Here is a 72,089-nt window from a genome sequence, read left to right as displayed (position 1 = left end):
GTAACGTTACACAAACAATTAAAAACACATACAACATGGAAAGGTAAACATTCAAAATAGGCTACATGATCGCCGAAAACAAATTTCCCTCCTTTTTTTGCATGTTCACTTTTCAGCAAGCAAGATGGCGGCGTTGCTCTTTTAATACAGACGTTACGTAACGTTACGTACGGCTGAGGACAGTGACAGTCGGTGAAAAATGCTTTTGCCGCCCATTTTTACACTTCTAAATTAAAATATAAAAAGATAATTTACCATTGGCAATGTCCGTACGTTACTAACGGTCGGTGGATTAGCTATCGTTAGTAACGTTTTATTCATAAACCTTTCCTTAAACCAAGCTAAATCAACGTTAGCTAGCTACGTTTTAGCGCGCTACGTTTTAGCGCGCTAACGTTTGTCGTAGCATTGACCTAGCTAGCTAAGCCAGCCAATGTAGCACACAATGACTGAGATATTTCTTAATAAAAAACAAAACAGATAACTTATTAGATAACGTAACATTGAATCTGCAAACAGACAGACGATAACAACGATACAGCCTTGAAATGTCTCCATTAACGACTCCTTTGAAATAACGTTAATGAAGTTAAATGTCAGTTACCCTTCATAAGCTAGCTAGCTAGCTAGCTAAGTTACGTTAGCTAATGTAGCTAACATCAGAGAGTTTATTCTAGAAGCATTGTTTAAACAAGCACATTTTCAGCAACAAACTAACAGTAAAATGAAAACGCTTACCTCGCCTCCCTGCCCCAGGAACCAAAGTGTAGTTTAGGAGAAAATTAGCCGCTGGTCCGATGCCCACTCACCGAGAGACGATGTCGGGTGACTGGGTTACGCCAGTTGAAGAGGTGCGCTCGTTTTTGCTTATGTGAAGATCCAGCGGGCGGGGTGCCAGATAGAGCGCACTCCTCAATGTGTTTCTGTCTCCGCCCGCCATAGTCCTTTGACGGTATATATTTGCAACGCATAGCGTGTTGGATTTATTTTTAACAACGTTAAAAAACGAACCTAAATCAACAGACTAGTATTATAAAATCGTTAGACTGTTTTTAAACTAAGCTAAACCTGTACACATATGACAGGCTATGATCTGATGTAATGATACGAAACAAACGTTTTTTTACTCTTCCCATACCATGTCATGACTCATGAGTGTGTGTGTGTGTGTGTGTGTGTGTGTATGCGTTCGTGCATGTCTGTGTGTGTGTGTGTGTGTATGTGTGTGTGTGTGTGTGTGTGTGTGTGTGCATGCGTTCGTGCATGCCTCTGTGTGTGTGTGTGTGCGTGTGTGTCTGTTCGTGCGTGCGTCTGTGAAGTATTGATGAGGGGAAACTAATTTGACCTAGACCTCAAAACATTTACTCAATCAAGTCGGCCTACTTCTTGTGTAATCCTTTTTTAATACTCCACTACATTTATTTGGTGTCTTTAGTTACAAGAAAATACAATTACACCCAATTTTTTCAATTGCAAAATTTAAGTGACATTTACATGAATCCATCAATAATTTTTGTACTTTTACTTAACATTTTCAATGCAGGTAATTTACCAAGTATTTCTAGTCCTGTTAGTACTTATACCACTGCAGTAAACCAACCACGCCAAATACTATTTGGGAAACTGTGCTGGGCATTTTTCACTGCTTTCTGATGTTTATATGCAAACCAAACAATCGAGAAAATCTGCAGATTAATCAATAATGAAAATAATTGTTGGTGCCCTAACTTCATTGTTTTTGGCTACCAAGAACCTTTAGTACTTGAAAGAACCATATAAAAGGCTTGAAGAACCATTCTCTAAATACAAAGGTTCTTCAATTGGTGATGACTCTTTGAAGAACCATTGAGACCTTTGAAGAACCGTTAAAGAACCATTATTTTTCTGTGTGAATGGCAACATTATGCCTCTACACATTAATAAACACACTATTCCTCTGCCCAGAAAACCTTAAGCCTTCTTACTGTGTGTTCAGTCCGTTCGTGTCTGTCCATAGCTTTCCACGCTAAAACAGAACGGGTCCGTGTCGCTCGTCAGTGGCACGGAGAAACTTGCTGGTCCCTGGGACAGCAGGGAACAAGCCAGAGTCGACTTTGAAGAAACAACGGTGTCTGTGTCCGATTTCCTTCTAGAGAACGTGTTGTTCTCTCTGCAGTGTTGAAACACAACGTGTGTTTCCAGGATCCAGTAGCATTCTTCCGAACACCGGGAAATAAATCCCCTTTGTCCAGAAGTGGAAGTAATTTTGCAGAGAGCTTGCGCGCTCCCTGCAGCAACGGGGTTGCAATGGAAGACGATGAAAAAAGGTGGGTCCGAAGGTTTTATAGGCCCCGACCGCATGCTCTGTTCAGGGGCCGTTAAGCGAATGGGGATCCAGAGATCTCTGAAAGGTGTGAACTACAACGTTGTAGTTCTTAGAGTTTTGACCACTTTGGCCACTCCTTCGTGGTCATTCAGCCATTTTGTGGCCTTCTTATCTCCTTTTCTTCATTTAGGAGTTTGGAGCAAGGGATGTGGAATTTACATGTAGGCCGAAACCCTCTGTTTGAAAGACCACATGGTCTCTGAGTCTTTTGTCTCGGAGTGCCGGTTGGCCACATGTGTTCTTTTGTACAAGATCAGTTTATGCACATTTGTTTGGATCCAACACATATGTTTCCCATTGATAAAATGAAATACCATGTTAAACATAAATATATACTGATTTGATTACACAAAGACAACGTCGGCAGTATTGACAGCAAAATAGGCTACAGTATTGACAGGTGCGACATTTGAAAATCGATAATAATTATTTTCTTTTTATTTTGCATTTATATCTGCATTTATGTCAAAATCTAGAGACTTTCAAACATCAAAATGTAATTTATTCATTTGTATTTGTGTCTAAATGACATATAAACATACTTTCCTATTCTATTTTGCCTGGAAACGCTTCGAACACGCTTGCGTGTCACATGAAAAATAGGCGCTGGTTCTATTTCTAGCAGGCACGCGTTTCTGGCGTGCGTGTCTCGCAGGCAGTTTGCAAGCTCTAACCTGTTAACCTGGGAGCCGAAATCTAAACAGACACGCCACGCAGTTGACATGCTCACGCGACGCATCTAGTCTGTGGCTGGCCTAAGCCTCAGTTCAGCTGTAAATGTACAGTGAATAGAGACTGCAACTCTGCAGCTTCTCGAGATTATACACACACGCACACGATCAGTCGAGTATAGGCCAGATTTTGACAATTCTGATTCGACTATGTAAATCTTTAGCCCTAGTAATGTCAAAATACAATTGTGCAGAAAGTTACGGTACAATAAAAAATATCAATTCATACAAACATTTACTTCACTCTCCTGGAATAAGGCAGGCCATCTGTTTACGAAATCTTCTATCAGGGGCCTCTGCTCCACAATCTCTAGTCGTCTGTGGGAGAATGTTTTTCCCATTTTTTCTTTTATCACCATATCAACTTCATTGTCACGCTTTTTCAGTTCTGACAATAAAGCAATTCTCACGTTCTCCAAGCTTTCTGTGGTCTCGCCTTTTGGGTGTGTGGTATATTGACATTCTATAACATTCTATACACTTTGACTTAAGAGTTGGTATAAGGAGGATGCATGAACTTTACTCTACATTCACTGAGAACATCTGGAAATTGTTAACATGAGCAGAGGTCCCCCCAAGACAGAAGATACCTTTTTTGGAGTTGTGCCAGATAACAGGCATTGATTGGTCAGTTATCCGTCGAATCATATACTCACACATATCACGTCCTATGTTGATACAATGCATAGGATATATACGTTGTTCACACAAAGAAAAGGCAGAACGACTTTTTGGAAGAATTTGGGTTGGTCGTTCTCCAAGCTCTCTGCAGGAGTATGTAAAATTGATGCTGAATCTTTGCTTGTAATAAACCTTTTTATAATCAAGAACAGTGTCAGCGGATTCCTCTTCATACAGCATCACAGCATTACTATTTAAGACACCACAATTTTGGCGACGAGGATGGGATCGGTTGCATCTCCCAGGTCATCGTTTCATCATGGGCATCCAGGGACTGACTCCCGCTTCATTGGTCGACTATGAGGTGAGCTTTCTCACAATTTGGGCGCTGGTCAGTTCATGTGTGGCTCTGTGTGCGCGTTGAGGGATTGGACCGTGTCAAACCTGTGTGTGTTTTGTGTAGTGTTTGCTGTGTGAGGGGGAGGTTCGTCCTAAATTTATTTGCGTTAAAATCAACGCAGACAGGGGAAGTGTGAGTTAACATATGAGAAATAAGAAGAAAACAAAGCAAATGCTTTAAGGAAGCTAGAGAAATAGAGAAAAAGAAATATGAGACAAATGAAGCAAAGGCTTAAGGAAGTTAGAGAAACAGAGGAAAAGGAAATTTAAGTGAAGAAATAGAGAAAAGGGAGAAAAAAGTAAGGGATTAAGGAATATTCACATAGACAATGTGAAAAGGCTTTAAGGAATAGGCAAATTGGATTAAAGAAAACAGTGATAACCCTGGCCAGGGCAATTTGGCTTAAACAACATAAAGAAAAAGGAAACAAGAGAAAATAAAAACAAGAAGTAATAAAGAGAAGATAAAAGGAAATAAGAGAAAATAAAAGGAATACATAAATACATAAATAACAGGAAAAATAAAGAATAAAGAGAAACTAAAAGAATAAAGGATAACGCCGTTAATCTGATAAAAAGCCCTTTGAAAAAAGGCAATCTTAGGATGGGCCGTAGTCTTGAACTTTTATTAGATGAAAAGTTTGAGCCAGTTCTGAGAACTGAGGTGTAGACTAACAGTTCAATGGTAGGTTTGCCAATCGATTCATTGTTGACGAATAATGTCCGAAGCAGACTTCCCATTGGACTTCTATATCTAGGTAGCAAAATAATAAGGAAAAAGAAACAAGAAAAAAAAAAAGAAAAGAACAATACGACTTTTTAGGAATTACATGCATGAATGATGTCGACTTTTGTGTGTATGAGAGAGAGTGTGTGTGAACAGCGGTGTGTGTGTGTGAACAGTGGTGTTTCTGCTGTGTGTGATAGGCTGTGCATGCGTCATAAGGATCCTATATTAGATAGATATATACATATATGTTTTGGTTGAGAACAGAGTTGAGTTGAGTCTTAGTTATCTGTAAGGAAAAATATTCTGTTCATTATGGCTAAAATTATGAGTCTCTTTTTGAAGAGAACGTTTTCAAGTGTTAAAATGTATGAGCCTTCTTTGGGAGGACTTTTGTTTAATAATCTTATGAGTCTTCTTCGAAGGAGAACGTTTTCAAAAACATATAAAAACTTATGAGTCCCCTTTTGGAGGATGTGAAAATAGCCTAGACGATAGTAAACTTAAGAAGGTTCAAATTAGTATTTGTGTTTTATGTTTTGTGTTGATTTGTTTTGTCCTGTGTCATTGTTGTTTTAATGTGGTCTGTTGAAGGGAAAAATGGAGAGACAATAGGTCTGTCTGTTGAGAGAATTTGTAAGAATCATTAAGTTCTCTCTGATTTCTTTGAGATCGTTTAAACTGCTTTGTGATAGCATATTGCTATTTGCATTATCTGCTGCTTTGAAACTACTAAGGTTAAGAAATTTTATGTTGAAGTAAGCTGAGTGATTCTTTAGTTATTCTTCTTGGTTGAGTGTGAGACTAGATGCTCTGGAGTTCCTCTCACTGTGAAATCACACTGCTGACTGATCTGCGCATGCCCAAGAATGCTAAGAATTCAAGTTTTCACAGAAAGTTTAGGCCACTCCTTACCTGCACTAAAGGGCAGAGACGGAGCGGCTAAAGGAGAAGGGGGGTTGAGTGCAGCCCAGTAAAACATTAAAGTGGCTGTTGCTTGACTATGAAACTATGCGATTAAGATCCATTAAATTTATAAATGAGAGCTGTGTTGACAGATAAAAAAGAGAGAAAATGTCATAAAACACCTAGAGAAATGGCATTAGAATTTGAAATGTCCTTCTAATTAGGAAGCCTTAATTATGCTTGCTTCTGAAGCATGAAAAGAAAAATTGGGAGAAAGATTTGAGGATAAAAGTAGGATAAATAAGGCTCAGGCCTGAAAGTAAAAGGAAAAAGAGAGATTAATAGCTGGCATAGGTGATTTGCTGGAACTCAAATTAGTGATTGATCACCCTGGATTAAGAAAAGTCCAGCCTCTATACCTCTATTGAAAGTAAGAGATGAGAGGACTGATTGATGGGCTTCAGGATTGTCACCGCTGCCATTTTAAGATGTTGGACCACTTGTTTTGAGTGGCGAGGCATCTAAAATGATTTTACTTTGAATAAAACAATTCAAAATTTGATAATTCTATAAGGTTTTTGACTTTGCTAAGGTTCTCCACTGTCACCTGTGGTTATGTCATTGCACCAAGGAAATGAGTGACATTTGTGAAGGTGGAAAACAGAATGAATGAATCTGATTCCTGTGAAGAAACAGCGAGTCAATTCAATCCTAATGAAACAGACAGAGTTAATTCATATACTTTGTATATTAAATAGGTAACTATTGTTACAAAAGATGGTCAGGAAAGCTGAGAGAAGAAGTGTATGCTGTAGAAAGGGAAAAGAAAGTTTTATGGGATAAGGGAAAAAAGGCATGACTTTAAGGGAAAGTTAAGGTACAATAAGGTACTAAGGTGGTTAAAGACAGAAAGAGAGTGTTGTGAAAGTGACAGAAAGACAAAGAAAGAGATAAATGTACTTTTGAATTAGGATACTGGAGTTCATACTAATATTGTTGTTACAGAGACAACTGTAGCATTGGGATTACAATCTACAGGAGCGAAGACGTTTAGATGAAAATAGTAACAAACTGCTATACCACAAGCACCAAAAACTTAGGAAAAAGAGATAAATTATGTAATTTTCAGGAATGACTAGTGGTAATTTTCAAGATTTTTGATATTTGGATATTATTGTAATCTGACATATCATAAAAAATGAATTAGGATTTGTGTAGAACAAACATATGTTTATAAAATATGATGTTTTATTGTTGTTAAACTGTCCAACAAATATATAGGCCTACAAGTCCAGTTGAAATGATTAGCTGTTTAAATGCTTAGTTAGTTGACAGGACTACTGTGATCATTTCTAGTTTCAGAAATGTGAGGATTTTTCTACATTGTTACTTTTGATACTTGAAGTACATATTTTGATACTTTTCTTACTTAGATAATTTTTGTAGCAACATTTTGAATCAATGATGTCATAGGTTAGAAGCAAGAAAACTAAAATGAGTATGATTAAAAGTATAAGTAATGCTTCTCGGAGGTGTTGTGTTTTGTGTTTATTCAGTGTGCCTCGATGGATGTCAGAGCAGACCTGTCTTACTCCTCTACAAGCTGATTCGGTAGTCAACTTTGGCCCAAGGGCAACAAAGGGGCACAAGGAAGAAGAGGCTTCCAGTGATCATTCAAGATTTGGAGTATAAGCCCTTGCAGAACACTGATATGTCAGATATTCTTGATGAATTGCCTACTCTTCAAGAGAGAGCACATCCTTGGATTGCAAAGTTGGAAGAAATGTCGACAGGAACACAGTTTGCCATAGGAGATATTAAGAGACTTTTGGCTAATCTTGTTGGGATTCCAGCTATGGGAGAAATCTTCCAGAGAGCAGGACTTAATCGTTATGTGGGGACTTCTGTATATGATCCTGAGTTGTTGGCCGCAAGTAGAAGACGTCTGTGGAGAGCGCTGAGAGATGAGTATCCAACAAATTTGAATCCAGACAACATCTTGATTGAGCCATTGGGACAAGAAGAAAATCCAAGAGCGTATGTGTCGAGAGCTTATCGAGTGTGGAGAAATATTACAGGAAATGATCCAGAGGTGAGTCAACTGGAAAAGTCAGTTTTGCGAACCAAAATACAGAAGGGATTGCCTGTTCCGGTAAGAAGCAAATTGGCGGAAGTAGTGGGACTTGGAAGTATGACAATAGGTGTTTATACAAATCAAATAGCCCATCAAGTGAAGCTATATAGAAATGAGCAGAAAGAACAGGACCGAGAAACTCTTAGAAAACTCAATCGAATGCAGCTGGTGGAGAATAAGAAGGACAAGAAGCAGGTTTTGGTTGTGCAGAATCAATGCCCACCAAATCAACAATCACCGCCACAATTCCAGTCAAGCCAGTTGCCCCAACCACCGTTCGTGGTTCCAGTTGTTTTATATCCACAGCCAGTTTTTGGACAGATACAGAACTGGAGAGGAAGAGGACGAGGAAGCTTAGGCAGAGGAAGAGGAAGAAGATTTGATTCATACTCTATGAAACAACCACAAGTGTGTTTTAATTGTGGACAGGATGGACACTTTGCCCGTGAGTGTAATAGACCAGGAAGAAACTCCAGAGGTAATTACAGAGGAGGATACAGGAGCCTGGAACCAGGATTCTAGAGATGCCCAGAAGATCTGAAAGGGGGGTGTCAGCTGGTGTCATCAGGGCCGGAAAGAGATCCAACAATTGAGGATCAGGACAGTCACGAGTTGGTACAGATCTGCACAGATGAGCGTTGACATCAGCAGACTGACCAGAGAAAGAGGGAGGAGTGAGAGAGATCGGATTTGCTCTGACGCATCGACGCATCGACGCATTGACGCACCAACACATGAAAAGGAGGTAATGCACCGACAAACACACAATTTGAAAATACACATACTCTAAAGAAGTAATTATTTCTACTTTTTAAAATAGAGTTACTCCTATGTGAACACACCTATGTGAAGGGTTGAGACAGACATCTAAATTAAGCAACTTGGTATGAAAACCTTAAATTTTGTCAGTATCGGTGAAATCTATTCTGTTAAATTTGTAATGATTTTCCTGTGACAGCTTCTAACAAGACTAGTGACAAATATGCTACTTTGGTTGCTGTGTCAGGAAATGTTAAAAGAACATTTCACTGTTTTATTTTTGTGGTCCAATGACATAGGCAACTTTTGAAGATGTTTCTATTATTTGAATGTTACCCAGATAATTTATTGGGAAGTGATCTCATGTATGAATTTGGATTGGATTGATGTAAAGTTGTTACAAACAGCAGATTGAGAGTGCTGTTCTCAGAATTTGGTTAAAAATAAGCTTAGAATAATTGTGTGATTGTAAGCTAAATAGCCTGACATCAACTCCCAATCACAGATATATTTTAGTCAAATGAAAAGTTGTTTGCATTGGTTAATTTGTTGTTTATAGTGTACCAGTCATTTGTTCATGACTTCTCTCTAAGATTTGCAAATGAAAATCAGTTATTATAGCCCAATAATGGATCAGCATCTTTTGTCATTTATATAGAGGTTTAGAAATCTGATTTGAATTTCACTAGTCTGCATAAGTTGCAGTGGTGTTAATGAAGTCTGTAGAGTTAAAAGGTAAAATAACTTACAAAGACTCCAGAGTGAAGCTGTGCAATTCATTGAATTTTGATATTGATTACGATTTTGGCTTATTAATTAATGAAACAATTTAATGGAGAGGAACGATTGTTCTGCACATTACATTAGCAGGTAGAATTGGTTTGTCTTGTGTTCAGGATGAAAATGTAAAGCTGTTAAATGTGAAGAGTTTAGGATAATTTTCATAGTTTAAGATGGCTACACTGATGTGTTGAGATGTTAGTTTAAGTATCAGTCTAAATGTCAATGAATGCTTGCTTTGGGCAATTGAGAATGCAGTATTGACTAACACATAATTTTGTAATGTGGCAAAGTGGCTGCATTGCTTTATGCTAGTATATTGCTGTGTCATGTTACTTTTCAGCCTTTGTCTAATTTAAACAGGAATGTCACATAGATGAGGTTGACAGAGTTGGACATGAGGAGATTTATTACACCCACTATCTGGTAACCAAACAGTGAAGAGAGACTTTGTAAAAAGCAAGTAATTACATGCTACAAAATGATTGGCTAAATTTTGTTTAAACTGAGGGTTTGGTTTACTGTATGCTTTTTTTCACATTTCTTTGAATATTGTAGTGATATTTAGTGTCTTCTTATTACTCGAAGGGGGGAAATGGAATGTGATTCATATTATTATATATTATTTTTGATATTAATTTTTATTCTTATTTGATGTTTTTAATTTTCATGTGTTGTTTTGCAAACGATACTGGTCAGTGTTTTCTTTTCTTCCAGAGCATATGGGGTAATGTGCAGAGGGGATACAGATACAAATACAAATATGGACAATATGAAGGAACTAGGAGACTTCTGAACCAGGACGGTGTGGATCTGTTCAGATTTCACCACACCAACACTGCATTGATATTCAACGTTGCTGAGAAGCTGCAATGTAGTGGACCACATTCCTGTGTTTGTCTGATATATACATGTTTGCATAAGTAAAATATACTTTGTATCATATTTTTGTATTAATTGCTTGAATAATGAAGTTTTTGACATGAAGTGAATATATGGAGACCTCAGATGTTTTTCTTTTTTCCTTGACGCTTAGGGAAATGGGGTCTAGGAAGTAGAAGTCCTTTTTCAGATCCGAAGGGTCGACCTGCCTGAATTTGGACATTGTTTTGATTTTATTTCATTTTCTGAGGTTTTCACATGTATTTGCTTAAATAAAGATTTATTTTCTAATTGATCTGGAGTACTAAGGTGGTCGCCTAGGGCAGAGGGACCGTGAGAGAGTTTTCCTATCTTGATTGATTGATGGTTACTTGAAAAGACAGCTGCCAGATGGGTTTTTCGCTCTCACACTCCAACGATTAAATTTTGTTACACGCTATAAATTTATTTACACTCCGAAAGTTATATTATAAGGAACATGTTATAATGAGAAATGTTATTCCTACTCTTCTTGTTTTTCGAGACTTTATTAAGTCTCGAAGGGGGGAAATGTGGTATATTGACATTCTATAACATTCTATACACTTTGACTTAAGAGTTGGTATAAGGAGGATGCATGAACTTTACTCTACATTCACTGAGAACATCTGGAAATTGTTAACATGAGCAGAGGTCCCCCCAAGACAGAAGAGACCTTTTTTGGAGTTGTGCCAGATAACAGGCATTGATTGGTCAGTTATCCGTCGAATCATATACTCACACATATCACGTCCTATGTTGATACAATGCATAGGATATATACGTTGTTCACAGAAAGAAAAGGCAGAACGACTTTTTGGAAGAATTTGGGTTGGTCGTTCTCCGAGCTCTCTGCAGGAGTTTGTAAAATTGATGCTGAATCTTTGCTTGTAATAAACCTTTTTATAATCAAGAACAGTGTCGGCGGATTCCTCTTCATACAGCATCACAGCATTACTATTTAAGACACCACAGGTGCAGAGGAATATAGTTATCTTCAGCCTTTCTATGCTTCTTGAGAGTTCACACGGATTTCAGGATGTCCAAGTCGGCCGAGTTTCGTACGATAGTTTTGCATTTTATACTTAAGCGACTGTTTCCATCCCCAAAATCCTGTCTTGGATCCCAGCTGCCCCAGACAACGATGAGCCCTTGTCAAAGCTGCTGCTACCTCTTCACACTGATAGTCTTTTGGATACTTTGTGTATTTTATCATTTCTTGCGCAAGGCCATCAAGGATGACCCCCGTCAGTTTTGGGCCAGGGTTGAAGTATGCTCTATTGGTCTCAAACTCTGTGTTTTTCTGTTGTAGTTCAAATTCGGCCTCAAAGGTGAATTTAGGGACTAAAAAAATTATTAGCCAGGAGGCCAACTGTGAGGGCTGAGTTTCTGGGGATGAATGCGATGTTGATGCGTACAGTGTATCGTCACTGCAGGATGAGGCTATTGACGAAACAGGGGTTTCAGGCCCTGAGCAAGTGGTAGCCGAGGTCTCACCAAAAGAGTCTACTGTGTACAAAGTGATGCAGGGATCCACAGGTGACAAGATAGGATTACAGATTATTTTCAGTGTGCTTTTGTTTTGAATGTCAAACACTGAAGTTAGGTTCATGAACTCATTAAAATCCGAATCCATGTATTGCATCCAGAAGTCCTCTTTCAATTGAAAGAATGTCTTTGTTAGCACATGTAGTTCTTCCACTGATGCCGGAATTCCAGAAGGAAGGTGCAGTTTTCTAGAGTCAGACGCGTCACCAAAAATGATCCGCAGGACAGTCGGACTTGCCATTTTGCAACACCTTTAATATAGAGCAGGAAAAAGGGAGGAGGACAAGAAACAATAAATTAGTTATATTTGTGATAAAAAAAAAAAAAAAAAAACAGTTTGAGATTATGTAAGTCTGGCATCAAGAGCTCATACTATTTGGATTTAACAATGACACTAACCTTTAACGATGTTGAATCTTTTCAACATTACCATACGCAAACCCCGAACCATGTATTCCACAAGGGGATAAGGGTCCACCAAGTCCTCAAGTTCAATTAGGGCAACCTCTCTAGTGGGTGAGGCAAACAGCTCAAAACCCCCATAATGCTCCCTATACCAAGTACATACATATTTCACTAGAAAACACAACTTGTCCTTCAGAACGCACAATTGAATGATCTTATTAAATTTAGGCAGTCCATCTACAGATCTGTGTACAATAAGCATCCCCTCACTGTAATGTAAACCACTGCAAGACACATTTGTTGCTATATGAACTTCAGTCACATCTGGGTATCTCTGGTTCAGAGCAGACACTACTCCTTCACTAAGGACATCAACAGGCATGATTGAGACATCTGTGACCTCTAAGAGTGACTTCTTGAGATTGGAGGAATGTGTGTGGTAAGCAAGCATGAACTGGTGTTTAATAGCTAGTGAACCAGTTATATTCTTAAAGCAATTCGTATGATGTGTGACCTGCTTGAAGAAGCTATGTTTAGCCTCAAATCTCATAGTCCACAGAGCAATTAGAGGTCCAAAGCAACGAATCATTTGTGGATAGTGCTCCAAATAGTGATGTTTCATTTTCCAACACGGCATCATGACTTTGCGTAAACATAAACGCCACTTTCCTAAAGTGTTATCTGTACGCATTTTGAGCTATCCACGTGTATGTCTACGCTGTATACAGCGGATGTAAACATACACACCACATGGCGTTGCGTGCTATCGCGAGAACGTCACACGCGTGCAAAAAAAAAAAAGGTTGGGTTTAGGAAAAGAACATGGGAAAGGCTTTAGTAACACAAAAAAAACGACGGTGACCAACGTCACATGCTTAGGAAAACAATAAACGGTTGAGTTTAGGAAAAGAACATTGGGGAAGGCTTAAAAAAAAAAAAAAAAGACTAATAAACACCACACGCAGGACGCGATCCCTGCTCTCCTGGGTGAAAGTCCGGAGCAATTATGCGTCTTGATAACACGCAAAAATGGCATACGGATTGGCGTGTCATACATACGCCACATAATGAGATCAATCTGCATTTTCATTATCTGCATCCACAGACTCTGTAGGCCCATCTGCACAATTGATTGACTGACGCAACTGACTTGTATTGATGACATTGGCTTTAAAATCTTTCAATGAATGTTGGTTATGTTTCCTGTTTTTGTGTGTGTTGAATGTACTATAAACATTAGTTTTAAATGTGCATCCTACAAACATACAAGGAACAGTTTAATCATGCCTGAGATGTCCATTTATATGTTGGAAAAAAGCTCTTTCAGTTGCTAGTTCTCTGCATGAGCACACATGACACTGGAATGTAGACCCTTCTACTGGGTTTGGAACTTGATGTTTTCCATGACTTTTGTATGTGTGACTTAATAACTTACTCCATGTATTAAAGGTACAGGGTCAATCTGTGTATGGACATGGATAGCGATAACTGCCCCTAAAGTGCCCATGAGCCTGCCTAAAATGTTGCAACAACAAATACCTGCTAGCTAATTCCAAACTACATTCTTTGCACTGCCATTATCATAAAAAGGAGAATAAAGAGAATTAGCACATATCACATTGAAAAAATTACAATGATGCAAATCAGCTTGTGCTAGCATTGAGCAAGTAGTCTTTTACTTACCATCCCTAGGAGGTTGCCACAAGCTGCTTTACAACTTAAACTGCAAAAGATGAGATACATGATATATTAGAGGTGTGAGCAATGGAGAAAATACTCAGGCGATGTATCCAAATAAAAGTAATTATTAATTATAGTCAAACACATTAGTGCATGGGTGCTCTACTTCAACCTACAATATGGCCCTATGATTTCTGTAATCCAGAAAACTCAGATGGAATCGGGGAATTTGATAATAAAAATAGAATCCACTGTTAACACTAAATATTGTGGAATATGCCAAAATGTAGCAGAGATTGTTAAATTAATACAATAATTTTAAATGTAAACCTACTGACAGACTAACAATTTCACAGCTAAACTTTGCTTCTGCTCCAACCGGCTGAAAAGTCCATTTCTCCCCTCCCCCTTTGTGTGGTATTGAAGAGCTGGATGGCCCTGGGGACAAAGGACCTCCTCAACCTGTCTGTTTAAAGAACGTGCTGTGTAGTGGGTGGCCGTCATTGTCCGAAACGAAAACAGAAACGAAAGCCCGCTCCATTTTTCCTTTTCAGTTTTCGTGGGTGCTTCTGCTTCTTCTTCTCCTCCGGGAAAACATGACCGCGATGCATTGTGATATACGGGAGTAAAATGTAGGGTACATCATATGTACACTCAAATTAGCTGTGCATTGTGTGTATTTTATAGTGGACTAATAGTGAATAAAATTAACCACTGAGAATTCGATCACCACTACAAAATGGCGAACACACTATATAGTGCACTATTTCCATGATAGGGAACGGTTTCGAACACAGCTCATGATGCCATATGATGTTACCAAGACTGAGCATGCAGACGATGAACAGGAGAGGACCAAGCAACCAACCCTGAGGGATACGTGTGTACACGGGAGAAAATATTGGAGGCACGTTCGTGAGTCTGCCCTCTAATTGGCTACTGCTCTCCAACTGACTTGACTCCAAGTCAAGTCAGTTGGAGTGCGGTGAACATCCGGGCACTTTCGCCGCAGTCAGCAGATTTCACTTTACCGCTGTTCTCATTGGGAATGAATTGAATCGCTCAGCTCTGCTGTTACTTCAGCTGCCTGTGGAAACACAGCGTTAGACTGTTTTTTGCCACAATATCTATTTGCATAGAAAGGGGACAATTTTGTACCACGTTTCTGCATAATATATGATTCAAGTATGTGCAAATAGCACAGGAGCACTGAGATGCTATTTGCTTGCAGGGGTGCATTTCAGCCTTTGCAGGTGCTTTGAGAATTATACATTTCTTTTGTCTTATTTGTGCAGGTTTTAGTGGTCTCAAGAGCCGCACAATCCTTTTGTGAATTTGCCCCTCAGTAAACACAAACATAAAAAATTATTAAAAAATGTTTTGCTCCTTCACAAAGGACAGGGTTAAGAAAAGTTAAAATGTGTCTTATGTGACTCATATGTTGACATCCTTAAAGGGTTTTTATATGCATCTTTAACCCGTTATGACTTGGATCTGTCTTAGTGACTTGTTTGTATGATTTCTTGGACGTTGATGAAGATTTGGTGCATCAAGCACAAGTCAAAGTTGTGGCCTGGTGCAAGGACATTTGTATAATTTGTTTTTATTCAGAGCTAATGACATCAAGTCAAGATGTCTGAGGGTAACAGCTTGATTCTTTGTCTGTACCTAATGAGCTGTCCATTGTCCCCATTTGTTCTCATCTAAAGAAAACTGTAAACTCTCTAGTGCATTTGAATTTAAGTGCAACAGTATACATCTGTGGTTTGCCTCTCAATTGGTCAGCATATGGCTGGCTTGACAGCATCGTGCATCATTTGAAAGAAGGAGGAGGCTCGGCAGTAGCATCTCCCATTGGGAAAAAGCATGAAGGCACAGACAAGTGTTTAACATGCCCGGGCAGTAACACAAGCATCTGAAAAGCAATTGATTAGGCCACCACTGCTGTCTGAATCGCAATTCCATCTATTTACCTCTATTTCAGCCCGTGGCAGTGGTGAGATCCCAAACACATTTCCCTGCCTCACCTCTCTCATAAACACTTCCATGTACAGTTCCCTTCCTAACTCAACTTAGTTTATAGTTTTCATTTTTTTTTCTCCTAAAATTTGCTTAATTAAACATCATATTTAATGAAATTTATGGACATTGTTAAATTCAAAACTGCACAATTTATGTTTAAAGTTAAAGAAAATAATTTAAACTTGTAACATACACGCAATGTTTAATGAAAGAGACGGAGGATATCATCTAAGAGCTCATTGTATGTTCAGTTCAGTTCAGTTCAGTTCAATTTTATTTATATAGCACGTTTAAAAACAACCATAGTTGACCAAAGTGCTTAACAAAGTTCAAAATCAATGAGATAATATACACAAACAATACACAGTATACAATACAAAATAACCAACTGCACAACAACAAGGTCAAGATATCAAAGCTCAACTTGATTTGAAAGCCAAAGCATAGTAATGGGTCTTAAGCAAGGACTTGAATGTTTCAATGGTCTGAGCTGTTCTTACATTAATAGGTAGACCATTCCAGAGGTTTGGAGCAGCCACTGCAAAGGCTCGGTCACCTTTGTTTTTTAACCTGGATCTGGGCACATCGAGGAGCATCTGATTGGAAGACCTCAGTGCTCTGACAGGTGTGTGGACATGTAAAAGCTCTGATAAATAAGAAGGGGACAACCCATTTAAGATCTTGAAAACAATTAATACAATTTTAAATTTGATCCTGAAACAAACAGGAAGCCAGTGGAGCGTGGCCAAAACCGGTGTGATGTGGTCGCACTTTTTTTTCCCAGTTAAAAGTCGAGCTGCTGCGTTCTGGACTAACTGTAACCGACGAAGGGATGACTGATCCAACATACAAAGAGTTACAGTAATCTAAACGGGACGTAATAAATGCATGTATGACTCTTTCAAAGTCTTTGCGTAGCAGGTAAGGCTTAACCTTAGCCAAAAGTCTCAGCTGAAAGAAACTGGTTTTAACAACAGAGCTTATCTGTTTATCAAATTTGAAAGCACTGTCAAAAATCACACCCAGATTCTTGGTAAAAGGTCGAATATGGGAACCTAAAGTACCAAGAGCATCAACACAGGCACTAAAATGTACAGCGCGACCAAACACAACAATTTCAGTCTTATTATCATTGAGACAGAGAAAATTCTGACCCAACCAAATTTTGATATCACTCAAGCAGTTCAACAAAGGCTGGACAGTGTCCTTGTCATTGTTTTTTACAGGCAAATAGATTTCTACATCGTCTGCAAAACAGTGGAAAGAAATGTTATGTTTTTTTAAAGTGGACCCCACGTCCGAGAGAACGTGTAATGTAACTGGCTCAAACTGCTGGAAGACAGCTGGGCATAAAGAAGGAACAGAGGGGTCACTGGTAAAAGCAGGGGATAAAAAGCTCAGGCTAACAATTTTATCTATGAAGCGTTTCAGGAAGTTTTCACACAACAATATGGATGGCACAGCACGGTCAGTTTCACAAGGGTTAACAAGAGAGTTGAACACTTTAAAGAGAACCTGAGGCCTCTGGGTGTTACTAGCAACCAGGTGAGATAAAAAATGAGTTTTAGCAGATTTTACTGCTCCCTGGTATTTATGTAAGGTGTCCTTTAAAATGTGAAACGACACTTGAAGTTTGTCCTTCTTCCACTTTCTCTCAGCAGTTCTGCAGGTACGTCTGAGAGAGCGGGTATAGTCATTTAGCCAAGGTTCTGTAAGCGCTTTAGTGCGTTTCTCCCTCCGTGGAGCAATAGAGTCGAGTATCTTAGTACAAGTAGAGTCAAAAAGGTTGGTGAGTTCCTCCACATTAAGATTACAATCTTCAATACTGTACAGCACTGAGTCTTTAAAGGCAGCAGAAAACTGTGAGGCAGTTAGATCTTTCCAACAACCTCTTGGGCGAACTACTGTTAAAAGTATGTGTGTTTCAGTTTGTGGGGTGACCTTATGGAATGGACTGAACAATGACATCAAACAGAGCCATAATATCATTCAGTTCAAAAATAGATTAAAGACATCATTACTTGACCAATACAGAAAAGAATAGACCGAAATACAGGAACGGAATTGTAATATGAAGGTATTGTTGTAAGTTATTGTAAGACCTGAAAGATTGTATGCTGTATTTGCATATCTATTTGTTTTGTAATACTATGATATTGTGAAGTAGGGGCAGGACCTAATAAGCTGTATGCTTCCGCCTGCTCCTTCTGAAACTTATCCTTTTTCATTCATTTTTTTGGTCTTTGGTAAATTCTGCGCCGGCTCTGTGCAGTGTCAAACGTACGTAGACGCAACCTGAAGCTTGAGGTGAGGGTGTCCAATTAAACACTTTATAACATAACTACAATTGACTACATACTTTAGGGTTTATCATTTTTATTAAATAAAAAAAAAATTATGAAATCATTTAATTCAACTTTTATTATAATTTTTCCTTATCTGACCTTGTTCTTTGATTACATTTTTTCCGATGGCAAGTTTTCTCCTTTATTGCTTTTTATTTATAGCCAGTTCGATATTCAGTAGCTTCAGTGACATTGCATGAGCGCACCCCCTAATTATTAAGTAATTATTGAGTATACCGTACCGTTATTATATTATTTTTTTCTGTTGCACTTTTTACAGATTTATATTATTTAATAACACAAAAAGAAAGAAAAAAAGAAATAAAAAAAAACATACACTGACAACATACCGAATACCAAATACTTGTTCTATTGTGTTGTACCATAGATGTAATTCTGTTGCTTTCGGTTGTTTCCATGTCCTTGTCAGTTGCTTCAGTGCGGTAAGACGTAACATATTAAAAATATTTTGCTCCTTCGCTTTTATCTTGAATTGTGTGTTAATACCCAAATAATTTTCTAATGTCAGGGATTCTTTAATATCAATAATTTCTTTATGGCCTTCTCCACCTCCTCCCAAAAGTACTTTATTACTGGACATGTTAAGAATATATCCGTATGATTTGCTTTACTTTCCTCCAGCAAACAACTCCTGCTACCAGAGAAATTCTTCCAAAAATATGAGGTGTCATGAAAAATCTCTGACTTATTTTCCAAGCAAATTCTCTCCAATGTTTTGACTGTGTGTTAAGGTTTTGTCTTGGCCCAGAACGCAGAGATATCACACAGACACAGTAATAGTCTTAAAAGGTTTATTTGAGCAACAGGTACTCAAGGAGACAGACAATGGTTCCTAAACCGGGAAGCTCCAGACTGGTCTGGGCAGTTTCGGAGCACAAGAGGAGACCGGCTGAGGCGAGATCACTGGTGGGTTCCTGAAGTGAAGACGGAGGCTGGCAGGTGAGACTGGAGCATGCAGACGCCGTGGAGATTGCAGCAGGACTGAGCGGAAACTAGAGTGAGAACACAGGACAAGGTATCAGCAAGGAATCACAGGAACAACTAGAATACGTCAGGGTTAGAGCCAAGTTACCACATGGGTTGAGGTTAACGAACTGGCGCCGACAGGAAGATCAGCCCGGGTTAAATATTGCAGGTGATGAGGAATGAATGAGCTGCAGCTGCGGAGATCGGCTGAGCAGAGTTGATGCGGCCACGCCCCTTGACTCAGATCACGGACCACGCCTCCAGTACTCCACACAGAAACAAACACAGACAAGACACAACACAGACAGACACACAGGAAAAGACATCCAGGCAGGACAGGGGACGGCTGCCCATAACACTGTGTTGTTTCAAAATTATCTTTTAAGGAGTCTTTCCAGGCCTCGCCTGAGATATTTATGGATAACTCTTTTTCCCATTTTTCTTTTGATTTACTCCACAATTGTTAATTTTTGCAGTATTTTATAAACATCTGAAAGTTTTCCTGTGCCTGTATTTCTGTTTTCTGCAAGATATTGTAGTAATTCATTTCCCATTTTCTCTTCTGAATTTTGTTTGCAAAAACACTTCTTCAAATATCTAGAGGTAAAGATCATTAGAAGTCTAAGCTGCACAGTGATGCTATTAAAAGATCTCTGCTCGAAAGAAACACCCCAATCAATGCCCTTTTATCTAATGCTGCCTGCCAAGCTCAGATGTTCTGGAACTCAAGTTCAGGTCAGTGCTATTCCTTGGAAAGAATAGGGTGGCTTTTCAGGCTGACAGCAGCCGTGTGGACATTTTGTATGAACTTATGCTAGAACGTACCAAGCGGCAACTTCCAGGCCCGAAAAGTGAAGCCAATGATGAAGTGCCTTTAACCTGCATTCTATCTCATTTCCAGCAGGGGGCGACTCCACTGGTTGCTAAAAGAAGTCTGATACTATAGAACTCTATGGGGAAATTAACCTACTTCTCATTTGATTTTTTTACTTCAGTAAATATTTTCTTAACATGTTTATGGTCTCAATTGCTAGTTTCAAGTCTTCTTCAATACTGCATGATGTTTACTTTCTAAATTATGGTTCCATTTATTTTAAAATAGACGATAAAGCAGGGGATGCTTTAGGGCTTAAGGACAATTTACAATGTCCAGGTGTGTTAGTGGGGGTTGTGCATTGTCGGTGTATAATTCAGTCTTAGGCTGCCAAGTCATATGTATATATGTTGTTTATTGTTATTAGTTTGTAGAAATACTGTTGGCCCCTTTTCTTTATCTTTTCCCTTCTCCATCAGATTCAACCGATTAAAACAACTGACGAAATTGCTGACGAAGGACGTGACAATTTGCTGTTGCAAATTATTAGTATATATAAGTAATTTCTCGGATACAGGGTTGGATAACCAGATGAATGTAACTCCAAAATGTAATCTCTTTCCAAGTCTTTTTCAGTCTTCAACAACTGAGTCTTTAGCTGCCAGCTAATTACAGTAGCTAGTCTCGAAAGTCATCCTTTGTCACTGGGTAGGTAGTGTACAGTGGGTTTATCCTAGTTTTTCTTGCTGAAAGCAGCTGCCTGCTGTGGCTGGAAACAGGGTTGAGAGAGGTGAGACTGACCCAAGCAGTGAAGTTGGAGGTTGTAAAACCTAAACAATGAGATGAGAGAAGCTATTCGGTTATACAAGGTTTATACAAGTGACACTTTTACATTACACATACTAATTTGATCCATTGTTAATGTAAAATATTAATTAGTGCAGCTTCAACGTTAGAGATCTTTAAAGTATAATATGTAGTAAGTATTGCTTACTGTTTGTAAATGCAGCATTCAAAGTTGGCCCCTCCTGGACTCAAGAGCCAAAAGAGAGAGAAAGAGAGAGAGAGCAGCCACGGTCAAGTGAGCTAGAGAGTGAATGAAGAGAGGGAGCGCCAAACAAAGCAGTAAATCTGAGGAGTAAAACGTCATTTTCTGATTGGTTCACGGCAGTTACATTCTAAAGCACAACTAAAAACCACACCTCCATGTGATTCGCATTGACGGCTTTTGTGTGAATGCAGAGCTTCATCCTGTCTGTGTGTGTGTGTGTGTGTGTGTGTGTGTGTGTGTGTGTGTGTGTGCGTGTGTGTCAGAGATGTTCACAAGTCATTTTTTGGAAGTCCAAGTCCAGTCTCAAGTCTTTGAGCTCCTGTCCAAGTCAAGTCTCAAGTCTTTGAGGGGCAAGTTCATGTCAAGTCTCAAGTCTTTTGCCACGAGTCCAAGTCAAGTCTCAAGTCTCTGTCCATCTGATCTGTCCCTAACACTGTATTGTTAAATCTTATGAATTCAAAGCATGTCCTGTAGCTACCATCCATACGTACAGTATCATAGCATGTCCTGTAGCTACCATCCATACAGTCCAGTATCATAGCATGTCCTGTAGCTACCATCCATACGTACAGTATCATAGCATGTCCTGTAGCTACCATCCAGACAGTACAGTATCATAGCATGTCCTGTAGCTACCATCCATACAGTCCAGTATCATAGCATGTCCTGTAGCTACCATCCATACAGTCCAGTATCATAGCATGTCCTGTAGCTACCATCCAGACAGTACAGTATCATAGCATGTCCTGTAGCTACCATCCAGACAGTACAGTATCATAGCATGTCCTGTAGCTACCATCCATACAGTCCAGTATCATAGCATGTCCTGTAGCTACCATCCATACAGTCCAGTATCATAGCATGTCCTGTAGCTAACATCCATACAGTAGGGTATCATAGCATGTCCTGTAGCTACCATCCAGACAGTACAGTATCATAGCATGTCCTGTAGCTACCATCCATACAGTCCAGTATCATAGCATGTCCTGTAGCTACCATCCAGACAGTACAGTATCATAGCATGTCCTGTAGCTACCATCCATACAGTCCAGTATCATAGCATGTCCTGTAGCTACCATCCATACAGTCCAGTATCATAGCATGTCCTGTAGCTAACATCCATACAGTACAGTATCATAGCATGTCCTGTAGCTACCATCCAGACAGTCCAGTATCATAGCATGTCCTGTAGCTACCATCCATAAAGTCCAGTATCATAGCATGTCCTGTAGCTACCATCCAGACAGTACAGTATCATAGCATGTCCTGTAGCTACCATCCATACAGTACAGTATCATAGCATGTCCTGTAGCTACCATCCATACAGTCCAGTATCATAGCATGTCCTGTAGCTACCATCCATACAGTCCAGTATCATAGCATGTCCTGTAGCTACCATCCAGACAGTACAGTATCATAGCATGTCCTGTAGCTACCATCCATACAGTACAGTATCATAGCATGTCCTGTAGCTAACATCCATACAGTACAGTATCATAGCATGTCCTGTAGCTACCATCCATACAGTACAGTATCATAGCATGTCCTGTAGCTACCATCCATACAGTCCAGTATCATAGCATGTCCTGTAGCTACCATCCAGACAGTACAGTATCAAAGCATGTCCTGTAGCTACCATCCATACAGTACAGTATCATAGCATGTCCTGTAGCTACCATCCAGACAGTCCAGTATCATAGCATGTCCTGTAGCTACCATCCAGACAGTACAGTATCATAGCATGTCCTGTAGCTACCATCCATACAGTCCAGTATCATAGCATGTCCTGTAGCTACCATCCAGACAGTACAGTATCATAGCATGTCCTGTAGCTACCATCCATACAGTCCAGTATCATAGCATGTCCTGTAGCTACCATCCATACAGTCCAGTATCATAGCATGTCCTGTAGCTACCATCCAGACAGTACAGTATCATAGCATGTCCTGTAGCTACCATCCATACAGTACAGTATCAAAATCAGTTGTGGGATAACTTTATGGGGTCTACTTAACACATCCCTCTAGCCCTCAGACCTGGTGAAATATTAACCTAAGTCTGTCACATTATATGGATACAACTATAAAGATACAATGTGCCTGTTCCCAGCATTAGCACAACACTTAGCGATGGTTAGCTTGTTACCTGTCGTGATATATGCTAAATGTAATGTCTCTTTCACTCAAAAACAAATGTCTAATGTCGGAGTGGAAATCAAGAGAATAGTGGCAGCGCCACACCAGTTACAGAACAACATGCATCTCAGTGTCAGTCCAAATTACGCACAATAAGCAGTTTGAACTCACTGATGTAATGACATTTATTTTCTAAGTGTTAGTACGCTCAGTGAAACTGAGTCCAGCGTGAGGGAGATCTGACTCAGAGGAGGAGAGGTTAGTGAGGCCAGCGTCTCCACGGCAGGTGACAGTGTGCACGGATCTGCTGCGCCACGCATGGATGAAATAATGAAATAGTAAGTAGGACTACAGTAACAGAAATATGTGCAGAATTAAGACAGTCAAGATGGCCCAGTGTTTGGTGGACCGGGTACACCTTGTTCACTTAATAGCCTACAAATCATCCACGGGATCAATTACGCATCACATGAGTTTACCCCCCCTGACCCAGCGTTTGTTCCTGGGGAGATAGATCCGTGCGTCCTGTCTCCTGTGCACCATGGATGTCTGAGCCTCCGCAACCACTAACTATAAAGATACAATCTGCCTGTTCCCAGCATTAGCACAACACTTTGCGATGGTTAGCTTGTTACCTGTGATGATATAGGCTAAATGCAACGTCTCTTTTACATTATCAAGTGACTGACCTATCTGGGTGCGTTTTGAGATGCCTGATGAAGTTCCACGTTGTTGATCCAGCATCATTTATCTTGGTGCCACACACCTTGCATGTAGCTGTTGGTAACTTGGTGTCGCCATAGCAATATATATATTTTTTTTTATGCGAGTGCGAGCACATAAGGCATAACGCATGCGTTACGTTGCACATTATGGCAAAGGGCAGGGGACATGCAGCTGATCATACATTTCCCCAACGTATATGCGCCAATAAAAGAAAATAGAAATACATGAATGAATTTAGATTTAAAAAGCAATAATTGCATGAAAACAGGTTGTTGACGAGTCTCGAAGCTCGAGTCTGATGTCTTTTGGGTCGAGTCGCAAGTCAAGTCTGAAGTCTTTTGGGTCGAGTCTGAGTCAAGTCTGAAGTCAGCTGTTTGTGCGACTTAAGTGTGACTCGAGTCTGAGTCTCAGACTCGAGTCCCCATCTCTGGTGTGTGTGTGTGTGTGTGTGTGTGTGTGTGTGTGTGTGTGTGTGTGTGTCAGTTAAATTTGTGCATCAATATGAGATGCTGAGGGGCAAAGCGGCGGTTGGGAACGAGAACGGGCTGCACAATTTGCACACTGTTATTGGCTGGGGGTTACACACCCACGAGGGGCCCAAAGGCTCTTTGCTGATGCCCATAAATGTCCAACACACAACAAAATGAGAAGAAAAGAGAACCTGGGCAGAGGGCAGGGTCTCTGCTAATAAAGACACCACAATACACTTCTAGTGGGTCATAAGAGATGATTGAGAGGGATTATTTTGTATTCTATAATCTATAGTCTATACATTGTTTTTTAGGATAATACTGCATATTATACATTTAATTAATAATAAAATCTAATCTGAAAAATAATATCTGTTGTATCAGGTGAAGACTATTAGAAATACTTCTGTCAGTGAAGTTCCTCACTGGGATCAAGTATAACTTAACTTTTTGCTTTACTTTGCAAAGATGCCGGAGTAGTCGGTTTTAAAGCTGAAACTGCAGTTATGTTCATTAACAAGACGTTGTGTCTGCTCTTTGTTCTGTTTGTGCTTTGCAACATAAAAGGAAAGTGTCATACAAGAATAGTTCTTCATCTAACAAAGTAAGTTCATCCCCATAATGTCATGTTTGAGGTCGCTGCAGATCATAGCTCCTCTCCACTATCATTTCACATACACAGCTTGAAGTAGCTCATGCAGCTTTGCTCATGGCTTTTGCTCGCCCTGTTGCCAGAATTGCAGCAGATTGCATCAATGCCACCACATTCACTTCTGCCAAAATCATTGTTCTGTTTGTAACTTGTTATTTTGCTCTTTCTACCGTCAAAACACATTGATCTTGACCAATTTTGTCTGGTAATGCTGTTCTGCAGAGTTAGGTGGACTTTCACATCTCTACATATAGGCCCACCTAACTACAAGGAAGTTGAAATGAGAATTGTGCCCATATCCGATTTCCTCAGTAATTGAATCATGTGAATGTTCAGTGCTGAGGTTGGACAACACAAGGAGCAACATCCCTGACAAACCCAGGTGAGATAAGACCTTGAGCTTTGTTACCACAATACCTTTGGCTACATAGAGAGAAATGCTGAGACGATACAGTCTATAAGGATCACCGGCAGACACCGGCAGACAACCACCCACCAAGAGCCTGGGTCTGTCCGAGGTTTCTCCCTAAAAGGAAGTTTTACTCACCACTCGAGGTTTCTTCCTAAAAGGAGTTTTTCCTCACCACTTTCACACTAAATGCTTGCTCTTGGGGGAATGACTGGAATTGTTGGGTCTTTGTAAATTACAGAGTGTGGTCTAGACCTACTCTCTGTAAAGTGTCTCGAGATAACTCTTGTTATGATTTGATACTATAAATAAAATTGAATAGAAAACAGAGGGGCGACAGAGCATGTATTGAGAAAGGCAGAGATACTTAATTTGTGTGTGTGTGTGTGTGTGTGTGTCTGTGTTTCGGAAGGGTCAGGGGAAAGTCCTGTATGAGATCTTTCATGAACCCATTGACCGGTTGGCGTGTACTGTAAGAATTCTAGAGTCTTATTTTGACTCTAGAGAAATAATGAGAAGGGAAAGATAGCAGAAATGGAGCATGATGCCCTATCATCCTCCTCTTCTACCATATGTAAGCATGTACACGTACCAGTGCTGCACTTCAGCATTGTGTGCTGTTATTGAGACCGTATCACAGAAAGAATGCAAAGGACACAAAGTCAATTTCACTTCATCCTCTTTTTGCTCAGTGTATTATACTCGGTAAGAATGAGTAGAAAGAGATGCAAGAGTTCCTTTCACTGTATGAAAAGTGGGATTTTCATCAGTAAGTGGCACTGTAGATTGTCGTGGAAGTTCAGGTTTACGACTGTACATGACAATTTACAGGCAACACTGAAAACTGCCGTGAATTGTCGGAAATTGACGTGGGCCTGGCTTGGCAGTTGTCCCCCCATGACCCCCCCCTCCCTCCTTTATTCTAGGGGAGGCTTTAACATGTAAATGAAAATGCTGTGAGCTATACAAATGCAAATCAGGGTAGCAGCAGGGGGAGTTTTACCCCAGGTGACATTTTTCTAAAAGGTATTAACTTCATTTTAAGAAAATCTCTGGTATAAATAGATCAGGCTCAGTATAGCCTAATTATAGACTCTTACATTTTAACTTGAATTGATTTATTTAATGAAAGTATGCTAGATTAATTACTGTGAATGTCATTAGCAATGGCTAATGTTATATAAAAAGATACACAAAACAATTGATTTCAACAGTTAGTTTTAATCAGGCTTTGCCACAAAGGTAAAATGTGCATTCCATGATTCATTCACAGTCTCCTCAACTCAGCTCAACCACTGTGCATAGTGGCATGACTGCAGTGACCTTTTCTTTGGTCTTGCTTAAATGCACAGTGGATGTGTTAACCACACATCTCCCAGTAATGCACTCAACAGGCAGAAATGATGTTGGGTATGACGTGTCTGTTCCCTGCAAGCTCCAAACTTGAAGCTTTGGCTTTCCATAAAAAATGTCTGTCCAGATGGGGATGAAGCCAGGAAACTTGTGCAATAACATGTTTGAAAGCAGTACCTTTTGACACAACATTAACAACTATAAACTGCTTTTTAATGGCTGGTTGTAGCACTTTTTTAATTCAAATTTCCAATTTATATTTAATTTAATTTTAATCATCATTTAATGATTTGTTGGGTATTTGTGAATTGTATCTTATTGAGTTTAATTTATTTATCATATTGCTTTCCGTCTCCTCCTTACAACACCGTCTTGTATTGCTAAGGTAGGTTACGTGTAAAATGCTGCTGCACTATTTTATTGTTTTCTTAGAAAATTGTGTTGTGGCCCTTCAATATTTATTGTCTCAAAGTTAATACGATATTAACTAGCTGTTTTGTGCCGTTTTTATGGTTAAATATAAGTTTTAACAGTGCTTTGTTTAACTCTTTTTCTTTTTGTGCTGTTTCTGTGTAATGTAAATAACGGAGGTTCTGCAGTCCATTTTGATATTGTCTTCTGCAGAGCAAATAAATTCTGGAAAACCGTCAGCTGAAGTCCAGATTTAGGCTACATGATGCTGATAATGACGCCACTGTGTGTAAGTAACTTTTACTGTTTTCTCCTTCTTGTTTAATTTTACTGTGAGTTAAGTTTTTTTATTCATACCACTCTCATTTAATTGTTTTCCAGCTGCCTTTAAGACATTACGAGACAGTACGCAGTCAATCGAGAAGAAAGAGGGTAAGATTTATTAGATTAGATCCGTCTTTGGTCAATGGGACTATTTTTCAGGTGCATTAATAGATGTGTTGTGTCCATACGCAGTGAGGAAGACGGCATCGTTGGTGGGGTGCATGGATGGATTGTGCAGCCAGGAGCTCACAAGCTCTGTCCCACGCTGTAGTCGAGATTAGAGTCGATTCCAAAGTACAGGACAACGCACCACAGACGTCTGCAAAATGGACCGAATTCAGACAGAATGCCGCCAGTTACCTACAGCTCCGAGGCGGCCGCGGGGCTTCTCGTGAGCTTGGCCATTTGTTGTGTGGGCAGATCTCCTACGCTTTATTGTACATAGTTGTGTGTTTGTGTTTGTGCTAATAAAGCTCTTTCTTTGAATAAACTGCACGGTCCTGGCAAATAATTTTTTGGGATAATAATGACATGAATATACATATACATCTGCACAACATAGCATATATATATATATATATATATATATACTTACTCACCTAAAGGATTATTAGGAACACCATATTAATACTGTGTTTGACCCTATCCTATCAATATGGGCCAACATTTCTAAAGAATGCTTCCAGCACCTTGTTGAATCAATGACACAAAGAATTAAGGCAGTTCTGAAGGTGAAAGGGGTCCCCCACACCATTACAAAACCACCACCACCAGCCTGCCCAGTGGTAACAAGGCATGATGGATCCATGTTCTCATTCTGTTTACGCCAGATTTTGACTCTACCATCTGAATGTCTCAACAGAAATTGAGACTCATCAGACCAGGCAACATTTTTCCAGTCTTCAACTGTCCAATTTTGGTACACTCGTGCAAATTGTAGCCTCATTTTCCTATTTTTAGTGGAGATGAGTGGTACCCGGTGGGGTCTTCTGCTGGTGTAGCCCATCCGCCTCAAGGTTGTGTGTGTTGTGGCTTCACAAATGCTTTGCTGCATACCTCGGTTGTAACGAGTGGTTATTGGAGTCAAAGTTGATCTTCTATCAGCTTGAATCAGTCGGCCCATTCTCCTCTGACCTCTGGCATCAACAAGGCATTTTCTCCCCCCAGGACTGCAGCATACGGGATGTTTTTCCTTTTTCAGACCATTCTTTGTAAACCCTAGAAATGGTTGTGCGTGAAGACCCCAGTAACTGAGCAGATTGTGAAATACTCAGACCAGCCCGTCTGGCACCAACAACCATGCCACGCTCAAAGTTGCTGAGATCACCTTTCTTTCCCATTCTGACATTCAGTTTGGAGTTCAGGAGATTGTCTAGACCTGGACCACACCCCTAAATGCATTGAAGCAGCTGCCATGTGATTGGTTGATTAGATAATTTCATTAACATGAAATTTAACAGGTGTTCCTCATAATCATTTAGGTGTGTGTATATATATACAGTATATATTATAATGACCCAGGGTGAGCAATAGTGACAGACCTACCAACCAATCACGAGTGATTTTTCTTGTTTAAAAGTAGCAGTTGCATCCAATACTGACTGGGGAAATTCAAGCCAGGGCAGACAGGCGCGGTGTTGCTGCTATTCATATGCTAATTAGAGTCAGAAGCACCTCCGCGGGAGCTCTCCACATACGTCATGGTTCGTTTCCGTCAATATGTGGCACAGACAAACGCGACGTTCACAGCCTGTAAATTGTTGTTAACTTGCCGAAAATTAGGGAGATTTCCGGGCGTTTACGGGGACGAAAATCCCACTTTTCATGCAGTGTTTGTGCATTTACAATGCCCAAAGTAGGAAGGCAACACAATAAACTGTAGTTGGGTTATCTAAGTGATTCACTATTGCACATGTTGTTTGTTTTTTGTGATCAACTTTTTTATTGGCACCTTCAGACATACAGAACAAATTCCACATTGTGTTACAGGTAATAGCAGATGGTGCACAGAACAGAGAAACACAAATTGAACAAGAACAAAAACCCTCCCCCCCCCCCACCCTCTGCAGTCTCGAGGAAAACAAAAGAAACAAACAAAGAGAAACCACCGCTGAGGTCATTAGGTCTGATATTTGTGCTGCTGTGTTTTTACATAGGTTGATAGTTGATGATTTGGCTTTGTTAATCCTTGCTGTAGAGAGCTTAAGCATAACTATGTCTAGGAAATACACCACCCACTGTTTTATACAAAGTGAGTGTTTCCCCATGGTACTCCATAACATTTTAGGGCTGATCTTAAGCGAAGATAAAAGAAGAAGGATGTCCTGGGGACCTCAAAACTAGCTCTCAGGTCTTCAAAACTCAACATACCTTTCTCATTGAATAGCTGGTCTAAAGTATAAATAACTCTGTCACTCCACTGCTTATAAGCAAAGGGTTTGTTACCAGACATTAAGTGTGTATTGTGCCATATTGGGGTATTCAAATGCCACTTATTGGTGTAGTATAGTTGCTCCTCCAACTGTTTAAAGTTGGTCAATGTGTTGGTGATAATAGGGCCATAGGCTAACATACACTTTTTTGGACACACACCTGCAAAGGCAAGATCTTGCAGTCTTAGACTTCCAGTGAGGTTTTGCTCTATTTGTCTCCATGGAACTGTAGATGAGGGGTCCATCCACACTCTGAGGGCCCTTAGCTGAAAAGCTCTGTAGTACACTTTAAAGTTGGGGAGGGCCAGGCTTCCCGTGTTTGTGGTACGTTGCAGGGTAGAGTATTTTAGCCTAGGTTGTTTATTTTCCAAATATACTGCCGAATTAAGGTAACAAGTTTCTTCCAGAAATGTATTGGTGGGGGTAAGGGAATCATTGTACTTAAGAAGTTCACACGAGGAACTATGTTCATTTTAACCACAGCAATCCTGGACCGTAGCGATGCTGGCAGCGCAGACCAATTGGCCAGATCCCTTTGAACACTACTTAATATAGTTTCATAGTTGTCCTGGACAACTCGCTGTAACAATGTGTGTATGGTGATGCCCAAATATGTAATTTTGCTTTGGGTTGGTATTGTAACACTAATGGCTGATGTCACATGCCTGTTGTTCAATAAAAGAAGATTAGATTTATTCCAGTTAATTTTATAGCCAGAGATTGAGCCAAATTAGATCTTAAGGAGTTTTGGAATAGAGTCCTCAAGATCAGAGATGTACAACAAAATATCATCTGCAAATAATGATATTGAGCTGTTATTGGATTTAATCTGGACATTACAGATTTTATTTTGCCTTATGGCTTGGGCTAACGGTTCATTGCAAACAGCATGGGGGAAAGCGGGCATCCCTGTCGCAAGCCCCGCTCGATGGGAAATGGCTGAGAATGCAAGCGATTGGTTGAGACTATGGCTGTGGGATTCGCATATAAAGTACGCACTATGTCCCCCCCCCCAAACCAAGCCTCTCCATTACTTGCCACAAGTTGTTCCACTCTAGGAAGTCGAAAGCCTTTTCCGCGTCCACTGATAAAACTGCTGCCATTGTTAGAAGGTTTTTGGCTTCTTCTATTACATGAAATAGTCTGCGTACATTGTCTGCAGCATGACGCTTTGGTATAAAACCTGATTGGTCGGGGTGGACTAGCTTCTCGATAAAGCGCTCTAGGCAGAGAGCCAAGACTTTGGAATAAAACTTAATATCAGTCCCGATGAGGCTGATGGGCCTGAAATTTGAGCAATCCGTAAGATCTTTGCCCTTTTTGGGCATAACAGAAATTAGTGCAGTGTTTGTTGGTGGAAAGTACCCTTCTCTATGGCTGCAGTTAGAGCTTGTAAAATGGTAGGTCCTAATATGTCAAAATACTGTAGAAGTTCTGATGGAATTCCATCCAACCCTGGCGTTTTCCCTTTTTTAACTGTTTCTAATTCTGATTTAAGTTCCTCTAACGTTATAGGTCGACCCAGTTCTTCTGCCTCCTCTGGGTCTAGAAGAGGCAGGTTTAGTTCTTTTAGGAACTCCTGGCACTGTGTCGGATCTGAGTTGCAGGAGGACTCATATAACTTTGAATAGAAGGGTTGAAAAGTGGCGCTGATATCCTTAGGATTTGTTGAGATACCTCGATCTGTGTGGATGCTGTTGATAGTAGCTCTGGATTCGCTTTGTTTTAATTTCAGAGCAAGCAATTTGCTCGGTTTACAGCCATTAAAGTAATAATTTTGCCTCACTGTGCATTATGAACTCAGCTCTCCTTCTTAGCAGATCATTCAGCTCTGTTCGACTTGTGACTAAAAGAGTATGTGTAGATTTAGAAAAAAAAGTCATCATATAAGTATCCTTATATTAAATCAAGTACCGCATTCATGTCTCCCCCTATAATTAGTGAATATTCATTGAGAGAAAGCAATTCATTGGTTAGGCGCGGGAAAAAAACTTTCATCATATATAGATGGTGCATATACTGAAACAAAGGCTATTTTCCTACTCCTTATCGTGGTACATACATAAGATATCCTGCCAGATAAGTCTTTACTGCTTTTGTCTACTGTGAGTGTGCATTTCCGCGACAGCAACACAATGGAGCCCTTGGTTTTGGTATTGTCACTAGAGGAGGCAGCAACCTTGAAGTATTTATTTTATAGACGATTTACATCTCTTTTACATAAATGTGACTCTTGTACAAGCATCACGTCTATGTTCTTCCTTCTTAAATAGTCCAGGAATTTAGCTCGTTTGATTGGCCCGTTTACCCCCCTGATGTTAACTGAAAGGATTGAAAGCTCAGCCATCTTCAAAATTCACACGCATACATGTCTCGAGTACCCTACCGGAATTTGCTGATAAATTTGTAGCACAGGGTGCTTCCGTTAGCTCTGAGCAAAGTGTGGTAAAAACATAAAAAATAAAAGAAATCCCCTAACCCTCTGAGACCACAGACCCCATCCCCTATCTGCAAGATACGTGGCCACATCAATCGCAGCTCGCGTAAACTCCAGCCCACAATTACCCCTCCTGTTTAAAGTCACAGGTACATTGAAACAGGTCTAGTGAACTTCTTATGCTAAACATGAACGGTGTTACAAAAACCCTAGAACTAGGTCTCAACCTTATATGTGAAAAACACACCAATCTAGTTGGAGTAATAAACATAGATTATAAACTGGACGGTCAGCATTTATCATGTTCTTTCAGTCTGGTTAAATGCTCCTTTAATGCTTGACTCCAAAACTTACATACAGTGCCCTCGAGACAAATTTAGCACGGTGGCCCAGACACCGCTAGTCCACAGCTGCTGGGTCCGCCAGCCTCGGCCCCTCCGCCAGCTCCAGCACCAGATGCAAAGTCCCCCCGCCATCCTCTTGCTTCGCCATCGGCAACAGGCCCCGGGGCGGAGCACCCGTGTTGATGTTGCGTTGTCCGCTACATCCAGCTCCTGACAGAAAACGTCCTCATCTGTGGTTGCAGTGAAGGCTAACTCTCTCCCTCCGTGGGTCACTCCCAGGGTGGCTGGGTGGATGAGCAGGTCCGGGGTGCTCTTAGCATGTATCTCGTGTTGTGCTTCTTCAGGCTCCCGATGCCGCTGGGTCGTGAATGCACTGCAGTCAGGTTGCATCAGATCACGCACCGTAGTTCGCTCTGTCTCAAGCTCTGCCCTGGTGTGTTGCAGCGAGGCATTCATTTCCGTCAGCGCTCCCTTTATTGCATTGTAAATCACTGATTCAAGCACACTTAGTTGCTTTTCCAAGGGAATGTGCTAGCATTAGACGCTATATTAGCCACCGCTCTGCTAGCCGCCGCCATGTTTGCAGATTTTGTGTTTGAGAATGTAGCTTAGACGACAACGGGACTTGTATTCTCGCACTTGCTGGTAGTTCACTGAGTCACTGTGATAGCAGATAAAACAATTTGGCGTTGAAGAAAAAGGAATAGACCTGGTTATTCAATGAAATGCGGAGGTGGGTACGAAAGCTCTAGTTTTCTGCGACCATTGTGATAGCTGGTCACGTGAGCTCCACTATTGCACTTTAATGCTGTGTTGTGCTAGACTGGGTAAACCCAGGCCGATCTGCCGGCGATTTGATTTCGCCCTGCAGCTCAGGCTGGAAACCTGTACATTATTCTATCCTGCTCCTGTTACAAATTTGCAGGAACCAATCACGATAGACGATCGAGAAGCAACCAAGCAGCTTTTTGTTGACATTCAATATGGCGGCCACCGAAGCGCAGCAACCCGTTGATGCCACTGTCGCTGCTCCGTCACCTGGATCATTGGTCTGATTGGTTGAAGGACTATCCAATTGTGTCATTTGAACTTTGCCCGTTGATCACGCCTATTGTGCAGTAGAAATCCAGAGCAGACTCCCCAGACTATGGGTGGAACGGTACATGTATTCGTATTGAACCGAAACGGTACGGGCGTCTCGGTTCGGTACATGAATTTGCACGGAGAATACACGGTATAAAAATAAATAAAACTTGCATGCAAATGAATGAATGTAATGTGGAACTACTGTTACATACGTGTTTCTTAGGGACACCTAATCTGTAGCCCTGCCTTAGCTCTGAAGCTCCCAAGCTCCGCCTAAATGTTGAGTCGGTCCAGTGAGTCCACACGAAGCAAACTAGTCCCTTCCATATACAACCAAACACGGATGTACTGTAGCTGTATCCCTTCTTGCCTCGACCACAAATGGCCTCCAGGTCCATTTGCTTCACTGTTAGCTCCGCTTTTAGCTCCGCCGTTAGCTGTTAGCTCCGCCGTTAGCTTCGCTGTTTGCTGCTTGCTCCGCTGTTAGCGTGTGAAGCTAACGCCACAATTCTCCAACTGCTCTGTGTAACCGAAGCTGCTCTTTTAACCCCCCTGCTCTGTGCATTCACATATGAGAGCAGTGCTTGTCTCCCATATCACACTACTAGCTGATTGTCTTATTTAGTTTACAAGTTCCAGATGGAGTCTGGAGATGATGTGGGGTAGCCTACTTATTGTTCACTGTTTACATCTTACTTTATACGCTTCAGGCTGTTGCAGCTAGCTCAGGGGACAGACTGTATGACACTAGGTGGTACAGCCTGAGACAGCTAGCTCAGGGAACAGACTGGATGACACTAGGTGGTACAGCCTGAGACAGCTAGCTCAGGGGACAGACTGGATGACACTAGGTGGTACAGCCTGAGACAGCTAGCTCAGGGGACAGACTGGATGACACTAGGTGGTACAGCCTGAGACAGCTAGCTCAGGGGACAGACTGGATGACACTAGGTGGTACAGCCTGAGAGAGCTAGCTCAGGGGACAGACTGGATGACACTAGGTGGTACAGCCTGAGACAGCTAGCTCAGGGGACAGACTGGATGACACTAGGTGGTACAGCCTGAGACAGCTAGCTCAGGGGACAGACTGTATGACACTAGGTGGTACAGCCTGAGACAGCTAGCTCAAGGGACAGACTGTATAAAATAAAGTATTCTTGCTATTAAGTGCGACAGGTATACCTTTCTAGTTTCCACTCTGCCACGACCTCCTGTAGCTTCTCAGCTAGGTGAGTGCCTGTGTGCTGCTCATACAGGGTCCATGTCTGTAGAACAGTCAATAAAATGAATAGTCACCGTGAGATAGCTTTCCGTAGCACGCGAAGTCCAAGCATCACTCGTTAGTGAAACGGAGGGTGCAGCTGACAGCTCGTGCTCCATCAACGTCCGTGTTTGGTTGCATATGGAAGGGACTACAGTTTGCCTCATATGTGGATGGGATGGCATGTTGTAACGAGGTTCGAGTACATACAACAAATACTTGAAGCCAGGTTCCTCTACGAGTGAATATGGGCGCATTGAAGATGACATGTAAATTCCGATTGCTTCAGTGATATTTTTGGCCCTATTTTTTATTTGTATCTAAAGGCTGGTTAAGCACTGTAAGGAGGAGAAGTTGGACAGTTTTCTTTTGTCTCGTTCCAGTGATTGGCACATCAGAGTGATGGCGTCGGACATGCGTTAGCATGTTAGATATATTTCCACTCACATACCCAACAACTGCTGAACAACACCGACACACAGTCCTCATCTTATCCACCATTCTCTCGCCTGTACTACTGGAACTGACTGGGAAACCAAAGTTTTCCCAAACTTGCGATATTAAAGAGGCCGGCAACTCTTGTGGGTCGCCACCACTCACTATAGGCTACTCGTCCTTATTGCTGCTAGCTCTGACTCACTCACTGGACCGTCGACATGTAGGCGGAGCTCGGGAGCTTCAGAGTGGGGGGCTACAGATTAGGTGTCCCTAAAGAAACGCGTATCTAAAAGTAGATCCGCATTACATTAATTAATTTGCACGCAAGTTTTATTTATTTTTATGAGTAAAAATAAGTGAAGCCAATGGAAGGAAGTGCCTTAAAGCTGCATTCTATCTAATTTCCAGCAGGGGGCGACTCCACTGGCTCCAAAAAGAAGTAAGCTTCTATAGAAGACTATGGGAAAATTACTCTACTACTCACTTGATTTATTACCTCAGTAAACATTTTCCTAATGAATTTATGGCCTCAATTGCTAGTTTTGAGTCTTCTTCATATAGCATGATGTTTATTTCGTAAATTATGGTCCCATTTATTTTAAAATAGATGATAAAGCAGGGGATGCCTTAGGGGTGTGGCTACACGCCAACCTGTCAATCAGGACAGGGGCTTAACAATGCTAACCATGGCACTGTGGACATTAAAATAGCCGTGAACTTGTTTTGGGGTGTTGTCATCCTAAACTTTGACCCTCTCACTGTGTCTTTTCACTTCATTAAAGTTGATTGGAACACTTTGGTCACCTAGAAATGTCATGTTCAGCGTTCTGCCAACCAAGCTAGCTAGCTAGCGCTAGTGTTAGCTGGTAACTTAAGAGAAAGTCTGCTGATTTTCAACCAGCTCTGTGTGCTCCCGTACATGACACCAGTACCAGTGGGTCCGTGTTTACCCGCCGGTAAAACTCCACTGGATGACTCGCGTCAGAAGGGTTGAAAATCCCTCCTCTTTAGCGTTTAGCTTAGTGCAGCGCCATTGAAACCATACACATAGATGTCATCCTCCCCAGTTCTGCCCTTTTGTCCAAAAGTTTTGTTTTGTTGTTAAAAAAAGGTTAAATTTAAAAACTGTGCATCAAATCAGCACATCGGCAGAATCTGTTAGGGGGATGGGAAAACAGTTAGAAAGCAGGATTAAGAAAATCTATCAAACCAAAAGTTTAAGACAAGTGTAAAACCTTTAGCAAACAAGCAGGCATAAATATATTTAGAGGGATAACATTCTCACCTACCAATGAAATGTTAGGCTGTGATTGTGTGTGGGAAGTCACTGAGGGATCATGTTTCTCTCTCCTATTGGTTGGTCAGGACGCCTCCACGGAGAAGATGTGTAGGGAAATGGACATTTGTCTAGACAATTTGTGGAAAAAAGAACTAAGTGCTATAGTCTGTGGGTGGAAAATGGGCAAATGAATCACAAAAAAGAAAAATGCACAAAAAAAGAAAGTGCAAAACAAATGGCAAACAAGCAAGCATAAAATGATAGAATAGATTGGTAAAGTGCTCACCCACCTCTGTAGTGTTTGTACAGTAGATATGAAGCCACTAAGGGATGATGTCCTTTTCACAGTTCTAACAACTCCTGCTGGTTGGTTGAGCAAAGAGCAGGCAAGGCACCTTTCAACAAGGGCAATTCAAAGTGCTGTACATACTGTAGGACATAAAGCATTAAGGCTATACATAAAATAAACACAAGACAATATAAACTGACACATTTGAATCAAATTTAAAGGGGTGATTGAGTGATATATAGGGTATTTTACACTGTTCCTTAAGGTCTCCTAATAGGGTATGTAACATTGGTTGGGCTGAAAATTGCCCGAATGCTATTTCATTAGGCCCTTAACTACCCTGTGAAGATGGCTCTATTTGGAACATGAGCTTTTCTTCCAAATATGGTATGCTCATGAATATTTAGATAAGCTGCACGCTGATTGGTTTGAGCGAACCACATAGAAACACATTAGGAGACGAGACAGCAGGTCTCATATTTCAGACACTTCAAAGTTATACATTGTTTGTCGGGCTATTTCGTTATTAAATTCACTTCTGAGACTTTTTTAAGTGAGAAATCAACTATATAAAGCTCAAATATGGGCCGTTTTCTGAAAATTGATGGCTAATTGCAAATTTGGTAAGACGTGTTGGACTTTAGCTAGGAGGTCCACACAGTCTGACGAGAAAGCGGCAACCTCCATACTCAGTGAAAGTCATGGTTTCCCTGGGTACTGGACTACTGGGGGCTCCGTGGAGCTCCGCGGAGCTGGCTGGCTGCCAGTTGCCGGCATAACTAGAGTAGCTATATTTACAGTTTGAATTTCATCACGCCACTTATATAACATCTCCCCAAGGTCTTATAAAGCTAACAATGGTGTCCGATTTCAAGTTAATGAATTTTTGTGAACATTATGGATTTCGTTAGCTGCTACTGTCCCTTCAATCCTATGTGTACAGATCGCGGCTAGTTAGCATCATTTTCGGCGTAATTCCAGTATATTTACAGTTTGAATTTCATCACACCACTTATATAACATCTACCCCAAGGTCTTATAAAGCTAACTATGGTGTCCGATTTCAATTTAATGAATTTTTGTGAACATTAGGGGTTTCGTTAGCTGCTACTGTCCCTTCAATCCTATGTGTAGCTACAGATCGCAGCTAGTTAGCATCATTTTCGGCATAATTCCAGTATATTTACAGTTTGAATTTCATCACGCCACTTATATAACATCTACCCCAAGTTCTTATAAAGCTAACTATGGTGTCCGATTTTAATTTAATGCATTTTTGTGAATTCCAGAGGAATTCTAAGAGGAGGCTAGCTAGCTCTCATTGATAGAGCTCCATTCAGCCGCAGGCTCTATCAATGAGACTCGCGGACAAGAGGCGTTTATTTCCCCAATCGTTTGTTTAAATAGCTCAACACATTATAATTACACACATTATAGGATTAACTGGAACCTGCAGTAAGAGATTGCTGGCGTAACAAGCTTGCTGACCGCGCTCTCACTCACACACACCAGCCATTTAGCAGGAAGAAGGGAGCTGCAGGCCCTGGAGCTGTGCCAGGGCAGCGGCGTTTGGTAGTCCATAACCCAAAACACGGTGACTTGTGCGGGTATGGAGTGCTGTGGGCTGCCAGCCGTGACGGAGCTCCATCCTACTCACAGCAGGCCGGGGTCTGTGAAGGAAGGCAGGCCGGGCGGCGAGGCAGCAACACAGGCAGCACCGGTCGCTGAACTCCGATACACAGTCGGACAAAATTTGCAATTACACATACATTTTCGTAAAACGGCCCATATTTGACCTCTACATAGTTGATTTCTTGCATAAAAAAGTCTCAGAAGTGAATTTAGTGGTAAAATATCAGATTAACAAAGTATACAATTTCTGAGATCTACGCGACCTATTCAGAAGACTAAGATCAGTGGTGTAGCCTATGTAAATGTTTGGGCGTGACAAAGAAAGACTAGAGCCAAATGAGGAGGAGCCACCGAGTTGAGATTTGCCAGTTTTCAGAGGCAGTTTCAAATTGTGAGATTTGCAGAGGAAAGAGGTGTCAATGGGATTTTGAGGTTCTCTGTATGTCCTAGTTACCCACTAAACTGTCATTATTCAACTATGACAAGGTAAAATCGGTTTTGCATTCAATCACCCCTTTAAGAGTGGAGATGCAGCGCAGTGTAAGATATGAATAAATATTATAAATATTTAATTTAATAGCTGTGGCAAACACAAAAGTGTGGTGGGAAGCTGGTGAGTGATTATGTCCTTTTGCTGACCAAGTCTCACATAAAAGAAGAATAAGTGCAAGAAATGTGCAACGCTAACAAGTGAGCATGGCATGTTTTCAATACCATCCATCTTCGTCCGCTTATCCAGTATCGGGTCGCGGGGGTAGCAGCTCCAGCAGGGGACCCCAAACTTCCCTTTCCCGAGCCACATTAACCAGCTCGGACTGGGGGATCCCGAGGCATTCCCATGCCAGGTTGGAGATATAATCCCTCCACCTAGTCCTGGGTCTTCCCCGAGGCCTCCTCCCAGCTGGACGTGCCTGGAACACCTCCCTAGGGAGGCGCCCAGGGGGCATCCTTACCAGATGCCCGAACCACCTCAACTGGCTCCTTTCGACGCGAAGGAGCAGCGGCTCTACTCCGAGCTCCTCACGGATGACTGAGCTTCTCACCCTATCTATAAGGGAGACGCCAGCCACCTCCTGAGGAAACCCATTTTGGCCGCTTGTACCCTGGATCTTGTTCTTTCGGTCATGACCCAGCCTTCATGACCATAGGTGAGGGTAGGAACAAAAACTGACCGGTAGATTGAGAGCTTTGCCTTCTGGCTCAGCTCTCTTTTCGTCACAACGGTGCGATAAATTGAATGTAATACCGCACCCGTTGCGCTGATTCTCCGACCAATCTCCCGTTCCATTGTGCCCTCACTCGCGAACAAGACCCCAAGGTACTTGAACTCCTTCACTTGGGGTAAGGACTCATTCCCTACCTGGAGAAGGCACTCCATCGGTTTCCTGCTGAGAACCATGGCCTCCGATTTAGAGGTGCTGATCCTCATCCCAGCCGCTTCACACTCGGCTGCAAACCGATCCAGTGAGTGTTGGAGGTCATAGGCCGATGATGCCATCAGGACCACATCATCCGCAAAAAGCAGCGATGAGATCCCCAGCTCACCAAACTGCAACCCCTCTCCACCCCGACTACGCCTCAATATCCTGTCCATAAATACTACAAACAGGATTGGTGACAAAGTGCAGCCCTGGCGGAGGCCAACTCTCACCTGAAACGAGTCCGACTTACTGCTGAGAACCCGGACACAGCTCTCGCTTTGGTCGTACAGAGATTGGATGGCCCTGAGAAGGGACCCCCTCACCCCATACTTCCACAGCACCTCCCACAGTATCTCCCGGGGGACCCGGTCATACGCCTTCTCCAGATCCACAAAGCACATGTAGACCGGTTGGGCATACTCCCAGGCCCCCTCCAGGATCCTTGCGAGAGTAAAGATCTGGTCCGTCCAACCAGGACGGAATCCGCATTGTTCCTCTTCAACCTGAAGTTCGACTATCGGCCGAACCCTCCTTTCCAGCACCTTGGAGTAGACTTTACCGGGGAGGCTGAGAAGTGTGATACCCCTGTAATTGGCACACACCCTCTGGTCCCCCTTTTTGAAAAGGGGAACCACCACCCCGGTCTGCCACTCCTTAGGCACCGTCCCAGACTTCCACGCAATGTTGAAGAGGCGTGTCAACCAAGACAACCCCTCCACACCCAGAGCTTTAAGCATTTCTGGACAGATCTCATCAATCCCTGGGGCTTTGCCACTGTGGAGTTGTTTAACTACCTCAGCAACTTCCACCAGGGAAATTGACGACAATCTCCCATCATCCTCCAGCTCTGCCTCTACCATAGAGGGCATATTAGTCGGATTTAGGAGTTCCTCAAAGTGCTCCTTCCACCGCCCTATTACCTCCTCAGAGAGTTATAAGAGGTAGCTTGTGCCACTCAAATATGCAGATTGATTGATGACCGGCAGGTCAAGAGGTCACGAGCTGTCAAAAATGTGATTTACATCTGCCAGATGTTTCTGACGCCATTCTTCCGGAACTTTCCAGAAAGAGGGCGTGCCTCAGACCGGATATTACCAGAGAGGAGACAGGAAGCTGCATATTAATGCATCAAGACAGGAAATTGCGTTTTCAGATGAACCAATGAGCAAGAATTAAGTATCTTTACACTATTTGAAGCCGTTAACTGTGAGCCCAGAGAGTGGGTAAGACTGGGTTGTAAAAAAGGAATGTTCAAAAACGCAAGAGCTCCTCTTACAACAGGCTAAGGAAGTAGCTCTAATAAGCATGAATGGGCCTAAGCCCCAAAGGTCAATGCATCTCTACACACACACAGCTCTGGTTGGTATGTCTGGCTCACACTGTCCTCTGCCCTCCTGCGTCCTCCGCTGCTCCGTACTCATCTGGCTGTGCCTGCTTCGTTCTGGCCCGGGGATCTGTGTTCACTCCCCTTTTCCCTCCACACCTATTTTTCCCATGCCCGAACACTCTACCGGAAATTGCGTTTTCAGTTCAAATGAGCTAACCAGTGAGAAGTCAAAAAAAAAAAAAAAAAAGATCAACATTCCCTGTACCATAAATATGGTATTTTTCATCAGATCACACAAAATCCCACATGGCATTTGAACACAATTCATTGTGACTACTTTCTTTGAATTTTGAGTAATTTATTCAACTTAGTCACTCTTTTTTTTGTTTACGGTCAAAATGTAGGAAATTAATGGGAAAGAGTATAATATTCATCCATACACACACTCCTACAACTTTCTTGTGCTTGTGTACCATTATACACATGAAACACACGCACACACACACACACGAAACACACACACACACACACACACACACACACACAAACAGACACAGTTCATGTTGTCATGTTGCCGCTTGTGCATGTGACCCACACTAATGTTCGCCCACACATGCATATGAATTTTAACTTGTGAATACAAAACTTATTTTGTATCATTTTAATGTAACTAGCAAAACAGATTTGTAGTGATTGACATTGACAATTCACAATGACAAACATTGACATTGACTTAAAAGATTGGTTGTGTTTAATGTGGTGAAAGATGTCAATTTAAAAAAAGATAACGTAGCAGCAAATAGTTAAGCTAATTATATTAAATATACAAACGTTAAAAAATATGTTCTTGTGACATTTTTGTATTAATACAGCTGTTAAAATTATATTTTATTCTCCTTGATGTACACAATGCTTATCATAGCTGTAAAAAATGTAAGATAAGATTCAACTTTGCACCCTGAACCCAATTTGTTTCTTTGTAAAACGCCAATGTTAAAAGTAAGTAGTACTACCTTGAAGTTATATGACTTCACCAGATGCATTTATGTTTTAGCGACATTGCGTCGTAATTTCCCAATTCTGAATTAACACGTCCCCAAAATGTAAGTCTCACAGACAAGATATGGTATGTATAATTACATGGTAATTCATGAATACAAAACTGATTTTGTATCATTTTAATGTAACTATCATAACCACATTCGCTTAAAAGATTGTTTGTTTTTAATGTGGTGAAAGATGCCAATTTAAAAAAGATAACATAGCAGCAAGAAGTTTACCTAATTATATTTAATATACAAACATTTTTAAACCTTATGTGATCGGTGTTAAAAAAGAAAAGAAAAAAAAAGTAAGATGAGATTCAACTTTGCACCCCGACCCAAGTTTGTTTCTTTGTAAAACACCAACATTAAAAGTAAGTAGTACTAGCTTGCATTTTACTCTGGTCTCATGTTATCTGCATTTCAACCTGAGCTTAATTATTTATAATAATAATTAATTATACAACGCAATAAGAAACTGACAACTATGTCTTAATATTTGATGGCCTGTTCAGAGAATGACCGTCAAATGATTTATCACTTAAGAGCAGAAACTAAGAATTTAAGACCACAATTTTTATCCTGTAAAAGTATCACTGAAAAGACCCTGAAGGGTGTTGGAACGGCAACTATGATTACATCAAAACTCTGACTCAAACAAGGTTCTTGTTATTTACTAGAAAAGAGAGTATTTAAGAAAATTATAAGAGATAGTTAAAAAAGAAAAAGATATAGGAAGCTTGGCCCTCTAAGCGAACTGCTATTTTATTTATGAATTCGTATATCCAAATGTGATATTGTTCGACTTTGTATTTCTATTATTGTTATACAATGTTCTGTCTTTTTTCTATCTACAACATCTATCAATGTTGGAAGATCTCTCTTGGAGTAGACTAGTTTTTCCCTTTGACAGAGCAAGGGCCTCTAGCTTGCAGTTGTCAGCTGAGGTCAAAGGTCGACCTCTGCTCTGCAGCGCTTACACACACACACACACACACACACACACACACACACACACACACACACACACAGTTGTTTTATTTTCTGTTTTTCTGTTTCCTTGACCCATTTTTTAGTCTTAAGTACTTAATACAAGAAACAAATTAACAGTTAATCATGCAACATCAGTTAGTTGCAAGGATGTATAATACAAATTACTGCAATGATTATCTCTCTCCTATATTGAGTAGTCAGGTCAGTCTTTACCTAAACACCTTTATGCTTTGTACAACTTGACATTAATGTAACTTTAAATAACTTTATGTGAAATGTCTAAATAGTTATGAGACAAACTGCTGATTCTAGTTTTAGTGATATATAATTCAGACCTGGGTAGCTTAAGTTGACTGACATTCGATAAAATTACCAACCATTTGTTGATGGAATGCACAATGCAACAGGTAACGTTCCCTTCTGTGACATGCTGGCAGAGTGATATAGAGCCAGCGGACGGGTTGTCTAGCTTTAACTTTCACTGTTTCCTTGACCCATTTTTTAGTCTTAAGTACTTAATACAAGAAACAAATTAACAGTTAATCATGCAACATTAGTTAGTTGCAAGGATGTATAATACAAATTACTGCAATGATTATCTCTCTCCTATACTGAGTAGTCAGGTCAGTCTTTACCTAAACACCTTTATGCTATGTACAACTTGACATTAATGCGTAACAACTACGTTTTAACCAGCTTTATCTTATTATCTTTTAGAAATAGTATCATATCATATATGCTGCATGAAAACGAACTGCGACCCATAGCAAGGGGCCTCTAGGCTAACCTCTGCTCTGCTGCACATACACACACACACACACACACACACACACACACACACACACAAAACTAAACATACAAGACATACTCCAAAACACACCCACACAAAACAAAGACAAAAAAAAATAAATAAAAAAAATAAATATATTTTTTAATATATATATATATATATATATATATAAATAATAATAATCCTACGCTACCACGGTCTGTGGGTTATCCATTATTTAATGTGAATTCATCTATTTTATTTTATAATCTTTATATAATTCAGTACTAAGGACCATGTGGATAAGAAATCTTGCAGTCTTGAATGCCGTTTACTTGTAATTTGTTCAATGGGCAACAAGTCCATTGTCTGTTCCAGCCAATGATCCAATGTGGGTCCTGATTGGGAAATCCATGTAGTAAGTATACATTTTTTAGCAAAATAGGAAAACATTGTAAACACACATTTTCTTGTATAGGGAAACTTATTTTCCACATCATAATTCAACAAATATAACATAGGGCATAACTCAAAAGTACAGTTACACATATCTTGAATTGCTTTGTGAATCTTCTCCCAAAAGGAATAAACAGCTTTACAATACTATAATAAATAATGAATGTTCCTAATTCAGTTCCACATTTCCTACACATAGAAGAGTTTGTATGATCAAACTTACTAAGCTTCACTGGAGTTATATAGTATTTATACAGGAATTTATAATTAGATTCCTTAACTTTAATGTTTATAGTTAAAGGTGAGGTCAATTCCGTACACAGAGTTAGCCATTCTTTTTCACTAAACTTCTTTTTAAACTCTAATTCCCAATTTGTTCTCAAAGAAGAAAAAGAGTTCTGGGAACTTTCAGACAAAATTCTATACAAGTGAGATATCTTACACTTAAGCGAAGTTGCAGAGATAATAAATTGTTCCAGCTCAGTGGGATAGAGTCTAAGTTGTCCCTTTTTATGTAAAGATACAATGATGTGAAGAACGTGCAAGTATTTAAAAAAATCTGTTCCAGGAATTTATATTCTGCACAAATAGCCGTAAAGGATTTAACGGACTCATAGCCTTCATCAAACATATCTGAAAAAGTTTTTAAACCATGAAGTGACCAATTTCGAAAGTCAGTTTGAGAGAGAGCTAGAAAGTCGGGGTTAAATGCAATAGCAGAGTTTTTGCTTATATGACCTCCTGCCAAGCTTTCAATGTGGCTTGTAAAGGGGGGAACCCCTCTACATTCATCAGGGACTGCAGTTTGTTAACATAAAGTGTTGTTGTGAACTCCAATGGATAGCATGTTAGTGATTCCAGTGCTACCCAAAGAGAACTAGTTCCCAACTTCCAACTTATAATATGTCTAACTTGGCAAGCCCAGTAGTGCCATAAAAAATTTGGAAGTCCTAACCCCCCTTTTAAACATGGTTTTGTTGAAGTGGACAGCTTAATCCTTGGGGTCTTGTTGTTCCATATACATTGTGTTAAACATCTATTAATTAACTTAAAAAAAGAAAAGGGAAAATAAAATGGCAACATATTAAAAGCATAAATAAACTTAGGGAGTATACTCCTTTTAATGGCATTAATTTTCCCAATAAGAGAGTGGGCGAGCAGACCAAGTCTGAAGTTTCTTTTTGCATTCCTCCAGCAAAGGGTTATAGTTTCCCTTAAATAGTCTGTCCAAAGCGGATGTCACTTGTACTCCAAGATATTTAAACCCATATACTGGCCAAGAGACAGGGCATTCCTTCTTAACATTTTCCACATTTGGAATGTTAAGACGGCAAGCAATTGATTTTTGTAAGTTAACCTTATACCCTGAAGTCTTAGAAAATGTTTGAATATCTGCCAAAACATGGCGCAAAGTTGACATAGGTTCAGTAACAAATACTGAAGTATCATCGGCATAGAGAGAAATTTGGTGATGTTGTGTGCCTGCGGTCACTCCCTTTATCATAGGATTAGTTCTGAACATCTCAGCAAACGGTTCTAAAGCAATAACAAATAATAATGGGGAGAGAGGGCAGCCTTGCCTGGTACCTCTTCCTAAGTGCACTGGGGGAGATTCCACATTATTAGTACAGACATTTGCATTTGGAGTGTCATATAATGCTTTAATCCATTCAATGAAATTGTAGCCTAATTTAAATGTATCTAGTACTAAAAGAAAATCCCATTCTAAGCAGTCAAACGCCTTCTCAGCATCGAGAGACAACAATAATGGTGTTTTTTCCTGGTTCAGATAATGTATGATGTTAAACAGTCGTCTAGTATTATCAGATGAGTGATGACCTTTAATGAATCCAGTTTGATCTAAATTTATTCATTTTGGGAGAATTAATTCTAATCTCTTCGATAACAGTTTTGTAATAATTTTATAGTCACAATTTAGCAAACTTATAGGCCTATATGAGGCACAACTTTGAGGGTCTTTACCTTCCTTCAATATGACAGAGATTCTAGCTGTTTTCTTAGAAACAGGAAAAATGTTATGGCTAGTGAAGTCATTAACCATTAACATAAAAACTAATTTAAGTTGTGGCTGGAAAGTTTTATAAAATTCTCCAGAAAACCCATCCGGGCCTGGAGATTTATTTGCTGGTAGTGATTTAATTACAGAAAACACCTGTTCCTCAGACAAGTTTTTAATAATGGTTTGTTGATCTGAGACTGTAACCTGAGGTAGATCCAAACGGTCTAAAAAGGTTGTTGCCTCAGGGATTGAAATATTTTCTGATTTATATAAACCACTATAAAAATCAAAAGATTGTTTATTAATTTCTAATGGCTTGTATGTTACTACATTTTCATTTTATACAGCCATTTTTGTTCTATTAGCTTGTTCCTTTTTCAAATAATGTGCCAATAGTTTACTTGGTCTATTCCCAAATTCATGCATTTTTTGTTTCAAGTACATACTTTTTTGTTTAATATAGTTTGAGTGGTCTGAGTTGAAATTTGCTCTGGCTATAACTAATGTATTCCAATTTTCTTCAGATTGATCTTGCTTATGTAACACTTCTCTAGATAATAATTATTCCTTTAAACCATCAGTAATTAATTTTCTTTCTTTATTTTTATAAGAGGAGTAGGATATAATGTGTCCTCTCAAAGTAGCTTTTGCTGCATCCCAAAGTATGGATGGGACTATTTCAGATGATAAATTATTAATATTAAAGTCTTCAATCCAAGTGCACTTAGGAAGAGGTACCAGGCAAGGCTGCCCTCTCTCCCCATTATTATTTGTTATTGCTTTAGAACCGTTTGCTGAGATGTTCAGAACTAATCCTATGATAAAGGGAGTGACCGCAGGCACACAACATCATCAAATTTCTCTCTATGCCGATGATACTTCAGTATTTGTTACTGAACCTATGTCAACTTTGCGCCATGTTTTGACAGATATTCAAACATTTTCTAAGACTTCAGGGTATAAGGTTAACTTACAAAAATCAATTGCTTGCCGTCTTAACATTCCAAATGTGGAAAATGTTAAGAAGGAATGCCCTGTCTCTTGGCCAGTATATGGGTTTAAATATCTTGGAGTACAAGTGACATCCGCTTTGGACAGACTATTTAAGGGAAACTATAACCCTTTGCTGGAGGAATGCAAAAAGAAACTTCAGACTTGGTCTGCTCGCCCACTCTCTTATTGGGAAAATTAATGCCATTAAAAGGAGTATACTCCCTAAGTTTATTTATGCTTTTAATATGTTGCCATGTTATATTCCCTTTTCTTTTTTTAAGTTAATTAATAGATGTTTAACACAATGTATATGGAACAACAAGACCTCAAGGATTAAGCTGTCCACTTCAACAAAACCATGTTTAAAAGGGGGGTTAGGACTTCCAAATTTTTTATGGCACTACTGGGCTTGCCAAGTTAGACATATTATAAGTTGGAAGTTGGGAACTAGTTCTCTTTGGGTAGCACTGGAATCACTAACATGCTATCCATTGGAGATCACAACAACACTTTATGTTAACAAACTGCAGTCCCTGATGAATGTAGAGGGGTTCCCCCCTTTACAAGCCACATTGAAAGCTTGGCAGGAGGTCATATAAGCAAAAACTCTGCTATTGCATTTAACCCCGACTTTCTAGCTCTCTCTCAAACTGACTTTCGAAATTGGTCACTTCATGGTTTAAAAACTTTTTCAGATATGTTTGATGAAGGCTATGAGTCCGTTAAATCCTTTACGGCTATTTGTGCAGAATATAAATTCCTAGAACAGATTTTTTTAAATACTTGCACGTTCTTCACATCATTGTATCTTTACATAAAAAGGGACAACTTAGACTCTATCCCACTGAGCTGGAACAATTTATTATCTCTGCAACTTCGCTTAAGTGTAAGATATCTCACTTGTATAGAATTTTGTCTGAAAGTTCCCAGAACTCTTTTTCTTCTTTGAGAACAAATTGGGAATTAGAGTTTAAAAAGAAGTTTAGTGAAAAAGAATAGCTAACTCTGTGTACGGAATTGACCTCACCTTTAACTATAAACATTAAAGTTAAGGAATCTAATTATAAATTCCTGTATAAATACTATATAACTCCAGTGAAGCTTAGCAAGTTTGATCATACAAACTCTTCTATGTGTAGGAAATGTGGAACTGAATTAGGAACATTCATTATTTATTATAGTAATGTAAAGCTGTTTATTCCGTTTGGGAGAAGATTCACAAAGCAATTCAAGATATGTGTAACTGTACTTTTGAGTTATGCCCTATGTTATATTTGTTGAATTATGATGTGGAAAATAAGTTTCCCTATACAAGAAAATGTGTGTTTACAATGTTTTCCTATTTTGCTAAAAAATGTATACTTACTACATGGATTTCCCAATCAGGACCCACATTGGATCATTGGCTGGAACAGACAATGGACTTGTTGCCCATTGAACAAATTACAAGTAAACGGCATTCAAGACTGCAAGATTTCTTATCCACATGGTCCTTAGTACTGAATTATATAAAGATTATAAAATAAAATAGATGAATTCACATTAAATAATGGATAACCCACAGACCGTGGTAGCGTAGGATTATTATTATTTATATATATATATATATATATATATATTAAAAAATATATTTATTTTTTTTATTTATTTTTTTTTGTCTTTGTTTTGTGTGGGTGTGTTTTGGAGTATGTCTTGTATGTTTAGTTTTGTGTGTGTGTGTGTGTGTGTGTGTGTGTGTGTGTGTGTGTGTGTGTGTGTATGTGCAGCAGAGCAGAGGTTAGCCTAGAGGCCCCTTGCTATGGGTCGCAGTTCGTTTTCATGCAGCATATATGATATGATACTATTTCTAAAAGATAATAAGATAAAGCTGGTTAAAACGTAGTTGTTACGCATTAATGTCAAGTTGTACATAGCATAAAGGTGTTTAGGTAAAGACTGACCTGACTACTCAGTATAGGAGAGAGATAATCATTGCAGTAATTTGTATTATACATCCTTGCAACTAACTAATGTTGCATAATTAACTGTTAATTTGTTTCTTGTATTAAGTACTTAAGACAAAAAAATGGGTCAAGGAAACAGAAAAACAGAAGATAAAACACCATACATGTATGTATGTAGAGCAGAGGTTGACCTTTGACCTTAGTTGCGGCAACTGTTACCTATAGGCGTCATCCTCTGGCTCGCATGACAGCTGCTCGTTTAATACAGCAGAACTGATGCTTATGAATCTGGGCCTGTTAAGAATGCAAACCACCGTCTACACTTGTGTAAAATAAACAGTGAAAGTTAAAGCTAGACAACCCGTCCGCTGGCTCTATATCACTCTGCCAGCATGTCACAGAAGGGAACGTTACCTGTTCCATTGTGCATTCCATCAACAAATGGTTGGTAATTTTATCGAATGTCAGTCAACTTAAGCTACCCAGGTCTGAATTATATATCACTAAAACTAGAATCAGCAGTTTGTCTCATAACTATTTAGACATTTCACATAAAGTTATTTAAAGTTACATTAATGTCAAGTTGTACAAAGCATAAAGGTGTTTAGGTAAAGACTGACCTGACTACTCAATATAGGAGAGAGATAATCATTGCAGTAATTTGTATTATACATCCTTGCAACTAACTGATGTTGCATGATTAACTGTTAATTTGTTTCTTGTATTAAGTACTTAAGACAAAAAAATGGGTCAAGGAAACAGAAAAACAGAAAATAAAACAACTGTGTGTGTGCGTGTGTGTGTGTGTGTGTGAGCAGAGGTCGACCTTTGACCTCAGCTGACTACTGCATGCTAGAGGTCCTTGCTCTGTCAAAGGGAAAAACTAGTCTACTCCAAGAGAGATCTTCCAACATTGATAGATGTTGTAGATAGAAAAAAGACAGAACATTGTATAACAATAATAGAAATACAAAGTCGAACAATATCACATTTGGATATACGAATTCATAAATAAAATAGCAGTTCGCTTAGAGGGCCAAGCTTCCTATATCTTTTTCTTTTTTAACTATCTCTTATAATTTTCTTAAATACTCTCTTTTCTAGTAAATAACAAGAACCTTGTTTGAGTCAGAGTTTTGATGTAATCATAGTTGCCGTTCCAACACCCTTCAGGGTCTTTTCAGTGATACTTTTACAGGATAAAAATTGTGGTCTTAAATTCTTAGTTTCTGCTCTTAAGAGATATATCATTTGTCGGTCATTCTCTGAACAGGCCATCAAATATTAAGACATAGTTGTCAGTTTCTTATTGCGTTGTATAATTAATTATTATTATAAATAATTAAGCTCAGGTTGAAATGCAGATAACATGAGACCAGAGTAAAATGCAAGCTAGTACTACTTACTTTTAATGTTGGTGTTTTACAAAGAAACAAACTTGGGTCGGGGTGCAAAGTTGAATCTCATCTTACTTTTTTTTTCTTTTCTTTTTTAACACCGATCACATAAGGTTTAAAAATGTTTGTATATTAAATATAATTAGGTAAACTTCTTGCTGCTATGTTATCTTTTTTAAATTGGCATCTTTCACCACATTAAAAACAAACAATCTTTTAAGCGAATGTGGTTATGATAGTTACATTAAAATGATACAAAATCAGTTTTGTATTCATGAATTACCATGTAATTATACATACCATATCTTGTCTGTGAGACTTACATTTTGGGGACGTGTTAATTCAGAATTGGGAAATTACGACGCAATGTCGCTAAAACATAAATGCATCTGATGAAGTCATATAACTTCAAGGTACTACTTACTTTTAACATTGGCGTTTTACAAAGAAACAAATTGGGTTCAGGGTGCAAAGTTGAATCTTATCTTACATTTTTTACAGCTATGATAAGCATTGTGTACATCAAGGAGAATAAAATATAATTTTAACAGCTGTATTAATACAAAAATGTCACAAGAACATATTTTTTAACGTTTGTATATTTAATATAATTAGCTTAACTATTTGCTGCTACGTTATCTTTTTTTAAATTGACATCTTTCACCACATTAAACACAACCAATCTTTTAAGTCAATGTCAATGTTTGTCATTGTGAATTGTCAATGTCAATCACTACAAATCTGTTTTGCTAGTTACATTAAAATGATACAAAATAAGTTTTGTATTCACAAGTTAAAATTCATATGCATGTGTGGGCGAACATTAGTGTGGTTCACATGCACAAGCGGCAACATGACAACATGAACTGTGTCTGTTTGTGTGTGTGTGTGTGTGTGTGTGTGTGTGTTTCGTGTGTGTGTGTGTGTGCGTGTGTTTCATGTGTATAATGGTACACAAGCACAAGAAAGTTGTAGGAGTGTGTGTATGGATGAATATTATACTCTTTCCCATTAATTTCCTACATTTTGACCGTAAACAAAAAAAAGAGTGACTAAGTTGAATAAATTACTCAAAATTCAAAGAAAGTAGTCACAATGAATTGTGTTCAAATGCCATGTGGGATTTTGTGTGATCTGATGAAAAATACCATATTTATGGTACAGGGAATGTTGATCTTTTTTTTTTTTTTTTTTGACTTCTCACTGGTTAGCTCATTTGAACTGAAAACGCAATTTCCGGTAGAGTGTTCGGGCATGGGAAAAATAGGTGTGGAGGGAAAAGGGGAGTGAACACAGATCCCCGGGCCAGAACGAAGCAGGCACAGCCAGATGAGTACGGAGCAGCGGAGGACGCAGGAGGGCAGAGGACAGTGTGAGCCAGACATACCAACCAGAGCTAAGCATGCACAGACATACGATCAACATTCTTTACAAAATGTAACGCCTGTGTGTGTGCGTGTGTGTGCATGTGGGTGTGGGTGTGGGTGTGTGTGTGTGTGTGTAGAGATGCATTGACCTTTGGGGCTTAGGCCCATTCACACTTATTAGAGCTACTTCCTTAGCCTGTTGTAAGAGGAGCTCTTGTGTTTTTGAACATTCCTTTTTTACAACCCAGTCTTACCCACTCTCTGGGCTCACAGTTAACTGCTTCAAATAGTGTAAAGATACTTAATTCTTGCTCATTGGTTCATCTGAAAACGCAATTTCCTGTCTTGATGCATTAATACGCAGCTTCCTGTCTCCTCTCTGGTAATATCCGGTCTGAGGCACGCTCTCTTTCTGGAAAGTTCCGGAAGAATCGCGTCAGAAACATCTGGCAGATGTAAATCACATTTTTGACAGCTCGTGACCTCTTGACCTGCCGGTCATCAATCAATCTGCATATTTGAGTGGCACAAGCTACCTCTTATAACTCTCTCTCCTCAGTTGAGGTCAACAGCGTCCCATCCTTACTGTACACAGCTTTGATGGTTCCCCGTTTCCCCCTCCTGAGATGGCGAACGGTTTTCCAGAAGCACCTTGGTGCCGACCGAAAGTCCTTCTCCATGTCTTCTCCGAACTTTTCCCACACCCGCTGCTTTGCCTCTTTCACGGCAGAGGCTGCAGCCCTTCGGGCCTTTCCATACCTTGCAACTGCCTCCGGAGTCCTCTGGGATAACATATCCCGGAAAGACTCCTTCTTCAGTCGGACGGCTTCCCTGACCACCGGTGTCCACCACGGTGTTCGTGGGTTACCGCCCCTTGAGGCACCTAAGACCCTAAGACCCTAAGACCACAGCTCCCCGCCGCAGCTTCAGCAATGGAAACTTTGAACATTGTCCACTCGGGTTCAATACCCCCAGCCTCCACAGGGATGCACGAAAAGCTCCGCCGGAGGTGTGAGTTGAAAGTCTGTCTGACAGGGGCCTCCTCCAGACGTTCCCAATTTACCTGCACTACCCGTTTGGGCTTACCAGGTCTGTCCAGAGTCTTCCCCCACCCCCTGACCCAACTCACCACCAGATGGTGATCAGTTGACAGCTCCACCCCTCTCTTCACCCGAGTGTCCAAAACATACGGCCTCAGATCAGATGAAACGATTATAAAATCGATCATTGACCTTTGGCCTAGGGTGCTCTGGTACCAGGTACACTTATGAGCATCCCTATGTTCGAACATGGTGTTCGTTATAGACAATCCATGACTAGCACAGAAGTCCAACAACAAACAACCACTCTGGTTTAGATCAGGGAGGCCGTTCCTCCCAATCACGCCTCTCCATGTGTCTCCATCATTGCCCACGTGCGCGTTGAAGTCCCCCAGCAGAACTATGGAGTCCCCCACTGGAGCCCCATACAGGACTCCATTCAAGGTATCCAAGAGGGCCGAATACTCCGAGCTCTTGTTTGGTGCATACGCACAAACAACAGGCAAAGTTTTCCCCCCCACAACCCGCAGGCGTAGGGAGGCGACCCTCTCATCCACCGGGGTAAACTCCAACGTAGCGGTGCTCAGCCGGGGGCTTGTGAGTATCCCCACACCCGCCCGGCGCCTCACACCCTGGGCAACTCCAGAGAAGAAAAGAGTCCAACCCCTATCCAGGAGTATGGTTCCAGAACCAAGACTGTGCGTAGAGGTAAGCCCCACCAGATCCAACTGGTAGCGCTCCACCTCCTGCACAAGTTCCGGCTCCTCCATGTTCCACGTCCCCAGAGCCAGCGTCTGCTGCCCGGGTCTGGTCCGTCGAAGCCCCTGGCCTTCACTGCCACCCATGTGGCAGCGCACCCGACCCCAGCAGTTCCTCCCACAGGTGGTGGGCCCATGGGTTGGAGAGAGAGGTGCCACGTAGCTTTTTCGGGCTGTGCCCGGCCGGGCTCCGTGGCAAACCCGGCCACCAGGCGCTCGCTGACGGGCCCTCCATCTGGGCCTGGCTCCAGATGGGGGCCCCGGGTTTCCTCCGGGCAGGGTCACTCCATCTCTACCTTGTTTTTTCATAGGGTTTTTGAACCATTCTTTGTCTGGCCCCTCACCTGAGACCACTTTGCCTTGGGAGACCCTACCAGGAGCACAAAGCTCCAGACAACACAGCCCTCAGGTTCATAGGGACACACAAACCTCTCCACCACGATAAGGTGATGGTTCCCAGGGATGGTTCTCAATACATGAAAGTAAATATGATTTGAGAGGTATTTATAAGTTTACTTTTCAACAAGCAAACACAGATTAAAAAGGAACTGTATTTCTATTAAAATAGAAGCATTAAAGTAAAATTATGGAAAAATGCCAATATAAATTAAAAAAAATGTAAAAATGAAAACTCTCTCTTGGTTTTTTAAGACCAAGAGAGAGTCTTATAATAGTCTTTGTTTCCTTATCAATATCTTGGTTTCTTTGTTTTCTTTTGACTTTTTGGTTTTCAAGAATATGGTTTGTAATTCAATTTTTGAGGGTTACAAATGTGATTAATTTCTTTGTTTTTTATTTATATCTTTTTCTCCTTTTCCTTTGAGGTGGGTAGATTTAATCGATAGGAACATAGGATAGGCACATGTAAGCTGTTGCTTCAGCCTAAGTCTTTTCAGTCACCATTTCCTCTTTGAGTTTACACTAGTTTATAATCATTGTTTTATGATGACTGAATGACTGAACATGTATGTGTATAGAGTCAATGGAGAGACGTCAAAAAGTGATGCCAAGGTTCCCGACCAAGCAAGTTGAAAAATGAAGCCGAAGGGATACCCAGAGCGTCAAATACTGCCGCTGATGGGATTACTTTGGAATTAGTAGAAAGCCCCCAGCATCTGACTTATGCCTACCAGACACTAGAAGACTTTTAACAGACTTAGAAAAGACTAAGTCTGACACCATCTCACATCTAAAGACAATCATCTCACATCTAACGTCAAAGACTGTCATAATATGTAAAGACTGGGGATCTGGCAGGCTCACATATTGCAAGAATACGACTGAGTACCTGGAGGTCTGCGTTTATCCACCATCCTGTTGGATTCAGAAGGGTTGAAAATCGGCAACTTTCCCTCTTTAGCGTTTAGCTTAGCGTGGCGCCATAGCAACCATAAACAATGACAATGTTCACGTGATTTAACTACACTACCAAGACTTAAAACTTACCATAATATCAAACACGTTTGATTTTGTCGGAACGTCAAGACAGGAAACAGACAGACTGACTGAGTTTTATGACCACCTTACACCAAACGATGGAGACCACGGGAACAACGACGGGACAACTCTAGCAAGACTCTCAGGATTTCTTTCCGATATTGGAAATTTGTCTGCGACAGTGGAATTACTTGAAAAGTAGTTTGGTCTAAGGTCGGCATAAGATACTAAAGGAGACTTTTGGACGCGCTGGGAGTGTTGGATTGTAGCCAGGTGTGCCTCGTCTGCCCAATCTCTGGGAGAGAGTGAGTGAAAAGCCAACCACGCCTTCTGCCACATACACACACACACACACCCTGCAGGGATGGAGAAAAGACAGAACAGGGAAGGTAGGGAAACAAAAGAGAGAGAAAAACCAAAACAAATCCTGGCACAAAAACCCAGACAACAACACTCTGTCAATGTACCAAGAGCTTCTCCGATCGGACTTGTGTTGTAATAAAAAAAAAAAAAAAAAAAAGATATATATATATATATATTCAAGTAAGGAAAACTGAGGCTCATTGATTCATTCATTACAAGTGAGTAATGACCTTAAGTACCAGTTTTCCACATCACGTGAATCCTTGCCTTCCCAAGAGCTGCATACAGTATATGGTACACTGTAATCCCATGACTAGTTAAACATAAAGTAACACAACATTAACATTACCATGTCACTCTATGCAATAATATGGCTCTTTTATATGTTTAAGTGTTGGATGCAAGTGGATTTCGTAGGACAAAATCATAAGCTGTGAGGCTGTGGACACAGACAATAGGGGTGGGAATCACCCCTCACGATACGATATCATCACGATACATATGTCTATGTCTTAGACTCAAAGATGGCGCCGCAGAATGGCGACATGGTGTTTTGGAGCGCTCTGTTTTGTTTTGTTTTGTGTTTTAACTTTGTTTCTTGCGATGGTACCCGTATCTCATTCACAAGTGAAGAGCTCGTGAACTTCAGGGCAACAACACCATCAGACTTATTTCCCACTTTTCTTCTCCCTTCACTGGAAATTTTGGACATTCTGGTCAAAGGTGCGCTCACCTTTGCTCACGCAGAGAAACGCCGGAGGAGAGGGAAACGGGCCGGTGCGCTGGTGCGTCTCCGCCAGCGAGGATCACGCACACCGTTACCTGGAATATTCCTCTCTAACGTGCGCTCTCTGCCCAACAAAGTGGAGGAATTACAACTGCTGTTGAGGGGAAACAGGGACTTTTCTTCATCTGCTGTTTTGTGCTTCACGGAGACGTGGCTCTGTGGATTAATACCGGACTCTGCGCTGCAGCTGGCAGGCTTCCAGCTTTTCAGAGCGGACAGAGACATAGCTCTCTCCGGCAAAACTAAAGGTGGAGGAATCTGTTTCTACATCAACAGCGGTTGGTGCAACGACGTGACAGTGATCCAGCAGTATTGTTCTCCTGACCTGGAGTATTTCACCATAAACTGTAAGCCTTTTTATTCACCCCGTGAGTTCCATTCATTCATTCTGGTCGGTGTTTACATCTCACCGCAGGCCAACGTGCAGGACACGCAGCGCATGCTTGCCGACCAGATACTGTGTGTGGAGTGGACCAACCCGGACTCCCTAGTTATTGTCCTTGGTGACTTTAATAAAGGGAACCTCACTCATGAACTCCCTAAATATAGACAACATATTAAATGCCCGACCAGAGAGGAGAACATTCTGGATCACTGTTACACCACAGTCAGGGATGCTTATCACGCCGTCCCCCGTGCTGCACTGGGGCACTCTGACCACGTCATGGTCCACCTGATCCCCGCCTACAGGCAGAAACTAAAGCTCTGCAAACCTGTAGCGAGGACATCAAGGAAGTGGACCAGTGTAGCTGTGGAGGATCTCCAGTCGTGTTTGGATTGTACTGACTGGGATGTGTTCAGGACTGCTACCCACAGTCTGGATGAGTACACAGAGGCTGTGACGTCATACATCAGCTTCTGTGAGGACTGCTGTGTTCCATCAAGCACCAGGGTGAGTTACAACAATGACAAACCCTGGTTCACAGCCAAACTCAGAAGGTTAAGGCTGGCTAAGGAAGAGGCGTTCAGGAGTGGGGACAAAGACAGATTTAAAGAGTCAAAGTACAAATTTAGCAAGGCAGTGAAGGAGGCTAAACATCGGTACTCTGAGAAGCTCCAACGCCAGTTCTCAGCTAATGACTCTGCGACTGTCTGGAAAGGACTTAGGCAGATCACCAACTTCAAGCCTAAAACCCCCCACTCCTTCAATGACCGACACCTAGCCAGTGACCTGAACGAGTTCTACTGTCGATTTGAAAGACAAAAGGACAGTCCTGACACCATCCCCCACGACACCTCCCTACAGCTACAGCCACTGTGCATCACCTCCACCTCGCCCACCTCAGCAGGGTCCTGGGCCCCCCCACCAATGCCCTCCTTAAAGGTCCCCTCCACCTCCACCCCCCCTCCCACCTCAGTGACTACTCTCTCCATTCACGAGAGGGACGTCAACAGACTGTTCAGGAGACAGAATCCCAGGAAAGCTGCTGGACCGGATGCTGTCTCCCCATCCAGCTTGAAGCACTGCGCTGACCAGCTGTCTCCAGTGTTCACAGACATTTTTAACACCTCACTGGAGACATGTCACGTGCCAGCCTGCTTCAAGACCTCAACCATAATCCCTGTCCCCAAGAAGCCAAGGACCACAGGACTTAATGACTTCAGACCTGTCGCCCTGACCTCTGTGGTTATGAAGTCCTTTGAGCGCCTTGTGCTGTCACACCTCAAAGACCTCACCGACCCCCTCCTGGACCCCCTGCAGTTTGCCTACAGAGCCAATAGGTCTGTAGACGATGCAGTCAACCTGGCCCTCCACTACATCCTCCGGCACCTGGACTCCGCAGGAACCTACACCAGGATCCTGTTTGTGGACTTCAGCTCTGCCTTCAATACCATCATCCCGGCTCTGCTTCAGCAGAAACTCTCCCAGCTTGGTGTGCCTGACTCCACCTGCAGGTGGATCACTGACTTCCTGTCTGACAGGAAGCAGCATGTGAAGCTGGGGAAACACGTCTCCGACTCACAGACCATCAGCACCGGATCCCCCCAGGGCTGCGTTCTTTCTCCTCTGCTCTTCTCCCTGTACACCAACAGCTGCACCTCCAGTCACCAGTCCGTCAAGCTTCTGAAGTTTGCGGACGACACCTCCCTCATCGGACTCATCTCTGATGGAGACGAGTCCGCCTACAGGTGGGAGGCTGACCACCTGGTGACCTGGTGCAAGCAAAACAATCTAGAGCTCAACGCTCTAAAGACAGTGGAGATGGTTGTGGACTTCAGGAAGAACCCAGCCCCACCTGCCCCCATCACCCTCTGTGGCTCCACAATTGACACTGTGGAGTCTTTCCGCTTCCTGGGAACTACCATCTCCCAGGACCTCAAGTGGGAGCTGAACATCAGCTCCCTCGTCAAGAAAGCACAACAGAGGATGTACTTCCTGCGGCAGCTGAAGAAATTCAACCTGCCAAAGACAATGATGGTGCACTTCTACACAGCCATCATCGAGTCCATCCTCACATCCTCCATCACCATCTGGTACACTGCTGCCACTGCCAAGGACAAGGGCAGGCTGCAGCGTGTCATTGTGGCTGACCCCTCCCACCCCGGACACAAGCTCTTTGAGCCACTCCCCTCTGGCAGGAGGATGAGGTCCATTAGGACCAAAACCTCACGCCACATAAACAGTTTTTTCCCCTCCGCCACTAGTCTTCTAAACAAGGCTCGGAATCCATCCTGACTCTCTCCACACCCCACCTCTGGCTCCTCATGCCACTGTACCTACTCTGCTGTAGCGTCCCTTTTCACTACTGTTTAACTTATTTTACTATTTATTTAAATTTATTTTATCGTTATTAATACGTACTGTGTGTATATGTTTATACTTATATTGTTTATATCTTTTTATCTATATATTTGTATGTGTGACATGCTCCAACAACACCATGACAAATTCCTCGTATGTGCAACGTACTTGGCAATAAAGCCCTTTCTGATTCTGATTCTGATTCTGATGTCACGATACCATATTATTGGGATTTTAAACATATTGCAATATATTGCAATTTTATTACCTTTTTTTCCAACTTCAAATTATGTCCCCAAAAGGAAACTTTGTCAACATCAAAAAGGATTAATTTCTCTGTTTGTTCATCTCACTTAAATTTTAGTGCTGCAAAATGGGATTGTCAAGCAGACAAATAATAAAAGATCGATACTCGGCGTCTATGTATCAATACAGTATTGTCACGGAAAATATCGCGCTATTATGCTGTATCCATTTTCCCCCCATCCCTAATAGACAATATCTGTTGGCAGGACATAAATTGTTGGTTTTGGTCTTTTTATGTGATATATTGATAATTGCAATAACAATTTGAAGAAGTCATTAACTTTTAAGTCATGTTTAATGTAAATGGACTGTATTTATATAGCACTTTTCTAGTCTTAACGACTACTCAAAGTGCTTTAACATAGTACATAGTAGTACAATCGTTCACCGTTTACACACATTCATACACAGTAGCCGAGGCTGCCGTACAAGGTGCCACCTACTCATCAGATAAACATTCACACACATTCACACTCTGATGGTGCAGCATCGGGAGCAATTCAGGATTCACTGTCTTGCCCAAGGACACTTTGACATGGAACTGTAGGGCCAGGGATCAAACCACCAACCATACGATTGGTAGACGACCGCTCTTACCACCTGAGCCACAGCCGCCCTATATGTGCAATTAGTAATTCATTTCATCAATCATGCATACAGTGAGTTTTAATGTCCACGTGACTTTTCAGTGCCTCTTGGGAAACAAATGCCAGAGTAGTGCTTAATGCACCTGATGTGTTTTGGAACCACATTAAAGTAAATGTAATGGTATTTTTTGCCATCTATGCGTCTTAACTGATGATGATTCCAACATCAAACAAAACAGTGTTTTTCTTTATTTCATTCATGTGAAACACAAAAACATTTTTCATTTCTCATTCTGTATAAACACACTTTGACTTCACAGGGGTGTGTTTTTTCAGCCTAAATGTTCCGTGTCCTCTTTTGATCATTTGTTGATGACTTGCATTTGATGCTTTAGGTTCATGATTAATTCACTAGATGGAGAGTCAGAGGATCTACATGGAGAAAATAAATCAGTGGATATTAGCCCATCATTCAGTTCTGTAGGAGGATGTGTGCTGCCTCAAGGGTTACAATTCCTTTGACATCAACCAAGCATTCATCGGTTTCTGTATCGGTTAAAAGTTATAGATAAAAAAGGAAAGTAAGGAAAATTAATAATTCTCTGAGTCCACAGTCAGACATACAGGGTTTCATCTCACATCTAACGTCAAAGACTGTCATAATATGTAAAGACTGGGGATCTGGCAGGTTCACATATTGCATAGTCTATATCCATGACATTCCACTTCCGGGATTGCTCCTGTGCCGCAGGAAATTCAGCTGGATGCATGTATTTTCACCGATTTCCGTTTCCTTCCACTTTCTTTTTTGTTGGAATTTTAAACTCCGGTGGATTTGTGAGGACTATGGTTAACTGCTCCTCAGATCTATGCAGGGTCAATCCAGACAGCTAGCTAGACTATCTGTCCAATCTGAGTTTTCTGTTGTACGACTATTTTACAGTGGCTCCATGCAGAGCTTAGCACCGCCCATGATGATTGTGATTGGTTTAAAGAAATGCCAATAAACCAGAGCACGTTTTTCTCCCATCCCAGAGTGCTGTGTGGACTAGCCAGACTAAACATTGCAGGACTAAAACTAGATTCATTTTTAACCAAGCTAGCTAGCCACCACTAGCGTTAGCTGGTAACTTAAGGGAAAGTTTGCTGATTTTCTGTTTTGCCGTACATGCAGATAATTAGCAGTGGTACCTGGAGGTCTGCGTTCACCCAGCGGTAAAACTCCCGTTTGATGACATGCTTCAGAAGGGTTGAAAATCTGCAACTTTCCCTCTTTACCACTATAGCAAATATAAACAACACTATTTGAAAAGTCATTTGGTGTAAGGTCAGCATTATTTGTATGTTTAACTTTTTAGGTAGTTTATGTTGGTTTTGGACGGTCAGAACTAGGGGTTGAAACTTTGATGCTTCGATCGAAGGAGCCTGATTCGACTGCCAATCTCACAGTCTCACAGAATCTTCGCAGAGGTGTTATGAAATGCGGATCATGCCATTTTGGCTATATGGGGGTGCTTAATGTCGGATTTTACATATAGCTACCTGTTTTCTCCCAATAACTTAATATACAGCATATTATGATATAAATATCAACATATATATATGCTGTAAATAATGTGAAAAGAAAGAAACTTTTAAATAAATCTTGTTAAAGTGTGTGAATACATAATAATTAGGGATGAGCGAGTACAGCATTATCTGTATCTGTATCTGTATCTGTTAACCATATGAATTATCTGTATCTGTATCTGTACTCGGACTGGGCGGGGCCTAACCCGGAAGTGGGCAGGATTTAACCCGGAAGTGGGTCGGGTTGTCTTGAAATGGGCGTGGCTTTAACTGGTATGTTATTTTAAGCATGCAATTGATATGGGTTGATCAGAAATTGTTATATTTATTGCTGATTAGAAAACTATTTCCATGACAGCATCAGCATTGAGCTTCAGATCAATGGTTTTGATCACAATAACAAACTATATACAGAACAAGAACAATGAATACAACACATGTGGTTGCAATTATTAAGTAAAATGTAATGAGATAATAAGAGTTTTCATACTCAACATAACTTTCTTTTTTTATCTTTTAATTTTTTTATGATCAGTGTGATTTTTTTTTTTTTTGGTTCTTTTTTATTTTTTTTATTTCCACACCAGGTGTGTGTGTGTGTGTGTGTGTGTGTGTGTGGGTGTGAGTGTGTGTGAGTGAGTAACAGAGAGAGAGAGAGAGAGAAAGAGAGAGAGGGGGCAGGGGGGACTGTGTTCTACAGATCAAATAGTCCGACGCTGTTTTTCAGATCTGTTTAGAGCCAGCTGACGGTTTAAAAAAGAAAAAAAATCTCCGACAGGCAGAGACGCAACGCGAGTCGCATTCTACCAAGCACCACGTCTGAACAAACCCCACGTTTACCAGAACTCTACTGGTTAATAAGTAAGTACTACAAACCAAAGTAAAAAACAAACCTGAAGCTGAAGAAACCCTAAATGTTAACGGAAAAGACCGGCGAACCTGAGTGACTGAGGGAGAGACAGAGAGAGAGAGAGTTGTTCTGTGTGAGTGAGCAGAGAGGGACACACACAGCAACACAATACATCTGTATGTGTGTAGAGGAGGGGCGCTGTGACGACTAGCCTATCACAGAACGCAGACACAGTCAACTACCCAATGAGGATTTTTATTCAATCTGAGCACAGATATTGACTCGTATTACTCGTACTCGGCAAAAGTGCTTTATCCGTACTGGATACTCGTTTCAGCCGAGTGTCCGGCTCAACTCTAATAATAATCCAACGTCTCCATGATTTAAGTTTCACTTTCAATGATCCGTGACTGATGGAGGAGCATCTTGGTGCCAGGGATTTACTTTTTTTAACTGAAACTGTCTGGGAAAAGAAAATCAGAAGTGTGGGTGCACTATGAAATAATAAAAGAAGACAGTGACCTGTCCCCGGCTCACAGTCAACATGTGACCCGTAGTTTCTTAGGAAATGAAAATTGTTGTGCATAACCTTTTTGTACAAAATCATATGAACCCTTTTGTGAGAATGCGTTGCACTACTACATTACCATACAAGTAAATAAAGAAAATAAAAACTTCAAGAGGTAAGAGCTTGGTTTAATCTTGGAATCACAAAACATCTTCGAGAGAAGACACACCGGGCCGATAATCGGCTGTCGGACCGTCTGGCGAGGTCGGTGACTCGAGTCTGTTCAGTGTGTCCTGTACCGTCGGCCGTCCGAGGAGCCGTCGGCCTTCATTTTGGCCGACCTGACATGTTCAGTCGGAGACAGAGCAGTCGGGACTCACCTGGAAATGGCGAGCGGATGAGCCTCTCAAAATCTGACGAAAATCTTTTAAACTAACCTTTGTCAATCTGAAATGAAGACAGATTCAGAAACTGCACGGCCTATTTCTCTCTTCAAATGTTTTCAGAAACACGTTTCGTGAACTATTTTAGTCCAATATGAGATTGTATTCTGAACAAGCCGCCATGACGTCTGGCTGTGAATTTCTGGAGAAAAAAGAACCACGTGATGCGTTCGTCCAATCAGCTGCCGGTCTTCATTTTCTGGGAAATAATCAGACTGTTAATGGAAACAATACAGAGCAGCGCCGCCTGCTGCTACGGAGACGTTTTACGTTTCGCGCACGAGCGAAGTGCGCGAGTGTGTTCTGAGGCATTTTTTGGACCTCGGGGACCCGACTGATCAGTCCGACTGGCTTTTCTGCCGACGGTCGGCCCGTCTGGTTGGTGTGTCAGGGCCCTTAAGGCCAAATAGCTAACTGGAGACATTTCTGAAAATAATGGCTTAAGGGTTTGGTATAACCCCAATTCTCCACTGGGTGTGTCTGTGCTGTTCCGGTTCTGTTTCGTCCTCCGCCACGCGTCATACTACACCGGGAGCGTCTCAGAAGCGGAGCGTCTTGCTGCCCGACTAGCAGATTTTTATTGTCTCTACAGGTACTTTACAGAACAGTCGCATGTTTATTAAACTAGTATCTACCTTCCACTCCAAGCACTCCTACTGTTAAACTCCATGCCTTCTTGTTGTCCTGATAAAAAAGATCTGTGATGTTGTATTATTTTTCCCACCTCCAAGATGAGTCTCTCGTTGTCTGTGGTGTTGTAAAGGAAACCTATACCATATTGGGGGTGTCTTTTGGTAAACTGACTGGATTCTCTCGCTGTTTCACTTCCTGCCCGGTTGTCTGAACGCCCCGCGGCTCACATGAAAGTAGACCTGACGCGTATTTTTAGGGGAGCGGAGAGGCGCTTCACGCACACTTCTGGGACGCGCCGTGTGATTGCTTGCGGGGGCTGCGGCGCCTGCGGAACACAGCACAGCCCAGTGGAAAATAGCTGTTAAAGTTAGCTGATAAAGTTAGGGGTAGTGGACTGCAACTGTCAAGGTAGTTGGGCTGCACCACATCAAACCACACATGGTGTGTCTGGTGTGTTTGTTGTTACATGTGCAACATCCCTGAATAATTGCACCATTGAAAGATGGAGATGGCTGGAATAACCACCATGGCTCTAACACACGTGGTTTGTGATTGAAGCTACTTGACATTGTAGCCTCATGGCGATGCAGCACTCATGCTTCCTGTATCCTCCAGTGCCTGAGGCTGCTGTTTGAGAAACATCATGTCCCAGCTGAATGTCACTTGGTGGGGGACAGTGTCTGTCCCTGCAGGCTGTGGCTCCTCGCGCCACATTCGCACACAGCCTCAACACATAGAAAGAAGCAGCCGAAGGAGAAGCTGGCGGACTTTTTATAAAAGACCTGATCCTGGTCCTCTTGAGTGGATTCCACCAGGCGCAGCTGCGCCATGTTTGGGCTACAATCCAGTTTTATTCTGTCCTCTGCATGGCGTCATACCATACCCAGGCTCCCAGGAAGTGCGCTCAGCCTTTCAGCTAATTTTGTCCAGTGGCCACTTGCATTATTCTCGCAATTTTTTATCCATGGATGTTTTATATTCGAAAAACTTGAAAAGCTAGCCGAGAAAAGTGATTTAAAGACCTGTGACGACACCACAATGTAAAGTCTATGGGCCGAGCGGAAGAAACACTGCTGCTCATATTCAGTGGGCCGCATATTACGAAAGTAAACCCGGAAGTTTAGAATCTTTTTTGGTGTATGTGCCAGGCAAGCAACTCTGTTGAACTGAATAGGCGCCATTTTGGGATCCAGTATCCAGTTAATATAATTCATCCATGACGACAGCAGGAGAGTTTTGCCTTCCCGATTTTGTTGACTTGCAGTTTGTGTTAATTTCGTAATTTTTTTGTTGATATTTGTGCTTCTACCATAAGTAGCTTAAATGGTAACTACCGTTTTTTTCCAGTATTAAGCAAGATCGTTGCAGTCGGCAGCGGCAAAACAAGCTACAATGTAAGTTAATAGGACAATTGTGCATTTTATATTTACCTTCACAAAAGTGCTTGTTTTGCCACTGACAGTCAGATTAATATTCTAAGTGTCTGACAACATTATGAAAGGATTTCTAAGCTAGAAACGTTTCTGTTAAAGAGTAAGATCCTTCTTTTAAACATAAAAACATCCGCAAAATTGCGTTCGCTAAACCAACCAGACTCCATGTAAATTAAAGCTGCAAGCAGCGTTGCACAGGCCCTCGCACTTCGTTCCGCTCCTTGCGGCCATGCATTTGCGCCGCACTCAGACACTGCAAATGGTCACCAATGAAAAGGAAACTCTCTGCTGAGTTCAATGATACCTCACACAAGACTCTACGTCATACAGTTCTTTAGCTGTGAAAGAGGGCGTGGCTAAAGCATAGGGGGCGGGCCACACCATGACCAATGAAAACGGAACTCTTTGCTGAGTTCATTGATACCTCACACAAGACTACCTTAAACGGTTCAAAAGCCATAAAAGGGGCGTGGCCTGAGTACATGGGCGTGGTTAAAGTATAGGGGGCGGTTCAGTATCACATGTAGACCACACATTATAAGTTTCATGTAAATCGGATGATGTTTGTCATATAATGACCAAAAGTCAATATTGGCCTGTAGATGTCCTCAGGCCTGGACTCTTGTCAATCATGAGAAATTTCGGCCAAATTGGACAATGTACACTCAACTTACAACAACTTCTTCGATCATTGATAAATGCTCAAAAAGGCCGCCCCGCCACACCCACACTGTTGGATGAAAAGTTTTGCTTTTAATAACTTTTCATCGTTGAGGTCTTTAGATGACACAGACCAAATTTGAAGTCGATCGGATGAAATCTCTAGGAGGAGTTTGTTAAAGTACGACACGTTGGGTTTAGGGTATGGCTCCAATGAGCTTTTTTGTACGTCTTGACATGATACATATGTACCACGTTTCATTAGTCTCAATTAAACGTACTGCAGGGGCTCAATTATTTTATAATACATTTTTACCAGGCTTGATGCCAATTTTGTTGAGTTTTTGACTATATTAAGCCCCTCAAAAATCATATCCCTAAAAGCATGTTTTGGGTGTATTTATAACAACATGGGGGTAATACTCAGGTGTCCACTTGCATATAAATTATGTGAAAATGTACTCCAGCACATACAGTAATGTATGCGACGTCCCAAACTGGACACATCTGAGAGTAAAGTTTTTCATGTAAAATGTGAATATTTCAATGGATATTCCAAATATAGCCTATTTAAGACGTAACCTATAATGTACTATGTGTGGAGCTAATTCTCTGCTTTGGACACACACACACACACACACACACGCATGCATGCATGTATGCACGCACACAGCGCTGCAACATGAACAGTTTATAGTGTGATAGAAAATCCGAGCAGCAGCTGCTGGTTGTATTTAGCCTCTGCAGAGCTCCGGGACGCCGGATACCAGCGGCAGTTGTTTAAACGCCAACAGGTGACTGTGAACCGGGTACAGGCACCGCCAGATGACAGTCCTTTCAGGGGCCCTGGTAGTGGAGATTAGACAGAAAAAGTGAGCCTCATGCTGCGATGACAGTTAAGTTTAGGCACCAAAACGACTAGGTAACTTACTTACTTTTGTTTTCGCCGTGAAGTGAACTCTGCTCTCCAGCTTGACAGCACTGTGGTTTATGTTGACACCACGTTGTGCTATTTCATTTTGAGATTATTTTCCATTGAGTATTGAAGTTCATAAATAAGTGTTTTGGCATGGCTACCCCCCCCCCCCACCCCCCACACCCTCTGTTTTTTTTCACAAACTAGTATATATATATATGTGTTGCTTAATGACTAAGAAACATGAGTGTTCTTTATGACAAACTTTACTACTTGAGGTCCATTGTATAATATTATTCACAAAACTAATGCAGGACAGGATAATGACAAAGAGGATGTTAGTCAGATTTTGGTCTTTTATTTTGATTAAAACATTTTTTTGTATTTATTTATTTTTTTTTAATTTTTGTAATTTAAAATCTAAAGTGTCTCTTATGGAAGCATTACACAGAGGTTTTTCTTTCTTTCAGCTTGCTCTAATTAAACAGCTCTTGTATTCTGCTTTAACTTGTCCTTCCTATAAAAAAATGTAAGCCTTACTCCCCTGCCCCTCTCCCCGGGGTTATTGTAGGTTTGAATTTTCAATTAGTTTTGATTTTATTTAAGTTTTGACTTTTCCATTTCCATTTCATTTGAGTTAGGTTTCAGAGTGTGTTTGCTTTAAGTTTAGTTTCAGTTTTTCAGAAAGGTTTAGTTTAATTTTTTAATTTTTTAAATGCTCAGTACCTACAGTATACATGCACTAATGGATGTCAGAGTGAGGGGGGCTGCAGCTGTCTATGGACAGGCGCCCTGAGCAGTTGAGGGTTCGGTGCCTTGCTTAAGAGCACATTGGCAGTGCCTAGAAAGTGAACTGGCACCTCTCCAGCTACCAGTCCACCACCATACGTTGGTCCATATGGGGACTTGAACCAGGTCGAAAGGCAAGCACTGATCTCAGTGACCTATAGTCCAGCTGATAAATAAAATAAGCACAGATACAGTACACAATGCATGCAGATACATCCTGACATACAGAAGTAGAGTGGAATAGAATTATGAGTCTTTGGGTTTGTAGAAACCCCATTTCCCCCCCAGTATTACTCTCCTTTCTCCATACTGCACATAGAGTATATAATGTTTATTAAGAGTATTAAGCCAGCTTGTTTGGCAATTGCTTTTTTACTTGCAACCATGAAATCTTCACAGGGTATGTGTCTCTGTGTTACTGAGACATTCAGGAAGTTTCCCAAGGTAAAAGAGAAGTCAAATGTTATATCCAGAGTCTCTGCAACTAACTGTCCCACTTTCCTCCAACTGCTCAACTTTTATTTCGAAATCGCGGAGTTTTAGTTTTTATACATTCAATTTGAGTTTTAAAGTAGTTTTAGTTTGCTTTTGTCAGGACCAGGTATAATGTCTCCGAAGTATGTAGCTATATATACATACAGAATACATGGTTGGAGAGTAGCTATGATGATTAAAGGTCACATGGGATGGACACCCAGATAGCTCAGTTGGTAGAGCAGGTGCCCATATATAGAGGTTTACTCCTCGACGCAGCAGGCGCCGCCTTTCATGTTTTCATCTGTCCTGTCAAAAATAAAGGCTGAAAATGCCCCCAAAAATCATCTTTCAAAAAAAAAAAAAAAAGGTCCCATGGCATGAAAATGTCACTTTGAGGTTTTTTAACATTAATATGAGTTCCCCCAGCCTGCCTATGGTCCCCCAGTGGCTAGAAATGGTGACAGGTGTAAACCGAGCCCTGGGTATCCTGCTCTGCCTTTGAGAAAATGAAAGCTCAGATGGGCCGATCTGGAATCTTCCCTTTATGATGTCATGAGGAGCAAGGTTACCTCCCCTTTCTCTGCTTTGCCGCCCAGAGAATTTGGCCCACCCATGAGAAAGAGAGAGACATCATGGCTTGAAAACAAGCATGATGTCAAGTGGCAGTTGGTCAAGGCCACACCCCCACCCTCCATGTTGCCCCCCCCCCCCCCTCTCTCCTCCTCAATAGCTACAGACACAGAAATGGCACATACTAAGAAAAGCTCATTGTGGGACTGGCTCTAGTGGCTGTAATTCTGCACCAAGGCTGAATTTCGGGAAAGAGACTTCAGATACAGTATTAGGGGACCACTAAGGTCTATATAAAAGAGACTTCAGATACAGTATTAGGGGACCACTAAGGTCTATATAAAAGAGACTTCAGATACAGTATTAGGGGACCAGTAAGGTCTATATAAAAGAGACTTCAGATACAGTATTAGGGGACCACTAAGGCCTATATAAAAGAGAATTCAGATACAGTATTAGGGGATCACTAAGGTCTATATGAAAGACTTCAGATACAGTATTAGGGGACCACTAAGGCCTATATAAAAGAGACTTCAGATACAGTATTAGAGGACCACTAAGGCCTATATAAAAGAGACTTCAGATACAGTATTAGGGGACCACTAAGGCCTATATAAAAGAGACTTCAGATACAGTATTAGGAGACCACTAAGGTCTATATAAAAGAGACTTCAGATACAGTATTAGGGGACCACTGAGGCCTATATAAAAGAGACTTCAGATACAGTATTAGGGGACCACTGAGGCCTATATAAAAGAGACTTCAGATACAGTATTAGGGGACCACTGAGGCCTATATAAAAGAGACTTCAGATACAGTATTAGGGGACCACTAAGGCCTATATAAAAGAGACTTCAGATACAGTATTAGGGGACCAGTAAGGTCTATATAAAAGAGACTTCAGATACAGTATTAGGGGACCACTAAGGCCTATATAAAAGAGACTTCAGATACAGTATTAGGGGACCACTAAGGTCTATATAAAAGAGACTTCAGATACAGTATTAGGGGACCACTGAGGCCTATATAAAAGAGACTTCAGATACAGTATTAGGGGACCACTAAGGTCTATATAAAAGAGACTTCAGATACAGTATTAGGGGACCACTAAGGCCTATATAAAAGAGACTTCAGATACAGTATTAGGAGACCACTAAGGCCTATATAAAAGAGACTTCAGATACAGTATTAGGGGACCACTAAGGCCTATATAAAAGAGACTTCAGATACAATATTAAAGCTGCAAGCAGCGATGGACAGGCCCTCGCTCCTCTGCGCTCGTCGGGGTCACCGGCGGTCGCCGCTCCTTGCAACCGTGCATTTGCGCGGCACTCAGACACCGCAAATCGTCACCAATGAAAAGGGAACTCCCTGCTGCGTTCAATGATACCTCACACAAGACTCTACCTTAGATGGTTCAAATGTTATGAAAGGGGGCGTGGCTTAAGCATAGGGGGCGGGCCAAACCATCACCAATGAAGAAGCAACTCTCTGCTGAGTTCAATGACACCTCACACAAGACTCTTCCTTAAATGGGTCACCAGTTATAAAAAGGGGCATGGCTAAATTATAGGGGCCTGGTCAACCCATCACCAATTAAAAAGGAAGTCTCTGCTGAGTTCAATGATACCTCACACAATGGTCAACCTTAAATCGTTCAAATGTTATGAAAGGGGGCATGGCTTAACCATAGGGGGCGGGCCAAACATCACCAATGAAGATGGAACTATGACTAGAAATAGTAGTTGTAGTAGTTCATGGCGTAGCAGGGCATAGTAGGGTGTAGCAGGGCACTGCATGGCATAGAAGGACGTAGTGTCAAGTCCGTTCAGTTTCTGTGGTTCAATGTCGCAATGAGAGTAAGCAGAAATTCATGCTGTCTCCTTTTTTCAGTAGTGAAAAAAATATACAGGGTTTGTACGGGTGCTTGAAATCCTTAAATGCTTGAATTTTTATGTTGTGTTTTCAAGGTTTGAAAAGTGCTTACATTTTGGATAAAATGCTTGAAAATGCTTGAAATTGTAACTGTATTTCTTTCACAACAAAATACCTATTTGACTGAATAGTTTGTTTATTAAATGGAGAAATAAAATGTTGGAGAGCCTAAAATGAAACCTGCTCACTTGTGCATGTGTGACCGCGATCTGGCACCACGCCAAGACCCGCCCTAGGAAGCAGTGGTTAAGATTAGGATAGCCGATTGGTCAGGGGATAGGACCTGTACAAATGGGGTTACGTTACCTTGTGTAAGCATGGACGCCTGACCAATAAATGCTATTGAAGGGCGGGTCTTGGCATGGCCATAGTGGGATTCGTAATATCACCAGCAGGTTGTCGTTTCAATGAACATTGGCTGGAAGATGAAAAATACAAGTTATGGATTAAACGGGGACAAACCCCACAAGTTGCCTCTTGTAAAGTCTGCAAAAAAGACATGCAGCTTTTCACAATGGGCGAGTCTGCGCTCTCAAGTCACATTAAGTAAGTTTCAAGTAAGCCAACTGAAGTAGCCTATTGTACACATTAGCGCCTATTTGTTTACGCTAGTAACTGCTAGCTAGGAATTCGCAGGCTCAGTGACTGAGAGTAGGTGTGATAATGTAATGTTAGTATTGCATGTCCTTTATGGCACGTTCAT

The 72,089-nt window shown here is 41.1% G+C and overlaps 1 long non-coding RNA gene across 1 annotated transcript; it reads left to right on the top strand.

Annotated features, from left to right (window-relative positions):
- The first annotated feature begins 27,523 nt into the window (after positions 1–27,523).
- On the top strand, positions 27,524–39,899 carry LOC118494983. Its single transcript, XR_004897215.1, has 3 exons — positions 27,524–27,575; positions 28,671–28,679; positions 39,888–39,899. It is a non-coding gene; the product is annotated as an uncharacterized LOC118494983 (long non-coding RNA).
- Positions 39,900–72,089: the final 32,190 nt, after the last annotated feature.

This window comes from Sander lucioperca, chromosome 4 (assembly GCF_008315115.2).
Source record: "Sander lucioperca isolate FBNREF2018 chromosome 4, SLUC_FBN_1.2, whole genome shotgun sequence".
NCBI lineage: Eukaryota > Metazoa > Chordata > Actinopteri > Perciformes > Percidae > Sander > Sander lucioperca.
Note: the sequence above shows the minus strand (reverse complement) of the source record. Positions and strands in the feature narration are given on the sequence as shown.